General features: G+C 36.4%; 4 protein-coding genes and 1 long non-coding RNA gene across 6 annotated transcripts in view; 1 reads left to right on the top strand and 4 right to left on the bottom strand.

Annotated features, from left to right (window-relative positions):
* Positions 1-7,774: 7,774 nt before the first annotated feature.
* On the bottom strand, positions 7,775-10,549 carry LOC113326016. Its single transcript, XR_003348232.1, has 2 exons — positions 10,187-10,549; positions 7,775-8,060 (listed from the first exon to the last, which is right to left on the bottom strand). It is a non-coding gene; the product is annotated as an uncharacterized LOC113326016 (long non-coding RNA).
* A 17,387-nt stretch (positions 10,550-27,936) lies between these two features.
* LOC113326589 (protein STRUBBELIG-RECEPTOR FAMILY 6-like) lies at positions 27,937-33,467 on the top strand. 2 transcript variants are annotated; one of them, XM_026574287.1, is made up of 17 exons: positions 27,937-28,056; positions 28,228-28,575; positions 29,232-29,370; positions 29,472-29,543; positions 29,629-29,694; positions 29,787-29,858; positions 29,964-30,035; positions 30,180-30,251; positions 30,353-30,418; positions 30,522-30,587; positions 30,665-30,969; positions 31,155-31,441; positions 31,636-31,907; positions 32,096-32,231; positions 32,581-32,717; positions 32,830-32,986; positions 33,080-33,467. In XM_026574287.1, exons 2-17 carry the CDS (start codon positions 28,470-28,472, stop codon positions 33,221-33,223), a joined length of 2,169 nt encoding a protein of 722 aa, XP_026430072.1. In that variant the 5' UTR covers positions 27,937-28,056; positions 28,228-28,469; the 3' UTR covers positions 33,224-33,467. The 2 variants fall into 2 exon arrangements, with proteins under 2 accessions (XP_026430072.1, XP_026430071.1); XM_026574286.1 differs by lacking the exon at positions 27,937-28,056 and having other exon boundaries at positions 28,162-28,575.
* Positions 33,468-33,797: 330 nt separating this feature from the next.
* Positions 33,798-37,239, bottom strand: LOC113326944 (26S proteasome regulatory subunit 7A-like). Its single transcript, XM_026574599.1, has 10 exons — positions 37,045-37,239; positions 36,758-36,839; positions 36,541-36,632; positions 36,332-36,409; positions 36,178-36,239; positions 35,825-35,969; positions 35,438-35,656; positions 35,141-35,322; positions 34,606-34,781; positions 33,798-34,409 (listed from the first exon to the last, which is right to left on the bottom strand). The coding sequence occupies exons 1-10, from the start codon at positions 37,129-37,131 to the stop codon at positions 34,252-34,254; spliced, it is 1,281 nt and encodes a 426-aa protein (XP_026430384.1). The 5' UTR covers positions 37,132-37,239; the 3' UTR covers positions 33,798-34,251.
* A 327-nt stretch (positions 37,240-37,566) lies between these two features.
* LOC113326945 lies at positions 37,567-43,882 on the bottom strand. The gene is made up of 5 exons (XM_026574601.1): positions 43,797-43,882; positions 43,280-43,644; positions 38,985-39,125; positions 38,476-38,790; positions 37,567-38,195 (listed from the first exon to the last, which is right to left on the bottom strand). The coding sequence occupies exons 1-5, from the start codon at positions 43,804-43,806 to the stop codon at positions 37,749-37,751; spliced, it is 1,278 nt and encodes a 425-aa protein (XP_026430386.1). The 5' UTR covers positions 43,807-43,882; the 3' UTR covers positions 37,567-37,748.
* Positions 43,883-72,007: 28,125 nt separating this feature from the next.
* Positions 72,008-72,089, bottom strand: part of LOC113326296 — an 868-nt gene continuing 786 nt past the window's right edge. Inside the window, exon 2 of the mRNA XM_026574048.1 lies at positions 72,008-72,089. This exon is cut by the window's right edge and continues 493 nt beyond it. Coding sequence (XP_026429833.1) covers positions 72,008-72,089 — 82 coding nt within the window.

The raw sequence follows: 72,089 nt of genomic DNA, 5'->3' as shown, positions 1-72,089 counted from the left end.
GGAGGCTCAAGAATACATTCATTGGTTTAGTTCCTAAGAAAGATTCAATTGAAGAGATTAAGGACTTGAGACCAATTAGTCTAATTCATGGTGCTTACAAAATAGTTTCAAAGATTTTGGCATAAAGGTTTAAAACAACTCTTCCAACAATTATCTTCCAGCAACAATCTGCTTTTGTTAAAAAAAAAAGACAGATTCTAGATGGTGTGCTAGTTGCCAATGAATTGATTGATTCCTGATTAAGGAGTGGCAGGCCTGGTTTGCTTTGTAAAATTGATTTTGAGAAAGCATTTGACCATGTGCATTGTGATTTTCTTGATGACATTTTCAGGTTAATTAATGGGCTTTGGAGAAAAATGGAGGAAATGGATTCATTGTTGTGTGGAGTTTTCCAGATTCTCTGTGCTTGTGAATGGCAGTGCAACCGGCTATTTTAAGAATGGAAAAGGCATAAGGCAAGGTGATCCCATCTCACCTTTCTTGTTTCTCTTAGTGGGTGAAGCTCTTACTTACATGATTAAAAAAGCTCAAGAAGAAGGACTTCTATTTGGTTTTCAATCTAAACAAGATGGTATGATGGTGAGTCATTTGCAATTTGCAGATGATACTCTCATGTTTATAGATGCCGATGAAGAGCAAGTGAAGAATCTCAGGCTTATTCTCATTTCTTTTCAAATGCTTACAGGGTTAAAAATTAATTTTGCAAAAAGCCAAATTTTTGGTGTTGTATGAGGGGGATTTATCTGTTTTTTCTTCTCTTTTAGGCTGTTACTGTGGTGTTCTGCTTACTTCTTATTTGGGTTTGCCATTAGGTGACAAGTGTGGAGGAATTGCTAAATGAGACAGTATTATTGAGAAGTTTATTGCTAAGCTGGATGGTTGGAAAAAGATTATTCTTTCAAGAGCAGGTAAACTAACTCTTATAAACAGTGTCCTTGCAAGTCTTCCCATTTACTATATGTCACTCTTTGAAATGCCATACTCTGTTATCAAGAAACTATAAAAGATCATGAGAGATTTTTTGTGGAATGACAACAAAGGTAGGAAAAAAATTCATTTGGTGAAATGGAGAGCTCTTTCAAGAAAGAAGCAATTGGGTGGTCTTGGTATCAAGAATCTCAAGAAAGTAAATCAGGCTTTGTTATCAAAATGGTGTTGGAGGTTTGCTATGGAGGAGAATTCCTTATGGAGAAAGTTAGTTTTTGAGAAATATGGGTGTGACGGAGTTCAGTGGATTTCTAAGACTCCTAAAGGAACTTATGGGAGGTCAGTCTGGAAGGCAATCATGAAACATAAATCTATTTTCTTGAAGTATATGAAGTTTCAAGTTAACAGAGGCAACAAAGTTGGATTCTGGGATGACAATTGGTTGCATGATTCCCCAATCAAAATTTGCTTTCCTAATATCTATGTTTTATCCAGGGCTAAGAAGGCTTCAGTTGCTGATTTATGTATTTGTGTTGATGGTATTAATGTTTGGAATCTAAGTGTTCCAAGGAGACTCAATACTGCTACTAGAATGGAGTTTCAAATTCTTAATTTTGATCTTGTAGATGTCAATTTCAACATGGAGTTGGAGGATGAGATTCAGTGGCCAATTTCTAAAAGTAAGTTCTTCTCAGTTAAATCTACGTATGATTCTTTGTCTGCAGAAAATGAACTTATTCAGAACAACTCAGTATTTACTTTTATGTGGAACTTAAAATTTCCACCAAAAGTTGGTTTCTTTCTTTGGCTTATTGCTCATAATAGTCTTCCCACACAAGAGATGTTTTAAGAAGATGAGGTATGGAAGTCCCTGTAGAATGCTTATTCTGTAGCAGCAATGAATCTAGTAACCATTTACTTCTTCACTGTGCATTTGCAAGAGAAGTCTGGGAAGAAAATGGTTCTTTTGTATGCCTGGTGATATTATGACTTCTTTGCAAGCTTGGCATCTCACTCAGCATGATGTTGCTAGTACTTCAGTCTGAAATTTGATTCATGTGGCAATTATTTGGGCCATTTGGAAGAAGAGAAATGCAAGGATCTTCACAGCTGCAAGAAACAATGCTAAGGGAGTTGCTAACAAAGCTATTTACTGTCTTTTTTGTTGGGCTCTAGCTGTTAAGAATTACAGTGATATTTGTTCTTCTAATGTCATGAAAAATTGGTGTAACATTTATCCCTGTTTAAGTTGGTAGTTTGTTATCAACTTTTGCTCCCTTTTTTTTTTGTTCTTGGTTAGGGTGGTATTGCCTTTATGTCCCTGTATTTTGATCAATAAATCTTTTCTTTACGGATCAAAAAAATAAATAAAACATTCCCTTTCTTTTCATTTACGGTAAAGGGTCATTTTTCACACGTTTAAACCATGGGCCGGGGAAGCCAGTGCAACTTGCAGGTGAACATAGTGTTTTATTATTGCAGCACAACCAAACTTGATCGGCGGTATAAAACAGATTACATCGTGTAGTGTGGCCGCACTAATTAGTTTTCCCTTGAATCTGGTTGTTTTCGCTAGGATTTAGGATTACTATATATCAAAAGAACAGATTTAATTAAGTTCATGAAGGGTAATTTGACATTATGTACAGCACAGAGTTTGAATAGTGACAAATATTCTCCTTCTTGGTTATCGTTTTTTTTGTTTAGTTCAGTGATCGATGCTAGGGATTATGGCTCTAGATCCCATTGCAAATTTAAAACAATCTGTATATGCCATCAAGATTCAAGAGGTATATATAGATAGCTAAATTAAGAATTACCGGTTCATTACCATTGGCACTGGGGTCCTAAATTGAAGGGTTTATCAATTATTTTTCATGCATTGGGAACACACGTATCAATACTATGATACAGGTTGCTACATGCACAATTGCACACAGGAACTTATTTTTATATTTTCTTCATTATTTGAACAGTCTACGGCAAACCAAAATCAAAAGATTTCCCTTTGAAATTGTTATTTCAAGGCAATAAGGCTCCTAGACAATGTGTAATTAGAGAACTGAATCACACGAAAACATCTATCTATGATTTTTACTCTACCCTAAAACTTATTTATTTTCAATTTTCTTATTTATTAAAATTTTTATTTTCCACCTATTATGACTCATTTTTTTCTCTTAATTATTTTTTAACCTATACAAATAATCGATGATAAAAATTTAGAAAAAACCTGAAATTGAGTTCTTGTTTTACACTATTTGCGCCAAAACTGAGGAATATTGTGTTCCTCTGGTGAGATTTGGACATATTTTCTTCCGCTTCAAATAAGCGATGGCTAAGGGATATCCCATACCATTGTGCTTGGCCTCATGATCATATACCAAAATGGGTAGTAAAAGGGATGTTCTTTTCTTCATAGAAGAGGCAGAGATGATGAATGTTGCGTGTCTTTTCAGAGCCTTAATAATAATAATTTTAATTAATTACTAATTCTCTAATTAAAAGAACCACCTTTTCTCAATAGAGAAAAATAAATAAAGGTTTTTCTTCTTCTTTCTACATTACTATATAAAAATTATGTGTTTTCGTATCAATATACTCCCTCTGTACCACCACATCTATAGGTGGAATTTGGAATTTTATTTGTCCCACTAAATAGGGAATTATGTTAGTAATAGGACAAAGAATTAAAAAGAAAATAGGAAAAAATGATGAACTCAAGATAATTTTCTTAATATAAGAGAATTTTTTTTTAATATGAAAGATAGAGTTGATTAATATTAAAATTCTGGTACATGAAGTTTCTCCGTTAAAAAAAAATTTAGCCACTCAGGGGCTTCATTAATCCAGGAAGTAATAAATGCCATACTAGCTGCATCTTTTGCTAATAAGTCTGCCACATAATTTGTTTCTCTGGGTACATAAGTAATCTCCCAGTTATTAAAAGACTTTAACAACTCAGCACAACCCCTAATTATTGCATTATTTTTCCATTTTATAGATTCAGTATTCCCTTTCAGAGCATTGGTAACATTGCTACAGTCTCCTTCTAGTTGTACTTTTGTGATTCCACTTCTTATTGCCACTTTAACTGCCTCCAATAATGCCAATGCTTCTGCTTGCTCTGCATCTTCTGCTACTGCTGGCATACACAAGGCCCTTTTGAAGAAAGCTGCATTATTAATCATAATTAGTCCTGATCCCATACATTTGCTTTCTTTGCTAAAAGAAGCATAAAATTTATTTTATGATAGCCTTCAGGAGGAACTGTCCATCGCACAACATGCTTATTCCTCAATGATTGTCTCTGAATGGCAGACAATTTAGTCACATTTTCATTCCAATCCAAGATAGATTTTTTGATTAGTTGAACTGTAACACTCACCTGCATTTGAGAGTTATCAAAAACAATAGCACACCTCATTTTCCAAATATGCCACAGAACATGAGTAATACAGACTAACTTTGTAGAACACAAAAGTTGTATTAGCACCACTACCAGAACTGAACCTACTACTTATCCAGTCCAACATGTTATGACCTCGACTTATGCCCCTACTTGATATTTTCATAGCATCCCAAATATTCTTGGTCTCATGACACTCCAAAAAGAGATGGTTCATAGTTTCAGTTTCCCTATTACATAAAGGACATATAGGGTCAATATTTTGCACGTGCCTAGATAATATGTCCCTAACAGGTAAACAACCATGGACACACTTCCGTAGAAAATGCAGAATTCTTTGAGGAATATTCATTTTCCAGAACAACTTCCATGGAAAGTTAATAAGACTATCAGTAGGATCTTGGGTATTATCTGCCACATCAACAACTCTGTAAGCACTTTTCACAGTGAAATACCATTATCATTAGGATTCAAAATCAATCTATCCTCCCCAATAAGTGGGATTCTAATTTTACATATTTCAGACACAGTGTTTCTATCAAACAGAGAATTTAAGACTTCTACATTCCATTTATTGCTATTAGGAAACATAAGTTGATCAATAGTAACCATATTACTAGACATGAATCTAGAGGAAAGACGACCAGATATTGTTGGGACCCATATATCATTCCAAATAGAAATATTTTTACCATTTCCAACTTCCCAGCAATAATGTTGTTTGATAATGTCAAGACCTCTACAGATCCCTTTCCAAATCCAACTCCTTGTGTCACTTCTAACATGAAGAGGGTTACTATTAGGGAAATATTTGGAACTTAAAATTTTTAAACATTCAGCATCAGTCTCAGTTAGCATTCTCCAAGCAAGTTTTGCAAGAAGAGCATTATTTAGTTCATCTGTTTTTTTTTTATATTAAGACCTCCTAGGGCTTTAAACTTGGCTACAGACTCCCATTTCTTAACAAACAAGCTTTTGCCACCATGAATTTTGTTCCACCAAAATTTTTCTGAACTCCATCTAGTTTATCTGTGAGTTTTTTTTTTTGCATGGGAAAGACAGGTAAATGATGTGAAGCTAGTGTAACTAGAACAGATTGAACCATCACAGACCTAGTAGGCTGATTCATGTTCTTTCCCTTCCAACCAGCAAGTTTATCCATAAATCTATCAGGTAAGTGCCCAAAAGTTTCCATTTTATTATATTGAATAAGAATGGGAACTCCTAAGTATTTATCCTTAAGTCCAAGAGTTTTAATATTTAGAATGCTGGAAATTTACTCTTAACTTGACTATCCACCTTAGGGGAAAAGGCTATACCTGACTTCTCATAATTTATAGATTGTCCACTATACTTACTGAAGTTCCTTATAATTTCATCAAGTTCTCTAGCACCTTGAATATTAGCTTTTGCAAAGATGATACAATCATCTGCAAAAAACAAATGACTAACAGCTGGGCTAGAATTAAAGACTGTAATACCCTGTATCATGCCATCATTTTCAGATTTTATGAAAAGTTTAGAAAGACGATCCATAACTATGATAAAAAATACATTCCATAATCATAGAACACCAATCATCATGAAAGCCAAGTTTCCTAAGAATATCTATCAAAAATTTCCATTAAATCCTATCAAAAGCTTTAGACATGTCTAATTTAACAGCCATAAGACCCTTTGTAGCTTTACATTTCCTCATAGAATGAATAAGTTAACAATATTGTCAGTAATCTGCCTAGAAGAGAGGAAAGCAACTTGATAAGGACTTATAAATTTGTCCATAACTTTCTTAAATCTACTAGCTAATAACTTACTTATAAGTTTATAAGCTACATTACTTAGACTAATGGGCCTAAAATCATGGTTTTTTTTTAGGAGTATTAGTTTTTGGGATTAGACTTATAAAGCTATGATTAAGTTGTTTTAAGAGGTGTTTGGAATGGAAAAAAGCTTGTACCATCCTAACAGTATCATCCCCTACAATAGTCCACATTTTTTGGTAAAACCCTGGAGGATACCCATCAGGGTCTGGAGAAGTCCATGGTTGCATTTGAAACAAGACATTCTTAATTTCCTCACTAGTTGGTACTTGAATAAGCATATCATTCTCTTCCTGAGTAATACATGGTAAAATATCACACAGAAATTCATCATAATCTGGAGGATTAGTAGTTTTACTAATGATACAAAAATGTTTCCTTAGATCACTAGCTATACTTTTCCTATCTGAAACCCAGATCCCAACATCAGACTAAAGAGACTCAATTTGAGTTCTTATTTTCCTATACTTGACCTTATCATGCAAGTATTTAGTGTTCATATCATCAAAAGCAAAGTTTGAAAAACGGGTCACGGCTCAGGTCACGGGCACTTGGCGTGACCGTTATATAGCATTTTGACGGGTGTGACCACGTTTTGGGAAAAACGCGTTATTTAGAGAAAAAACACGTTTTTGTACGTTTTTCATAAAAACAGGCGTTATAACGGTTAAATAGAAAATTATAAAAAAAATCATGATCTGAAATTTCTATGCAACGGTTATAACGTGGGTGTAAACGTTATAACGTGCCTAAAAAACGTTGTGACCATTCATTTTTAAATTTTGTCCCACTAATAGATGGCCTATATCACTAAACTACCATTTTAATTGATTAATGTTAGTATAAGAAATATGTATAATTCGATTGTCATGTTTATATTCTTTACGTAGGTGTTTTAAAATACTTCTAACTATACAAATTACGAAAGTTTGATAAAATTCGTACGGCATAGCTACTACTAGAATTTTTTCGGCGGCAATTATCCAATTTAAGAGAGTGCATAACCTATCCAATTTATTGAAAATGATTCGTTTCTTGGACTCAGACAAACCCACCATGGGTTATTTGTTCCATGCACTTGCGACATGTGTGGAAATTAAACAAATGGGTTTGGGATCAAATCGAAATGCTTCTATCGTGGGTGTAATAAAGAAGCGATGGAAAAGTCAGTTGAGTTCTCCTCTTCATGCTGCAGCGTATTTTATCAATCCTTATTACGTCTTTAACCCAACAACTAATCTCATCAATAATGAAATTTCTGAGCCCCAAATTTGTCTTACTGAAGTCATATCAAGAATGGTTAGCGACCCGCAAGAACAAGTAAAATGCATGCTAGAGGTACAAAATTACTAATACTATCTCCAAATATGTTTAATTAAGTAATTTGAATTTCTTGTAACAATTGTACTGTTATTTGTAGGCGGGAAGAATGCGAATGATACAAGGTTAATTTGCATCACCATCAGCACGTATTGCAGCTCAACATAGTGATCCTGTAAGTTAGTGGTTATCTTATGGTGTTGAGTATCCATCCCTCCAGAAGATTGCAGTAAAGATATTAAGTCAAACAAATACATCGTATGGATCAGAGAGGAATTGGAGTGTGTTTGAAAGAATCCACACCAAACTACGCAATCGTTTGCTCTCATCGAGAATAAATGATCTGATGTATGTCCATTACAATTTGAAGTTGGAGCAACAAAAAATTAAAGGTAAAACAAGGCGACATAACATTGATGTTCACCACGTTCATACTCTACCGAGGGATGAAAATATGCTTGACTGGATAACGGGGGAAGACGAAACACCGGTTTTACCTCAAGAAGAACAATGGTCAAATATGCTGGAAGAAGAAGCCGTTAATAATCCAGAGCATGTCCCTCAACCATACAACTGGCATGATTCTGAAGTTCAAATCCCATACAAAAGGTTCCCGGTGAGTGACTTTGTTTACGACTTTGGTAATCTTTCATTTAAAAACAATACACAAGGTTATGATAATGTGAATCCAACATATGATTCTCATTATACTTTTGATAGCTCTGACCATGGTGTTCAATATATGAACGAAGGATATAATTGTAATATTGATAACAATAATAAAGTAGATAACAATGATGATGAAAATGAAGAAGGTTACGACGACGATAATTAAGGTTATTATGATGATAATACTTGTGCAAACGAATATAGCTAGTACCCCCACGACGATGACTATGATGTGGAAAGGAACCGCCGAGAAAATGAAGAATAAATTAATAAATCAAAAAAAGGTGGTGGCCATAGTTGGTTTGCGTAGCTTTTTAAATGATGAACACTAGTTTAATAATCCTTTATTTTTTATATTTTAAGTTTTTAATCCTGTAATTACTTTCCCTGTATCATTTAAAAAAATTAAATCGAAGTTTTACACTTTCAATCCAGAGAAAGAAAAAAAATTAAAAAAATGGTAAAAAGTTATTTACACGATTATAATGTGCGTGATAACGGGAAAACAGTACTAAAAAACACACGTTAAAATGTTATTTAGAAGAAAAAAACATTCAAACTAATTTTAGGAAAACGGTTATTACGTGTATGAAAACTAAAAAACGGTCCTTAAAAAACTGACGTTATTTCCAATTTATCGGCCTTATAAAGGCACAGGGTCCGGAAACCCTCACGGCCACGGCATATGGGTGTGGCCGTTTTAACGGTAATTTTTTCGGTAAAAACGGGTGTTTTTCAAACCTTGATCAAAAGTGAGAATATTCTCCTTGGCTCTCTGAGAATAGTAATCATGTTGAACTTGATACCAATAATCAAGTTTAGACTCAAGATTCTGAAGTCTAATATTTGTATCACCATTATTACTTCCTTGATTCAGATTATTAATTTGGGATTGCACATCTCTGATCTGAGTTTGAAAATTCCCAAACTTATTATGATTCCGCTCTCTCAAAATGTACTTGACATAATTTAAGAGACCCGGTAAGATTAAAAGCATAAGAACCATTCTCATGGGACATCCAAATTTCCTTAACTAAGTCAGCACAAGAAGGGTCAGACAACCAGCATTTATTAAACCTATAAGGCTTACTAGTATCATTATAATCTCTATCAAAGACTAACAAGATTGGGCAGTGATCACTCGCATGAGGAATAAGATGATACACAACACAATTGGGAAAAAAATTCAGCCAGTCACCATTACAGATGGCTCTATCCAATCTTTCTAAAATAACAGTAGAATCATTTCTTCTATTGGACCAAGTATAGGGATTACCTATGAAAGGAATATCACTCAAATTCAAGTTCTCTAGATGTCCATTGACAAAGTCAAGGTCAGCTTGTCTAGGTATGTTACCACCTAATTTATCATGCATCCTTATGAGTTATGAAGTTTAGGTCACCTACAATCACCCAAGGACAATGGTAAGTGCTAACCAAACCAACAAAAAGTCTCATTGCTCTGTAATGTTTTCAGTATTTATGGCACCATACATAAGAATAACTAGGGATTTTTCACTCCTTGCATCAATCTGCACATTACAGACTCTGAAGTTATTGGTTGAATCTATGATGTTGAGAAGGATCCCATCTTTCCACAGAAGAAATAGCCCACCAGAAGCCCATATAGGATTTACAAAGTAATAATTCATAAACCCTAACTTTTGTGTGGATCTTACCATTTTCCTATCATTGTTCTTGGTCTCAACTAGAAAAACTAGATCAAGATCATTAGCTTTAACTAAGTCACTTAGATGGTATCTAGTGTACTTATTTCCAAATCCTTGGACATTCCAGGTGATCACCTTTATGATGTTATTATACTCAGTATAAATACTGAAAAATTGAGTAATATAGCCCTGAGATAATAGAATAAATTCGACTAATTTATCTATTCTAACAGGTTTAGAAGTAGTATCAGAAAAAACCCAACCAAAAAAAAATCAGAAACCCTAGAGCAAAATTGAGACATAGACCAAAAATTACCTAATTGAAATTTAATTTCTTTACTAAGAAGAAAAATAAAGTTTAAGATAAAAACCTGGTGAATAATTGCAGGATTCCCATAGCGGCTCTGTGTATTTGTCCCCTAGAGATCAATTGTGGAGCTATCAATTGCTTCCGAGCGATTTCCCCCACCATTTCTGGTTTTGTACTCCATCATATTCTCTATAGGAATTTTACCATAATCAATACTTTCCTCAGCTTGATAAATAGGATTATTATGGGTATTGGTTACATTGCAATTAGAAGAATCGGATAGAATTTCTTCCCTACTTCGTTTGGTTTTCCTCTGATCGATATCTTCAGTCCCTAAATTAGGGACCGATTCAATTTGGGCTTCCAGGGAAGAGATATGCTGAGTAGAATTACTAACATCACCCACTACATGTTCAGTACCATCCTCCGTCATGTCAGCATCCTTACTTGTGATATTTTTAGCCAAAAATGCCTTTACTTTATCAGTCTGGCTCCACACCTCATATTCTTTCTCAGTCATCGCTTCCACTTTTTTTTCTTGGGCTACCCTTTTACATGACTTATCATCATGGTCTACTACCCAGCACTCATTACAGATTTTATAAGGCTGCATCTTATAATGATAGATAACCCATTTGCTTTGGCCATTTGGTGTATCCACCCAGCCTCCTCTTCTTAATGGATCCTTAATCTTAACTTATACATACACTGTACTTGTCACACTGCCTCTTGGGAGTCTTCTCCTTCCTTGTGGAACCACTTTTTTGCCAATATCTTTGCATATTCCTTCAATCAGGGTTTCATTCAGGATTATGTTGCCTAAATTCCTTAGCTTGATACACCAGACATGGTTGCCAAATACATGATCCTTGATTGATAGGTTAAAATCATAAGGAATTAGAGCCAGCAAATGACCCATGATATCCCACGTTTTCGCTTTAACTCCATTTTTTGAATCTTCATTTTGGAAACGAAAAAGGAAAAGATTTGTTCCTTTAGTGATTATATCATATCTCATGTAGCTTCTCCAACGTTCATTGATTTCTTTCTTCACATCTTCATGATCCAATGGTTTGTTGAACATGACTTTTTCTAGCAAACAGAATAAATATTCATCAGCTCCGTCAGTTGAAATTTGGGCAGAAGCAACAATTCTCCGTAGGGGCCTTGGTGTACTGGAACCAATAGTTGCAGATTGCAATCTTGAGTTGAGATTTTCTACTTGTCTGCTACCTTGAGAAGCCATGATACAGCTCTGTGTTTTGCAAAGGTAAGAGTGCCTCCCAAGTTCTCTTTGAGATTTAGGGTTTATGCTGAATGGCGGATACCTAATGGGGTTATAAAACCTTTGTGGGATTCGGAGATCTTTCTGTTTTCATTTTCAAATATTATACTGCTGATCTTCCGGTTTGACTGGGTTGGCAATATTTTTGAATTTGAAAAATCTAGAAACTTTCCCACTTTTGAAGCTATAATCACGGGAACAAATTCTTAACGATTTTTGAATCCTAGTTTTCTGAGTTAACAAGATGAAAACGGATCTAATGGATATCATGATGAAAAAGTGTATCACTAGTGATGTTAACAATCTAGAACTGCGACCAATCGAGCAAAATGGAGTACCAGTGAGATTAAACGACTTTAACTCACATAAATAATGAGGGAAATCAAAAGGACACCACTGTTCTTATACGTGGTACGGAGGGAGTAGAGGTATAAAACATGCCGGCCCGGCACAGCCCAGCCCACGAAGTCACGTGTTGTGATGGGTTGTGTCAGAGATTCAGACGTGCTGTGTTGTGCTGTGCTAAATGGCGTGTCATGCTGTGCTTTGCCAGAAAAATAAACCTGTTGTGTCGTGCTGTGCTGTGCTGTGCTAAATGACGTGTTGTGTTGTGCCAGAAAAATAAACGTGTTGTGTCGTGTTGTGTTAGCATACTTATTTTATGTTTTCCAAAATAAATATTTTTGAGATATTTTAGTTAGTACATGTATTATTACATAAATAAATTAGCATAACAAAAATAAAATGTCAAAAATTGGCTAAAACATTGATTTTTTTGTGAAATATGCATCAAATTTGATGTATTTTGTAGTATTTTATGCATGACGTGGCGTGCTTTCTTCGCATGACGTGCTGTGCCGCGTGTTGTGCCGTGCAGATGTGCCTATTTGTCTAGCACATCACATCACATTAAACAAACTTTTTGTGCCCGTATTGTGCTCGAATTTTAACGTGTTGTGTTGTGCTATAAACGTGCTGGCCCGTCCCAATTTACACCTCTATAAGGGAGTATTAGATTTTCAAATCTAGAATTAACAAGAATGTACGTGTGTATGAGTATGTGTTGTGTTGTGCTATAAACGTGTTGGCCCGTCCCAATTTACACCTCTACGAGGGAGTATTAGATTTTTAAATCAATAATTAACAAGAATGTACGTGTGTACGAGTAAACACGTTGTTGAATAATTCAATCCCTAAACAAGGACAACCAACTTATTGTCATTGTTGAGTCAGCTGCTCTTATATGTGCGAGGATAACGTGTCTAGTTAGCATATGCTGGCTCCGCCCGTCATCATAGCAAGGATATGCACGATCCGCGTGCTGAAATTTAGAGCTTAGAAACGGTAAAAGCGAAGAGAACAAATTCTTCAAAGGTAAAAGAAATGTGACTTGTACAGCACCACCATCATTGTGTGATGCATGAAAAATAAACTAGAGAAACGCTGCAGCCTGTAGAGAAGAGAATGATGGAGAGATCTGACGTTGACCCAACAGTCGGATCCTAAGATTTACGTGAAACGACTAATTCTTTTGGGGAAAAAAATAAGAAGTTTTCTTAAAGAGAGAAATAGGAATTTCTTATGAATCTTAATCTGTTGTTGTGGTTGACATCTGATATGATTATGGTTAATATATTCAACAAAGGATTAATTGAACTCCAACCAAAAAGATTATCTATCTAGCTAGCTAGATGTTCTTCCAAAGCATGTATGTCATCATGAGTCATGGCTCCCGTGAATAACCAACCATACCAAAATGTCTAGTCTGGGTCTACACATTACCACCGATCGGTTGGTGGTAGATGATGATCCTGGTTGATTTTGTACAGTGGCGGAACTGGAAAATGAAGTTCAGGGATGGTTTGAAAACTAATTGGATTTTTGGGTGGCTTAAGCCTATGATTTAGGCATACAGATCAGCCCCTGATTTTGTAGGTGGAGGGGGTGTTAATGTGAGTAAAGATACTATTCAAATATACAATGAACATGATCCCTTCTGGGCCTTGATCCAAGACAAGAGCCACAAGTTTTGCTTGGATCATGTTATCGATTGGGAGATGCAAGTGCAACACAAGAGAGAAATATTCATACAAAAAGGAGAGTCTGGTATTATTGATTCAAATATTCATTTCATAATTCCTTACGAAAACAAAAACAAAACAAAAAATGCATAAAAATAAATTGAGAGGACTTCTATACCATCACGCTATTTACTCTAGTTGTGCATCCATCCTTTTCCTCGCACCCAGCATAAGATATCTGTTTGATTTCTTCTCATACCAGTTTATCCAGATCTGTGATAGCTTTCATGGAAAGAGGTACTTCCGAAATCAAACCCTAAGTTTGGTGCTCTGAAAATCACTAGGTCTTCAGGTTTTGGATGTGATTGCACACCGTGTATTCACACAACATTTCTTCCTCCTTTTCTTCTTCATGGCCGGAGTTCACTGGAAACTCTAACTGAGAGAAAAGCACAGGTATTGAGTCCTCTTATAAATAAAGGATCAAACCCTAGAAGCAAACCCTAAGTCTGAACTTCCGCCCTTTTGGGCCTAGTTTAGCCGTGACTAACACACACAAAATGAGTCATGCAAATGACCGAGTCTCTAGTGACTATCCCATCGAATTCTTAGTTATTGTTTTTGTTGCGTAATCTAATTAATGACATCTGAACAAATCATAATATTTTTTAATCAGATAGATAACATACTACTAATTAAATAGTGACAATACCAATCTCCCAATAATCACAGTTGTTCATGGTGATCATTCTACGATGTGTAACTTATATATATATATATGTGTGTGAGTTGGGGTTTGGTGAATGTTAGATGCAACAAACAAAGGAATTTTGATGTATATATGTATGTTGATGGAGATCCATTTTATGTCGTATATACATGCACTTTGATTTGATTAGCTGTGAGCCTGTGACGGTGTGACCTGTGAGTTGATTGGTATACATGACTAATTGATTGGGAACTAAGATTAATTAGTCACTCATTTTTGTTGCTAACTGAAATGGATTACTATTCTTGACAACTTCTTAATTTGAATAGACTACTGCAACTGTTAGTTTTCTCAACATATATCAAAATATTTCCTTTGTTGTTGTGTGTGTACAATTTGTGGGCAACGCGTGATTAGTTGAAATTGCCTCAATTGATCTCTGATGATATGATATGAAATGAAATGTGTCGGCAACATTCCCTTTCGTTTTCTTTTGTGGTAAAGGGTCATTTTTCATACGTTGACTCGGAAGCTCAAATACCATGAATGAATATTCCACATGACTAGACACCAAGAATAACGTTAATTTTCTATGCTGCTTATTAAAAGTAGCAATGATCATCAGCTAGATAGCCGGAGTGTTTTTGGTTCAACTCAACTCTGCTGGGGGGCACCCAACCCAATCCCACCGACAGTATATGGTCCGATCGATATGTGCATTTTTTTTTTATGTTTGCTCATCTTATCTCAATCCATGTTTTAGAAAAGGTTTTACGGGACCCATATAACCGACTCTATCTATCAAAATCACCGCACCCACCAACCATATATATATACACGTTTGTTCCACAGTTCATAGGGCCAAAATATGCAACACGGTTTGCTGCTGTTGATGTTGTTGTCACTCGTTTTCATTTTCTAGGCTAGGCTAGGCTAGGCTAGTTTCATTTCGCGTCATTGGCATATCGTTCGTGTACTTTGGACTTCTTTTCGACACCTTATCATATGTCACGTTTGTTAATTCTCTCTGCTCTAGTACTTGTTTGATGTGTATATCCTACATTAAGTAATAAACAGCAACTCCAAAAATCTTGGGCCGGGGGAGCCAGGTTTTTCCAGTTCACAATAGGGGTTCAAAGTGAGATGGGAAGTCAATTTGCATCAAAAACAGGTCAAAATTGTCATATTGAACTTGATCGATCGGCGGTATAATAAAACAGAACACACACTGTGGCATTAATTTATCTTCATTATAGCATTTTGGATTTCCATGTCAAAAGAAGAGATTTAACGCCACTCCATGACCATGTTTTGGCATTATATAGCCAAAGTTTGAATAGGGACAATATTCTCCTTCTTGGTTATCGTATTTTCTGTATGAGTTCAGGGATCGAGGCTAGGACTCCAGCTCCCCATTGCTTAAAAACAATCTGCAGGGATACTCAAGGCTAGGACCCCAGCTCCACCACTGATTTGCAACTGGAGTATATATTAATCCCTGAAATTGCTCCATTCATGGCGTTCTGTTCTCTTAATTTCCACTCTCCAATAAAGTAGTCCGATGATATCTTCACAAAGTATATATGATCAGTTCTAGCTAGCTAGATTCTGCCTAGTCAAATTTTATATTACTATGCGGATTTCTTTTTTCATTTGGGTCTGTGGGTTATTATTTAAATTAATTGGGATATATCTAATAAGACAAAAGGTAGCCCATTCTGAAGTAAAAGTAACCGCCCCTTAACATTGTATTTTCTAAATAGCAAAATCGTCCCTGCAACGATTAACACTAATTTAATTGAAATGATTAGATTAGTTAGATTAGTTGATTTATATGAGTGGATTTGGAAATAATTGAGAATAGAGTATGAAGTAGCAGAGGAGGTTTTGGTTGTGGGGGTTAGGGTTTTTGAGAAATTTGTGATATGTGTGAGATGAGTGATTCAAATCCTGATTTTGAAGTGGGGGAGTCTTTTAACTTTCCTCCTACAGATGAGTACTTGTATGATGATATATCAGGTTATTCATCCTGAGACCATGCCGACTCTTACAATATCAATAGTCGGCGTGGTTTTAAATTTTCGATTTCTAACCTAATATTGTATGAACACATAAATCATAATATTTTTGATTTCTAACCTAATTTTCGATTCCGACTAAAAACACATAAATCATATTTTTCGATTTCTAACCTAATATAACAATCATACAACATATCAGAATAATGGGTTTGAGTTCAGAAATCACTTACAGTCTTCTTTTCACCGGTGAATGGTTCTTCTCAACATTATCATGGATTGCATTCTCGGGTTTACTCATTCCAACTTTTTCCTTACCTTTTCCCTCTGATTTGGATCTTTTCATGTTACCTGTTGAATCTCTCTTGCTACTGGATTGAACCATTTTTTGTAGAATATCAAAAATTGAAATTTTTGTTTGATTTTTGGTTGATGGAATAAGACGAAGGAACGAGAAGAGGAGAGGGATTAGAGGAGATTGATTAGAAGAAGATTAACAGTTTTTAGTTTTTAAATTTACGGTTTAGTTTTAGGTTAATTAGTGCAGCGGTACTAAAGTAACCTCATCCTGTTTTGCCCTCCCCTTTGTAAGGGCACCATGTCCATTTAAATTCGGGTGTACCCCAATCTCGCCCGGTATTATTATTCTCTCATCAGCTCAATTTAAAGATAAAAACTCACTCAAAGTAAATCATCATTCTTTTGGGAACACACGTATCAATACGATAATACAAGTTGCTGTGAACAGCAGTTGGCAACGTTGGCACAAGACGTACTTGTTCGGTTCAGAAAGGGGCCACAAGCCCACACCCCATGGTCCCCTTGTGGTCTATATGATGATGTAATTTTAGGGAATCATCATGAATAATTGTTTGGTCATTTCCTTCGTAACTTTATGCTAATAATTTAGAGTGCTGCTAGTGGAAGGTACCATTTTACTTAGGAGTGTACCAATCCCTTATCAAAATATGTTTCGTTTTATATACAATTTGGTACATTCCAAGTAAAATATACCCCATTAGGGCCATGATAATTTAAGTGAAAAATTATAGATGTTCCCTTTCTTTTTTGGTCCTTTTTAAATAGCAAAAAGAATATATTTAATTCTAACACCTTAATAAATTAGTACCTAGTAGAGACAAAAGCATCATGGCTGCCAATATATGGCAGGAATTTGGAACCCGACGTGTGAGCAGACCAACAGAGCTGAGCTCGCAGGAAATGTTTAGTTACTTATTAACTAAGTATTATAATCTGTTAATTAGTGCTTAATTAGACAGCACACTGACCAACAAATTAGACATGCTGGCATCCAAAATTGCTTATGCCCTGGTTATTAGTTACTGTACTCACAGTTTTTTTACCCAGAACATGATATAAAGTTATGGATAGGGGTGCACATACCCTACCCATACCCGCCAACCCTACCCTACCCGCCAGTTTTTTAACCGTATCCTATCCTATCCACTATTCAGCGGGTAGGGTGGCGGGTAAAGATTTTCTTAACCGCCAGTAAACGGGTAGGGTGGCGGGTATAGTCCATATCCTACCCACCCTACCTAGAAGTGCACATGCCCTACTCCTACCCGCCAACCCTACCCTACCCGCCAGTTTTTTAACCGTATCCTACCCTATCCATTATTTGGCGGGTAGGGTGACGGGTAAAGATTTTCTTAACCGCCGGTAAACGGGTAGGGTGGCGGGTATAGGCCATATCCTACCCACCCTACCCGTTGTGCAGCCCTAGTTATGGATGATTTGTCTATCAATAGCGCGTTTGGACACATTTTTAGAAGTACCTTATCGACTTTTGTTATAAAGCAAGAAAATTAGTATGAGCGTAAAATTTTAAAACTACTCTTAAAAACAGAAAAATTACTTTCGGAGAAGCATAAGTAATTCTAATTCTAGTATCCAAACACGTTACGTGTGTTGCAGAATAACATCATCGTATACATGGATGATGATGATAAATAGTAATACTCGGAGGGATAAAGCATAACCGTGTCGGTATACTTTATAAGTTTTGACGTACTTTTGATTAACTAGTATTATTAATCAACTAATTAATAAAAATGGAAAGGTAGCCTCAAGAATAATCTCCTTAGATCTTCTTCTTGTAGGTACTCATCATGATATATATCCGTAAGTGGGGAGTAAAAGGGAGGGATGTTCTTTTCTTCACAGAAGAGCCAGAGATGATGATGAATCTAGCTTAATTGTCTTTTTAGTGCCTTAACAATAATCATCTTATTAAAACAACCTTTCGCTGGTTGAGAAATTAAAATATATAGAAGAATTCTGTATTTTTATATCAAAATATTAGATTTTCGAATCAAAGAAGAATTCACAAGAATGTACGTGTCTATGTGAGAGACAGTTGTTGCTGCGTAGGTAACATATGCTGACTCCACCACGGATCGTTATTATATCTGCTTTGCTTTAGTGGTTGGTTAATATATATAAATATATATAGAGAAAGTATATACGAACATTTACAAGGAAAAGATGCACTATGATACGCGTGCTGAAATGGAGAGCAAACGGTAAAAGCCAAGTAAGAAATTCTTCAAAGGTAACAAGAATGTGACTTGCACAGCAACCATCATCATCGTCATCATCATGTTTTAGGTGATGAAAATCAACACGAAAAAAAGGCTGTCGCCTGTAGAGAGATAAGAAGCAGAGAATGATGAAGAGATGTGACGTTGACCCAACAGGCGGATCCTAAGTTTTCTAAGATTTACGTGAACACGACTAATTCTTTTCAGCTTTGCATCGGGGACATGGAAACTAATTGGGGGCCATGATACATTTTATATCCATACCAAAAAATATATGGGACTTCCAAAATGATGGTGAAATAACTATTTTACTCTTCTCTAATAACTTCTTCTCCTCTGCTCCCTCTCTCTCTCTGTTTTCCATTCCATTAACGATTTTTGAGAAAAAAAATTTCTCACCGATTCGTCGTCGTAAGTGAATTAAAAAAAATTAGGTTTTCAACTGCAAAATTGCAGTTACAGTTCCAGGATCGTTAACCACAATTTTTTTTATTGCTTAACGATTTTTGATATGCATATTGAATTGATAAAAAATCGTTAACCATTAGGGTGTAGTAGATAACGACCCTAAACCTGGTTTTCTGCCCTAGAATAGTGTCTTCTAGGGATTTCTAAATCGCTAACGACTCTATATAATACAAAATTTGTTCCCTGTTCAAAAAATAGGAAGGGTCGTCATGTCAAATGGTTGTAGTCGTTAACTATGTTGAAGGGTCGTCATGTCAAATTTTTAAAGTCGTTAACGATGTTGAAGGGTCGTTTGGTTTTATAAATTTTGCCTGACGACCCTTGATCTATGAAATGGCTCACTAGGGTCGTTAGTATATAGGAATGCTTAATTAACGACCCTAAAAGTAAAATCTTCAGAGAGTAAAAAGTTTTAGAGTCGTTGGGTTCTAAGCATATTAAGTTAACGACTCTATATGACCTAATTAGCTAGAGTCGTCAATTATATCACACTTGGTTGACGATCTTGCATAACCTGCAAAAGTTTCAGGTTTGAGTCGTCAAAGGTTGTGTCAAGTAATTGATGACTCCTTAGAGTCGTTGGTTTATTACCCTCTCGAGTTAACGACCCTCACTCTGAGTAGTTGCATAGTATACATGAATCGACCACTTGGGGCATCATTCATACAATTTGAAGAGTATAGGAAGTTTACCTGATTGTTTTGAGCTTCGGGTTCTTCATTTTGAGGATTGGTTCCTTCATTTTGAGCAATATGATTCCTCTACTGGAATCCCCCGAAAACTCAACTTCTTCCTCTCCACAACACAAAAACACAATTTTTCTTTTATCAAAATTTTATCCCTAAATATGATTTTAATCTAACTAAACTAATTAGCAATTAATTAGCTTAATTACCACTAATGATTTGGGGTAGTTTAGCCATTTAAAAAAATTGGGGCTAAGGAATAACTCCCAATTATTATTTCATGACCTTTTTTGTCCTGTAGCTAGAGTCCCCAATTATTTTTCCAGGGCCCCCAATTCAGCCCTGATTCTTTTGGAGAAAAAAAAAGGGCTTTGCTACGTCCACCGAAGGTGGGCACCGACAAGGGATCTGGCGATCTCAAATGTCCCTTTTCTGCATTGGGATAGGGGTGGGGCATGAATGGGACCCACCATCCTCTCACACGGTGCACACTCGGTGAACTCTTTTCGACGCACTATCATTTTCGGAAAAAAAAAAGAACAGAAGAAGTTTTCTCAAAGAGAGGAATAGGAGGAATAGCCGTGTCGGTCCTAAATCTCAAAATCTTGTTGACATCTAATATGAGGATCATGGTAAATGTAGAATCCTATTATGGGGGCTTGATTTTTTTGTGAAATTTGGGGGCTTGATATGCTATCTAACATACTTAGGCCTATTCCTATGTACATGTCAAAAAAATGCAGTTTGGCATGCCATGTGGCATAGCAAATAAGTTTACCCACTATGGTAGGTACGGTAAATTTGATTAAAAGCATATATTTAATTTTGTTGAGTGGGACTCTAATGAATAAAATATATATTTGTATTTTTTTGGTGGGGTATTTATAAAAAGTTTAGTATTATAATATATTAAGTGGGACCCCATAGATATAAAAATATATTAGAAAAGTGAAAAAGTTGGAGGAAAGGAGAGATTATATATATATATATATATATATAAGTACTTGGAGATAGTCTGACTATCGCTAGAGATGGTATGACCATCGAGAGATGGAGTCTCTATCTCCCGATAAAAACTTTGTCGTGTATGCCTATATGCCAAGACTGGCATATAGACATATGAGTTTGGAAGTTTGGCATACCCACAGTGGGTGCATATATGCCAAATATCAGGTTTTGGCATGTGCATAGGAATAGGCTTTAGGGGGACCTAATTTTTGTGAAAAGTCAAATATACCCCTGACCATTATTATACCTAAAATCAAAACTAAATCAAATTTCAAAACCAAAATTAATTCACCTAACCTTTTTTCTTCTTCTTCTTCTTCTCAAAATCAAACAAAATCTTGATTTTTTTTAAATCAAATCTTCATCGGTTTTCAAAAATGTTTATTAATATTTATTCTCAATATGGCAAGATCAGGACGATTTGGATTATCACAGACTTGTTATGATTCTATTGTTTATGAAGGTGTTGATCCACAGATTGAAGATTAGGAGAATGAATTTGTCCAAACACAATTAAATCCTCTAGAATGCTAAGAATTCAAACACCCACCATTTATTTTGCCTTTAAATTGGTTTAACAGGTAAGATTGAAGACACTACACCATTTTTTAGCGATTAGCAACGGCCTCTGGACGTTGCTGACCGGGGTCGCAACGACAGATCTTGCAAAACACGGTGTTGCATTTTTTCGCAACAGCATGAGCTCTGTTGCGACTCTGGGTCAACAACGGAGATTCGCCGTTGCGGCGTTGTTCATTCGCAACCGAGGTCCGCCGTTGCTAAGCTGTTTCTAATTACAGGAATACCCCTACCCGGAACTAAATGTTATAGGTTCTGGTTCTAATTTATTGGTTCATGTTCTAATTTAGCAACAGATTAGAGACGTTGCTAATATTTTGCAACCTAAAAAAAAAGGTCAAGTCTTCATTGACCTGGTCAAAATCCATTTCACCCCACATTTCCCCCTGCAGCTACCCAGTTCCGCATACTCATCATTTCCACAGATATACAAACCATGTCATTCATTCATTCAACATACAAAACTGTATCACATTATGAAAAATGGATTCTTCAATGATGTTAACAAAAAGTATGAGTATTTGATACAAATGTATTCCAAGTATCACAACAAACTAGTGTAAACATTAGAAACATACTTGGTTCCTAAGTTCAGTTCATGGAAAGTTACGAAATTCCTAAGTTCTTCTAACTTAAATCATTATAAGGAGATACTACATAAACTTACAAATCTTGCAGCTGCCAAGGGACCTAATGGCTGCTGCTGCTTTGTTCTCCAACCTTAATTTTTGATCTCATAGCATACAACATCATTCAATCAACCTGCGAACAAAGCATCACAAAATCTTCCAATCGGATAATCAGCATGCTTATAAAGATTGAGTCAAAAACTAATAAAGAAATAATATGATGTATAAGTACAAGCAGGCAAAATCTGTGGAAATAATGAATAAGGGTAATCGTACAAGTTTCCATTGTCTCTAATCCTCCTTCCAATGACCTAAGTTAAAACAATGATACATCAAAAGCTTGCGCATATAATTGGTGTTCGGTAAACACATTGAATCTGCACCAGAATTTGGGGATCATCTTGTAATCCAGCCGAAGTCAACCAAATCCTAGCTAAATTATGCTGGATTCTGTGATAACTGTTTAGGTATGCACTAGCATCTTTGATATCTGTTTAGGTCTGCACTAGCATCTTTTAATTATAATACACAAAACTATCCCCTAAAACTGTTCTTGTTCTATTTAGTACAAAACATTCACAAAAATCTTGAGTCTTGATACTAAAAACGAAACTAAGAACTGGTATATTCAAGATGACATACCATCAGTCATCTTGGCCTCGATGTTGGAAACATCTTTATCATCATTCACACGATCATAACCATAGCGAAGCTTCCATGAATGAGTCTTCTCAACCGTAGAGAGTTCACAATCCACTGAAAAAGTCCAAGTAATTTGCTATCAAAGTAACTCACACATTCACAATATTGGGCAAAAAGTTAAAATGTAACACAGTCAATGCCCTGGATCTATCTTTACTAATTAACAATCAATGCTCATTACAAATTCAATGCACATTTTTAGTCAAGAGCTTACCTTTAAGATATTTGATACATGGTTCCAGGTCTGACAAAAGTGTGAACTGCACAAATAGAACAAAAAAGACCATATAAGTTAAGACAGCTGTTATGAAGACCCACCAGACCCAATGGATTAATGAATAAAATGCAAATGATAATGTAACGAAGATCACAACAAAGACTTACCGGAGTAAGGTCACCAACAACATAGTCCGTAGCAACAGCACGAACAACATAGTACCTCAAAAGTGATTACATAATAAAGATTAACATCCATAAGTTTGAAATCAATATGATAAGCATAATTAAGCAAAGAAAGTGTACTTACCAGGGATTGATATTCCCCCGGGTGGCTACTACCGCTTCAATTAACCTGCACTGCAGTCACCTGCACAACAAAATACAACAGAACCCAAACCACACACATCCATAAAGAAAAATTGATTATATTGATACTGCCGGTTCACATATATACATTATGATTCAAAGTTTTTTAACCACAACTGTCTGAGAGTCTTCCTTATGCACAACTGCATAAAAATCTGCCTGAGGGTCTTTCTTGTGCACAACTGCATAAGAATTTATATACTAGCATGCTTAGCACATGTACAAAAGTGCTTAGCATCCCTTATCAACCATAGATGACATACCCTAAAGACAGTATCTATGTTAAAATTCAGACAGTATACGTACACTACATCAATACAAAATCAGCAGCATTTTTTGATATGATATTTACTACAGTTCTAACATGTACATATGAATTTGATATGCACACAACATCAGATTAATGAAGAAAATACTATCATTTAAAACTATACGAAATACATTCCACGAAATTGATATATCTACTTCAATTATAACTCGTGTGTACATTTCTAACAACAAATGAATACAACCAAACAATAAAGCTAATTGGCTATCCAAACCATAAAACATATACTTTCTATGCAATTAAAGCTACATGTTAGAATTCAAGTGTATATCATGAATTTGATATATCCCCTTCAATTCTAACATGTAGCTTCAACTGAGTCCCAGCGGTAGGGTTGCCGAAGCCCTTAGGTTAACGACAGAAACATCCTCTCAACAAAGAGAGAATGAGATACAAGTAGCTTTTGAAATTCACCACTAGGACCATTTTTATCATGCTCACTGAGATTCTATCAAAATAAAAATCATACATAAAAAAATTATAAAGTTCAGTCCATACAAACTTATAAAAATCTCCAAGTTCAGAAAATATACAAACTTATAAAAGTTCTTAAGTTCGGACCATACAACTTATACAAATTTCTATATAAATGTCTTTAAGTATACCACTAGAACCATTTTTATCATGATCACTGAGATGCTATTATCATCAAATTTCAGCTAAACAATATAAAAGGAACCAAAATAATCAAAACAATTTCATAGTTGGATATACCTTCTAAGTTTTCCTAAACCAGTTCTTCTTCAAACTCTAATGAACTGAACTTCAGCTCTTCAATCTTGACAAACCCTAACATGGAAAAAAAAGGGCATTAGATTCAGATAAACAACAAACCATAAACCAGAAAGAAAATATAAAAGGAATCAAAATAATCAAAACAGTTTCATAGTTGGATATACCTTCTTAGTTCTTCCTAAACCAACTCTGACCAGTTCTTCTTCAAACTTTAATGAACTGAACTTCAGTTCTTCAATCATGACAAAACCTAACATGGAAAAAAAGAAGAGGGTATTTGATTCAGATAAACAACAAACCATAAAATGGAAAGAAAAAAAGAAATAGAAAAATTGAAATCTAAAGAATCAGATTCACAAGTGAAATCTAAAAACTGAAATCAAAGATCATACCCTAAAACCGAAAAACTTAAATGAAACCCTAGGATTCGATAAACTTAACTCAAAATCTCTAAATCCTAGAAATCAAAGTCTCTGAATCCTAAAAATCACAACTGAAACCCTAGATATCGAAATCCATAAACCCTAAAAAAATATGTCAAAAATTATACCTGATGATAGAGCTCTACACGATGATAGAGTTTAAATATTGAGAATGAAATATAGAGTTCAGCTGAGCAGATCAAGATAGAGATGGAGATGAAGATGGAGAGAGAAGAGAGACTGAGTCTCTGTGGTTTGGCGGGGAAAAATGAATATGGAAATCGATTAAGGGCAGGATATACCCTAGATTGGGATTAAGGGTGGAAAAAAAGAAGAAGACTTGACCGCAGTTTGACTGGGGCGTGTTTATAAGTGCTAGTTTTCCCGACCATGCACATGGTTCACACGCTTGAACCCAGCGCAGTTGCGATTCGCAACCTTGCTTGTGAGGTTGCAATATTCGCAACGTCAGTCCTCCGTTGCGAAAAAGTAGTAGTTGCAAATAGCAACTAAAATTTCGCAACCGCCCTAGTGCCGTTGCAAAACTGGGTTACGAATCCCTTAAAATGGTGTAGTGAGAATTTAGGATTTAGGAAAACTGGTTCTGGGAGAATTACGGCTACGTCGACCTAGCCGTAAACTTGTAGATACGGTTGGGACTCAAAGAACTCCCAACCGTAAAATAGCTTTCACAGTTTGGACTTTTCTAGCTGTTAATTCTTCTGTATCTATAGAAAACAAGAAAATTATTCAAAATCGGCTGGGAATTCCCAACCGTAACCCCGAGGTTCCCAGCCGTTCTTTTAGTTTCCCAGCGAAGTTCTATGTCGGTCGTGTTGGATAGTTTTCCCAGCCGTTATGGTATATGTTGGTTGGGTTGGAACGTTTTTCCAGCTGCTCTGAATTATCACGGTTGGGTTGGAAAGTTTTCCCAGTCGTTATGGCTTATGTCGGTTGGGTTGGAAAGTTTTCCCAGCCGTCAGTTGACAAACGGCTGAGTTTCCCAACCGTAATTGTCTGAATGAATGTTTCTTTGGTCTTATATAATTGTGTCATTTTTGGGAACCAAGGAAGTGAAAAACCATACATTTTTCAGTGAAACGAAAAGGAATACATATTTCATAAAATATGTTTTCATTACATTGCAAACATGGGTCTTAATAATAGTGGAAGAAGTCACCGTGGATACTTTCTTCCAAGACATGATAGCAAGCCTGAAATTCAAACTTCTTTCCGTGGACATCCTCATATTCAGCTTCGGCCATCTCCCACTGAAAAAACAAAACAATTTCTTTTAAATCGGTTTTACATAAAAAAAATTTGATGGGCCAGTTATTGAAAAACTTACTCTTTGTGCACGTGGCATATTGAGATTGTTTTCCTTTACGGCTTCCATTTCGTCTTTGAAGGCTTCTAATTGTTGAAAGATCTGCTCGAATCTTTTCTTAATGAGTTTCATCGATCTTCCATTACGATTTCCGTATAACGCCACAAAAACAATTCGCACATGGTTCCAAAAAGCCTCTGAGGTTTCATTTATGAAAATAAGTGCATCTTCGAAATGCTTTGATACCGTAAGCTACGCTCTGACGATTGCAACATCTTTTTCAGTGGTGTAGCGAGTCACCATGTTTCTTCCTTTTTTTGCTACAATTGTGAGAGAGAGATAAAGAGGGAGTGTGTTTTGTGTGAAAATTTTGATTGGAAAATGGTCATTATATAGCAAAAAATGACCCAACCGATAGTTTTTTTCAAAAACCAACCGTTCATCAAAAAACGCAACGCATTAAATCAATGCAGTTGGAGCGTTATGGTCAGGAAACATATAAGCTTCTAGACGAAATTAGGGATTTACGGCTTGGAATTTCAAATTTTCCCGGCCGTATATGGTGGTTACGGCTTGGTAGTTCTATGTTTCCAGGCCGTAAATCCGAACCTTCCCAGAACTTCCCAGCCGTTTTTAATGCGTCCCAGCCGTAAATGAGTTACGGTCTGGTTTTTTAATGTTTCCTGGCCGAAAATCTGAACAAAAGTATCACAGATGAACTTGCGGCTGGGACGCATTGAAAACAGCTGGGAAGTTCTGAGAGAGTTTAGGCCTACAAACGGCTGAGTATCCCAGCCGTTTATAACATTTACGGTTGGGTGTTCAACCGTAATTGATACACATAAGACTCTGGTTAACTATTCGGCCTGGAGTTCATACTAACCCAGTAGTGAGTATGAATTACGACCAGAAGTTCTTACTAACCTAGCCGTGAATGTATATTACGGCCTGAAATCCTTAAATTTCGAATCGTAAATACCTATTACGGCTGGGACGACAACATTTTCCCAGTCGTAACCTGTAAACAAACTCGGATTTTTTCCGATTCAAACGGATTTGAATGAATCAAAGTTTCAAATGGGGGTTAATTACAAGGTTTTATAAACTAGTTTCAGGATATGTTTCATCAGTTTTTCTTCAAAGTTCTCAAAAAAGTTGATCAAAATCATCCTTCTTCTTCTTCTAGATCAAAACAAAGATAAGATTTTTTTTTTTATTCTCAAGAAATTAATCACTAAATTAATATAATTCATTTGCTAATCGTGATTAGTTTATTAATCATCATAATTATCAGTAATCCAATCAAGAGTATATTGGGTATTATGCAAAATGAAGGATAAGGGGTTATAAGAACTACTATTTCATGACCCATTAAGCCCTCGAACAGCCATCTCCCCTACATCCCCAATAATAGGATTCTAAATATATTCAACAAAGGAAGGACTAATTGAACTCCAACCAAAAAAAAAAAAAAAAAAAAAAGAAAAAGAAAAAGAAAAAAGGATTATGTCATCATGAGTCATGGCTCCCGTGAATAACCAACCGTACCACCATGCCAAAATGTCTGGTCTGGGTCTACACACATTACCACCGATGCTGATACGGTGGTAGATGATTTTGTAGGTGGTGGGGGAGTTAATGTGAGTGGCTTGAAAGAAAGATATGTATGTAAACTTGTTGTTAGAGTTGAATTCAAGTGAGTATTATTCATTGACAGTAACACTACTGAAAGTGATTCCTAATTAATTACTTTACTGGAGATACAGTATTAAAATCAAAATTAAGATTAAAGCAAGTAACAAAATCACAAAAAAGAAGATGTTTAGATTTGGAGACAAAAAACAACCGCAGATTTCATCTTACCAGTAAGTCTCTATGTAATTAGTGAACAGAAATAAAAAAAGGTTGTTTTTTTTTAATTTTGGATTTTTGAGCAACAAACAGCAAAAGTGTCAGTAGTGTGTGGTTTTGGTGAACTTGGATTTTTTCTTCATTTCTTGTTAAGACAGATTATAAAATCTCGCCTTTTGTGCCAGCTTTTGAGGGAGGGGTTACACGGTCCAGCTGCACTCAGACTATGACTTTGGAAGGAGAGATGATGGAAATGGAGTACCAACAGTGAACAACAACAGCTTTTAAAGACTACTACTACTTCTTCTTCTTCTTCTACTTATATGAGTGAAATCATCTTCATCATCATCATCAATTAGTCTGTTCTTTTGTATTACTGAGACAAGAGGAAACCAGAGAGAGAAATAGAAAGACAAGTTAAGAAGAGATGCTCAACCTCAAGATGGAGGTGCTGCTGCTCTTCTGTGTCGCCTTCTCCTGCATTTTTCAATCTAATCTTCTGCTCATCAATGGGGATACAGATCAAAAGGATGGTAATTACAACTTATTCAAATCTATTCTTCTTCAATTGGTTACTTCTTCTCAGACTGATAATGATGAAGTAGTCATATCTTGAAATTTCTTTGAGATTTGGTCAAATGGGTTTGCTATTTGATTCCCTTGTAAACAAAAAAAAACACGGGTTTTTAATTTTCCGGGAGATCTATCTATAATCTGAACAAATTTATGATTTCTATTTTTTCTTTTTTTTGAACTATGACAATCTTCAAAAAGGTGTCATCTTTATTGTTGCAGTTCAGTATTTTTAAGATTTGGGGGTTTTGCTTAGATTTCACTTTTAAGAATCTAAATGAGTCATTTTAAGAAAAAAGAAAAAAAAGGTTTCATTTTCATTACCTTCCTTCTTAAGGTCTTCCATGGATGTATCTTAGATTCACTGCCTGCTGACTTTCTATGACTTCTATAACACATTACCAACTGATGTTTCTTGCTAAATTTCTAATACCCTAGATTTTGAATTCAGTAGATATTAGGTTCATTGGATTCTTCTATGTTGCAAATTTTGAATGAATAGATTTTGGAATGAGATTGGAGTCACCAATGATGATGATTTTCAGGAGTGTCGGTTGCCCAATGACTTTTCAACTAATCAGGATCCATCCCTCTTTGCATGTTTTTGGTCTTGCAGCTGCTGCTCTTGGGGTTATGTACACCAGCTTGAACTCACCACAACAGCTAACAGGATGGATTGCAAATGGTGGAGACCCTTGTGGAATTGGGATCAATTGGAAAGGTGTTACCTGCACCGGCACATCCGTTACAGCACTGTAAGAAGACTAATCCGATCCCAACCTTCTCTATTTCTATTTATGGAATTACTATTGTTGGTGTACTGAATTTATGTTTGTGTTGTTTTATTTCCAATCAGAAAATTATCAGGTCTTCAACTGAATGGAAATGTGGGATACAATTTGCAAGATTTGAGTTCATTGAAGGAACTGTAAGCACTGTCTCTGTGATTTCTATTGTTTCGTGAAGATTTTTATTTGTTTGTGTGTTGATGATGTTTTTGCAAATGCCTGCAGGGATTTGAGCAACAATAATCTTGGAGGCAGTATACCATACAGTCTTCCTCCAAACCTTGAAAGACTGTGAGTTCATACTTTCCGTTTGAATGTCAACGGTGATGTCTATCTTTTTACGAAGCTTAGGGATGCTTAACAATCTGCACTCTTCTATGCAGAAATCTTGCCAAAAATACTTTCAATGGAGCTATTCCCTATTCCATTTCTCTAATGGCATCTCTTAAATACCTGTGAGTTTTTCCCTTTCTTTGGTTTCATTTTGTTCACCAAGTGCTGGTGCTATACTCTACTCTAATGGCCTCTTATCTGAACGATGTGCTTGTTTCTCTGTGTAGAGACCTCAGTCATAATCAACTGCAAAACCAATTGGGCGACTTATTCAACAACCTTCCTGAACTTATCACATTGTAAGATAGATCCCTTGAATTGCTCTCTTTTAGTTCTTACGAATAACCGTAATGTGTATTTGGAGTAACGTCATATTTCCGCCTTCAGAAGATTGCTCTTTTAAGCTTATGCATTCCATTAACTACCTCTTTCATGTAATTCAGGGATGTCTCTTTTAATGCCCTAAATAGCAACCTTTCTCAGAGTCTTAGCGCACTGCCAAGTGTGAAGAACATGTAAGTAAATTAGTAACCTGTAATCATCTACTCCCAGATTAATATGTAATCTGTAATCTCACTCACTCCCTTCTTTCGTTTGATTATTGATTGTCACGCAGATATCTGCAAAATAACCAATTCACGGGTACACTTGATGTCCTTGCAAATCTTCCCCTGGAAAATCTGTGAGTGATTCATACTAATATCATGCGATAAACCTTTTCGCTTCTTTCACTATTTATTAAAGATATCATGTTTGATTAAAATCCTGTTTGCTATGCTTTTTAGGAATGTGGAGAATAACCAATTTATTGGTTGGGTTCCTGCCCAGTTAAAAGGCATAAAGAGCCTCAAGTAAGCGTTCCCGAACACCATATTGCAGTGAGGCGTGATATTGGTTTGGTTCTTATGCTTATGGCTATAATTTGCAGGACCGGTGGTAATCAATGGTTCTCAGGGCCTGCACCGCCAGCACCACCTGGGCCACCTCGACGCGCCAAGCCAAAACCGAAATCTGATGACAATGGCAAGGACAAATCTGATTCTAACGGAGATGGGAAGAAATCAGGCCTTGGAGCTGGAGGTATAGCTGGAATAATTGTAGCACTTTTGGTTGTTGGGTTAGCAGTGGCATTCATTTTGATAAAGAAGAAGAAATCCAAAAAGTCATCTACAGATATTGAAAAGCACGAAGAAGATCATCACTTCACTCCTCTCGCTTCAAATGAAGTTAAAGGTAACTTACATTCCATCTTCAATATATCATGTATGTAAACTTATAGTTTGCTCATAAACCATATACCGTTAGCAACATCGGTCTCCAATGAGTTATGCTAATTTGTAATTAGTGGATAAGAATGCACTCTCAATTTCGCAGGGATTCATTTCTTTGTCACGACAGTAACTCAATACTATTTGCAGAAATGAAGTCTATGCAGGCCCCCTCAGAACCTGCCAAAAAGACATTTGAAACTACTTCTGCAGCAGTGAACCTTCGACCTCCACCTATTGAACGACTCAAATCATTTGATGAAGAAGACTATTCAACAAAACCTGTTGTGGTAAAGAAAGCGAATGCCGCTCCCATTAGTGCCACAGTTTACTCCATAGCGGATCTGCAGATGGCTACAGCTAGCTTCAGTGTAGATAACCTCATCGGAGAGGGTTCTATTGGACGTGTTTATCAAGCTCAATTTGATGACGGGAAGGTATTCCTTTCTCCTTGCTGAGCCATGTTTCAAATTTTTTTTTGTCAGAAGATGGTATCCCGGTCTTCTTGCCGTTTCTAGTTTCTTCTTAGTCACGCCAAAAGAATATGACTTGAGATAGTTTTCCAGCATAATATGTTGGTGCTGTGCAACCAGTGGTCTCACGTTATAGTTTCTTGTGTGGTATTATGTAGGTTCTTGCTGTGAAGAAAATAGATTCATCTGCTCTGCCAAACCAATCATCAGGAGATTTCTTGGAGATTGTATCAAGCATCTCTCGGTTGCATCATCCAAATGTGACCGAGCTTGTGGGATACTGTTCTGAGCATGGACAACACCTTTTAATCTACGATTTTTACAAGAATGGGTCACTTCATGATTTCTTGCACCTCTCAGATGAATATTCTAAACCATTGACATGGAGTTCCCGCGTCACAATTGCTCTAGGAACTGCACGAGCACTAGAGTAAGTAATCGTCATGGTTTGTCGATCGTCTTTCCATTAGCGCATGAAAATAATTCTCTGTGAACCTACCACTTTTTTTTTTTGTTATTGGTCATTTCTTTTGACACTTGCTTACTTTCTCACTCGAAGCTGTAATTATTCATGAATACTCATTGGCATACCAGTACTGATAAGTAGTTCCTCGACAGGTATTTGCATGAGGTTTGCTCACCATCCATTGTTCATAAGAATTTCAAGTCCGGCAACATCCTGCTGGATTCGGAACTCACCCCTCACCTCTCAGATTGCGGAATGGCAAGCTTTGTCCAAAATGCAGATCATCAGGTAAAAAAAGTTCCTTCGCAATTGTATGACTTCATTTCTTACATGGTTTCCCCATCACCTCCCATTCTTACTGCTTGCCAAGTCAACCACCAAGAAGTGTATGGCCCGACTGTTAGATGATAGTCAGTTATAATCTGTAGTACCCTGTCAGATTCCTTGACCTGCAATATAACACAATATCGGGAAAAGGGAACAAAATGCACTCTGTTTGCCATTTGATCAAGGTCTACCTATTTCTTTTTGCCTGGTCAAAACAGAATGAAAAAAGGTTTAAAAATAGAATAAAAAAAGGTCATTAGGAATAATTGTGGCATGCAGCTTATTACCATTTACTCGGGAACTTTTGCAGGGATTAGACATAAACACAGGTTCTGGATATAGTGCACCTGAAGTTGCTATGTCTGGCCAATATACCTTAAAGAGTGACGTTTACAGTTTTGGAGTCGTCATGTTGGAGCTTCTCACTGGTCGTAAACCCTTTGACAGGTAAATTTATCCAACACTAACAGCCCTGCAGTTTTGTTACTACCATTCAAGGTTTCTGTCACTAGCTGATCATGTTCTTACCATTATTTTTATAATGGATGTTCCTGAACAGCTCAAGATCAAGATCCGAACAATCTTTGGTTCGGTGGGCAACACCTCAGCTCCATGACATTGATGCATTAGATAAAATGGTCGACTCGTCACTGAAAGGACACTACCCTCCTAAATCCCTCTCACGATTCGCTGACGTGGTTGCTCTCTGTGTCCAGGTAACAAGCCTATCTACAGTGGTGCCTAATTTGCAGTTCTACTGTAGCTTAATGAATGGATTTCTAATGCTAGTTTCCAATTTAATCGTGCAGTCTGAGCCAGAGTTCCGACCACCAATGTCAGAGGTTGTACAGGCACTAGTACGACTAGTGCAAAGAGCTAACATGAGCAAAAGAAATCTCGGAGAAGATCGACGATCAGAAGACCCAGATGTTGTGCAGGATGACATGTATTAGAGAATTGCCTTTTGCAATCTTCTTTTTTTATAGGCTTTGAATTTTTTGTTGATACTCATTTTCATTTTTTTAATTTATACAAAGGGGAAGGGGGAGTGTTCATCTACTGGAGATATTGAAAATGTTATATATTGTGTTGTATCATTTGTTTTCCTTTCTTCGACAAAGCGGAAAACCAAGGTTCTTCTCTTTTCTAACTCTGGTTCTTGTTTGTAACAGCCATGAAATAAAAGTTACACATCCCTGATGCATTCTCAATACGAAAATGATTGATACACAACGAAAAGTAAAAAGTGTACTGGGATTGTACCGTGTCCCCTATCCCAATGCAGAGAGAGTGACATTTAGGCCGTCAGATCCCTCTCGGTGCACATCACGGGATATTTTCGTTGTGTGTATCATTACTCTTTTCAATATGAGATATCAGAAACAAAACAAGCCTACAAGGATTGTGCTTGTTTGATTAGAATTAGCAAGCAGCAACCTGCAACATCGAGTCATCGACACCTATGGCTCTTTTTACCCAATCTTAAGCTTGATGCAGTTGCTTCTTTGTATAAAGAGAGAACAAATGTTAAAACATGAAGAATGACCACACAATGTAAATTGATGCTGAAACAAGTACATTGCAAGTCTATAAAGTAGCTTCATTTCTTGGTGTTCAGACGAGCCCAGTATTAAAGAAAAAAACTAAAGCTTCAGCTCCTTTGCATCTTGAGACAAGTAAGTTCAGGAGACATGAAGCAAAAGAAGAGAGGAGAGCGTAACATAACGCATCTTTGAAGTTCCGTCTTAACCCTATAGTTGCTCCGAAATGTGAGATACATAAATACTGAAAACTCGAAAAGAAGCAACCACATACGAAACGAAGGTACAGTTTGGAGAATCTAGAGGGGGTTCTGACTGTAACAAAGAAATTCATCTGACTAAATGCCACAGTTGTAACCAGGTATCGTCATTGTCAATAGCCATCTGAGTTATACAGCTGTAAACCATGTATCATCATTGTCGATAGCCATCCTAATTCCTTAGTTGTACACCATGTACTTGGGAGTTGCACTGAACTTTTGGTAACCCTTGATGACCTTGTTGACAGCATCAAGGAAGTCCTTCTCTGTCACGGTTTTCCTACGTGCACGAATTGCGTACATTCCAGCTTCGGTACACACACTTCGGATATCAGCTCCTAAAAATGCAAATGAATACATACATAAGTACTCCACAAATAAACAAATTACAGAATATCGAGTCATAAAACTAGTCAACACAACTATATCCAAAAGAAAAATTAGAGATCTACAAAAACCGTAGCAAGCAATGATATAGTGAAATGTGAACCTGTAGCAAAGCAAATACATAAAGAATATCTCAGGAACCCTTACCAGTGGAATTTGGGCAAAGGCGAGCTAAGAGCTCGAACCTAATGTCACGTTCACAGTTCATCGTCCTAGTATGAATTTTGAATATCTGGGTCCTGCTTTCCAAGTCAGGTAACCCAAATTCAACTTTACGGTCTAACCGTCCAGGACGTAATAGAGCTGGGTCCAAAGTGTCAGGCCTGAAAAACAGAACAATGGCAGTAACAATTAGACCAAGATCCAGTCTCAATATACCATCCACCAAGTAAAATGGACAGTTGGCGAGTGGCATGTTGCAATGAGATCAAAAACAGACGAAAAATTATTTTTCATCCAAGCCAAATACTGTGGAAACTACTCTTAGCAATTCCATATACAGGATTCTATGTTGGAACCAACAATCTGAAGGATCATTCGGTTATAAATAAAAACGTCATCAATGGTGACTGGACAGAACAGATTCATGGAAAAACAAGAAAAGATCAACAGGTAATTTGTTTCTATCATATCAGCTCAAAAGAGAAAATTGCTGAAGTAGCAGTTGCAAAAGTGTACCGACCTGTTGGTCGCCATGAGCACTTTAATGTTTCCACGTGCATCAAATCCATCAAGCTGATTGACAATCTCAAGCATAGTACGTTGCACCTCATTATCCCCACCAACACCGTCATCAAAACGAGCACCACCAATTGCATCAACTTCATCAAAAAACACAATGCAAGCCTTCTTTGAACGGGCCATCTACAAGAAATGGAAGTAGATATACTTGGTCAATAAAGGTAACAAGAGCAATAGCAGAGAAATTTACATATAAATACAGAAGGAAAGAGATAACATAGAGAGTCACGCATAATACCTGGAAAAGCTCTCGAACCATACGAGCTCCCTCACCAACGTATTTCTGGACAAGCTCACTTCCAATAACTCTGATGAAACATGCATCAGTTCTGTTGGCTACAGCTCTAGCTAGTAGTGTTTTGCCAGTACCAGGTGGTCCATAGCAGAGAACACCCTTGGGAGGATCAATTCCAAGCTTGACGAATTTCTCGGGATGAAGCATGGGCAGTTCAACAACCTGAAGAAAAATTTACAAACAAAATGAAACACCTCATTTTCTACAAGCATAAATTTGTCCCCAACATTCACTAAAACTACAAGTCTGCTTCATCAGTACATTGCTTTGCTAGGACCAAGAGATCAGAAGCACTTGAAAGTGGAAAGAAACAGACAGTCATGAAGATACCTCTCGCATCTTCTCAATTTGCTCTTTACATCCACCAACATCAGCATAGGTTACATCGGGCTTTTCTTCAACAGTCATCAGAGTAACACTTGGATCAATCTTTGGGGGTAGGGGGATCTGAATCTGATATTTATTTCTGTCAACACTGCAGCAATAGGTAGAAGCAGATGTCGTATTCAGTAAAGAAAGCGAAAACCGACTTCAAATGTTCATACACAATATCTAAAAGAGAAAACTGACTAGACAACTACTGATTCATAATTACGAACATGCTTATATTTACTGATTCCTAAAGAATATTCATTACTAGCATCCACAAAAATGATCCATAAAAAACTGCAACAGAAACTTACCCAACACGCATTCCTTCTTCAATGTCAGTAGGTGAGACTTTGTCCCCCAAGCCAACAACAAACTACAAACAAGATTTACACCCAGTAAATGATTAACAAGTTCCACGCATTAACCAAAATCAAAAACAACAATAGATAACACATAAAAGCATACCTTTGCAATCTGCTTGACATTAATGACATACTTGGCATCTTCAGTGTTTGCGTTAATAATCTTTGTACATCTAGCAACCTATAACCCAAAACACACAATTAAGCCAAACACAAATTTTTGCTTTTCATACCATCCATATCAACTACTTTTAGTTCACTAATTCAGTTTACTAAAAACTTGAACATACACATGATTTCAATGACACATACCTGAAGAGGCTGCTCTTCCTGCATCATTTGCTTATCAGAAACAAGATCCCACTGACTCGGGGCAGCTAATCCAGTGTCAGACTCCTTAATCCCTGTAATTCATTACATAACTTCATCAATTACACTCCCAAACAGGTTTTACAGCATAACAAACAACAAACTATTCCAACTAATTTATGAATAATTAGGTTAAAACAGTACAGAAGGAAGAACTTACCACATAAATCATTGACCTTCTTGGCCATCTCTTTAATCTCCTTCTCAGTCTTTTTAATACTATTTGAGTATGGACCCAATCCCTACAAATCACATTCAACCAATTAACCCCCGAAATTAAACCCTAAAATCTTAAAATCAACTTCAACTTACTAATCAAACTCAAAGATCAGTACACAATTATCTCAAAACAGTCAAACCCAGAAAAGATTAACAAAAAAATCACTGGAAAATTCCAAAAAATGAACCCTAGATCGAGTTCTTTTTTTCCCTAAAAAATCAACTCACATAGGTCTTTAGAAGGGCAATATCGTCTTCATCCAAAGGAGGTGGGTTCTTCTCGTTCATGATTTCATCCTCTGGTTCTGGAGCCATTGTTGTAGACGAAGACGATGAAGATGGAGCTCGAGAACAAATGTTTACAGTCTCAGAAGAAGAAGAGAGAATATTTTTGGAGTGAAATTAGGTCTCTCTCTTTTTTTATAGAGAGGAGGGGATTCTTATTATTCTTTCTGGACTTGTTTTATAGGTAAGCCCTCACATTCTCTAGGTATTCCCAAACTAGACCTTACTTAGTCAAAGTCAAGAGTGTTTGACTTAGTCATCATCACCCTGGACGGCTTTAAAACAAATATATTGTTAATGATGATAACTTTCTTACTCATTCCATTTTTGAGATCACATGATTCACATCCCTTGTTGTCAGATACAGATAAAATGTCTAGCATGAAATTCATTAAATCGGTCAGACGAATTGTTTGTCGTGAATTGAGTTCTGAACTATGAAATGAAGAAAATGATGCTAAGCAGTAAACAAGAAGAATCAATGGATTAAAAGGACAATAATAATAATCTGAATTCAGCTAGATATATCTATCCAGTTTCGGCGAAAGACAGAACAATATGATGGTCCATTATCTGTAACAAAAAAACATGTTCTGCGCTAACACACAGCAGCAAACAAGAGAAACCGAGGATTTAGTTTTTGTCTCTTAATATTTACGACCCTTTTTCCTTCTGCGTTGCTCCATTGGGGGGAAGTTAAGAGGAACAGGAAGTGTAGCTTGTGCGATCTTTCCTTTCCCATTTCCACCAACCATCTTGACACCCAAGTTCAAGTAATGTGGTCTCAGTTTTAGCGTCGTCATCCTCAAGTCCTGGGCGATATCAGTTGGGTTAGAGTTGAAATCGTCCACCATGAGACTGAGTACTAACACGTGGCTTATCAGGAGATCATTCTTTGGACCAGACATTTCGCGTTTCTTCTTTCCACCATCATCTGCATCTTTGAACTTGCTTTTGAAGCTTTGGAGTAACATCTCTGGAATTCGGTGGTCTTTTGCAGATGCTTGATGGTCTACTGAATGTTTATCCTTAAACTTGATGAGGTGCGTCATATACGACAATATGACACCAAGAGTCTGTCTCTCCGTTTCATCCTACAAATGACAAGAGATTGAAACTTATTGTCATGTCAAAATACATAGCCTTTTCATCCTACAAATGACAAAAGATTGAAACTTATTATCATGTCAAAATAGATAGCCGTTGCTCTCAGAAGTTCTACTGTGAATATTCTATTCCAACTCTCTTTTACTTTCAGAAAAGCCTAGTTATTGTCTTAATTATAATAATTGCAGCGCGATAGTAGATCTTCCCTTGTACCATAATATATTCAGAACACAGCAACCAATACTACATTTGTAAGTGAACTCTTACCTCGATTTCCTTCATTTTCTGTATCCGATTGCGGACAAAAATTGGGAAAGCTTCAAGTGCTACTTTTTCCGTGTAGAACAGATAGTGTAGAGCTTTTTGGAGGATTTCATTTTCCCCTTTAGAAATAATTTTCTCAATAGGATAAGCTCTTTCTGGTGTTTCAGCTGTAGTATCATGGTACGGGATGTTACGAGCAGGTTCTGAATCGTCACCTGCCGTGGCATTAGCCAGGACCTTAAGCTTCTTAATCTTTTCTCCCATCTGTTTTTGGGTCTCTTCGTCTTCCTTTCTGTTCAGGTTAGCCTTCTCTCTGACCTGCAACGGTTAAAAGAATGGTCTTTTTATCATTCAGGAATAGAAAACTCGAGAAACAATTATAATCGACAGACTAAGAAATATATACGGGTTGTCAATAGATTAAAACACCTTGAAGCAGTGACCAAATTTTTGGTTCCATGAACTCACTGACTAATTGTCGATCAGGATATCTAAGGAACATAAGTGCATACCTGCTTTTTAGCCTTCTTTGTTCCGAGGGCCATGGTAAGATCATTCAATCTCTCTGCCCTTTCTTGTGCGGTTAATGCTTCTACCTTTGTCTCCTCAGGTACTTTATCTTTGCCTGCGAACTTTGGTTCCAGTCTAAAAATCTACATTCACACAAAACCCAACACCATTTTATTCTGGAGAAAATTTTCAAGAGCACAGCGAATATAACAATTTGTGCAGTTTCCATACACTTACAAATATATATGTATGCACTCACTGTTAAACTAGTCATATATGTGACTAAACGTTGTTACATAATACAAAAACTAGTTTACCCATCTAAGACGATATTTGGGAAAATAAAATAAGATGATAACACAGGGCCAGAGAAACATGGAAGCCACCTTATATTTCAGAAGTGGAGTCCAAAACTAAACACTTAAAAACAAAATGACCATTTAAAAGAGCACGAAAACATTTTCATGTTTACAATATTAAAAGATAAAAAAATCATCGCTAAGCAAATCTCTAGAATCATAGACAGTACATTTAGAGGACTGCCCCACTGAAGAGGTGTAATAACATACACCAAGTAGCAACAACATAGCATTACCGCAAGGCTACCAGTAAATCCCAAATTACCAGCACAATTATACACAAATGCAACCAAACAGTATGAAACTGCCTCAATACACTAACTGCCTTGGATTGAGGTATTCGATGAATAAGCATGTCAAATGTAAGCCTAATTTGGTTAAATCGTCCAAATTGAAAACCAAGTAATTTTAACAGATCCGGGCCGTTGGATCGTCCAAATGGTATCAGCCCCCAAAAAACTGGTATCCCACTTTATAAATCATACAAAATTTAAGACTTATTTTGGTCAAGTAAATGGCAATTACTTGACCAAAATAAGTCTTAAATTTTGCCTATAAACAGAAATCTTTGAATTTTATTACACAAAATTCTTTATCCAAAATAAAATAAAATAATTTTGTCAGCTCTTGACTATCCGGAACAGTTTACACATACGTGATGACATCAATTTAGTCAATAAAATAAAAATCTATGTCAAAGGAGAGTACTGAAAATAAATTATAAACTCTGGGTTTTCTTCAAAATTATCTCATTTCATAAGGATTTAAATTACAAAAAAAAAAATGAAAGAAAAAAAAAGAATATTGAGATAAGCATAAGCCAGCCAAAGGCCACAAAGGTAATGTGTATGTCCTTGTGTAACAAACTGTTTTGCTGGCGGCACAGCGCGTTTTTAAATGGGATATTTATAGTATAAATAAGAGTTCGATTGTTTTCCAAGTTTTATAATTTCGACAGACAACTCATATCTCGACCAAGAAAGATAAACGAGAGAACTAACACAAAGAGAACATATGTTAACAGTGGCGAATTCATCAAGGAAACCTAGTAGTACTAGCAGTAAGTATGTTGGTTATAACACAAACATGCAACAACAAGCTGGTGGTGGAACAAATGACCAAGCTAGAATAAGAAGAGTAGGATCAAATCAACAAAGACAACAACAGCAGCAGCAGCAGGAACAGAAACAAGAGCAAGATCAACAAGAAAATCAGCAAGATAACGGGACGCAGTCGGCGGGTATGAGGATGTTTTCTGAGAGTTATAGTAATACAAGAGAGATGTCAGCTATGGTATCAGCTTTAACACAAGTAGTTTCAGGAACAACTGTTGGTCATCATCATTGGCTTAATAATTATGGTTCACCAACATCTGATTTAAGTGCTCATCTTATAAGTTCTACATCACATAATAACAATACTAAATACTGTTAGTGTTTCATCACCATCTTCTTTTTCATATTCTTCTAATACTTCTTGGGGTGGTAATACTAATACTACTCCAACTCATCATGGTGGACAAAAAAGAGAAAGAGAAGATGATCACCATCAGATTAATATCAATAGCAGTGGTGGTCATAGATGCGGCAACATTGGCGGTGGTGATGGTGGGTTAATAAGATGAAATTTTAGAGGTGGTTTCATGGGCGACTTCAAATCTTCACCAGAAGAATGATCCGCCGGCACTAAATCAGGTACTTCAAATCATTCATTTTGAATCACATTTATTTGATCGCGTATCTGTTAGAATAGTCCCAAATTGCCTTCATTTTGCAAACCTCCAGCTCAAAAAAAGTGATTAGTGTATTATTTTATCTAAATTATTTGCATATCTCAAAATTTTGTACAACAACAACAAACAGTGATTATTAATTGAATGATTTGTACTATGTATAGGATCACCAGATGGTCCAAGAAATACTACAACAACGAACATTATAACTATTAGTAATCGGACAACAACAACATCATCAAGTACACCAAGAGTAGAAGATCAGCAACAAAACAATCCAGAAGAAGTAACAGTTGAGAGAAGAAGAAGATACAGAGGAGTAAGACAAAGGCCACAGGGGGAAATGGGCAGCTGAAATAAGAGATCCACATAAAGCAGCTAGAGTATGGTTAGGTACATTTGATAAAGCTGAATCAGCTGCTAGAGCATATGATGAAGCTGCTCTTAGATTTTGAGGTAATAGAGCTAAAGTTAATTTCCCTGAAAATGTTTCATTAAGACCAACAATTTCTGTATCTCCAACAACTCATTTCTCTTCAGTTTCTGATTCTCAATCAACCCTTTCTCCAGTTCTTGCAAATCAATCATCTAATTCTTCTACTTTTATACAAAGTCAAGTCGACCAAAAATTTAAGCTTAAGTTTGGCGAAATACTCATTCTGACCACCAAAAACAAATCCAACCAAAATTAAGAGCGATTTGGTGTAGAACCAGATGATTTTTGGGCCAACTTAGGTATTAACCTCACCTCTTTATTCTAAGTATGTGAAAAGCACAAACCAGTGTGTTAGTGATGATAGGAGTAGAGAACGGTCTATTGTAGTTGGCACAACAGCGTATTCAAGGTCGAATGCCTTTGAAGGAAGTATTCAGACAGGAAAACGGAAGCTTTCGAAGAAATGGTTCAGAAAGAGTGTTTTTAACCTTGATGGCTAGAACCACATAAATCCAAAAAGAAAAGATGAAAAGAACAAACAGAATAAAAATTAACAATGAATGATAGGACCAAATTAGTTGGCTGTATACGACCAAACAGAAAGTACTTAGAGTGGAACAAAAGGGTATGGGAGAACACATGTCAGGAGAGCTAACTGAAGCAAATGAATACTTGGGTTGATCTAAGCTTAACTGAAAACAACTTTTTAGTACTCAGATGGACTTTTAGCCGGATTACAAGCTGGAACAAATGCAGCTGCCACTAACTAAAAGTTGCAGATAGGCATTTGCAATCAAAGACATGGAATTGCAGTGCAGACGTAAATAACGCTATGCCTAGTTTCATAAGATTGTAGCAGGACCAAGTGTTTAAGATGAAACACCAGTTTAGGTTACCAGGTCAAATGAGGAATTACACCAAAGTGTCCCGAGAGAATTATTTTCCTACCATTTGGGAACTACAGAGTGCAACAACCGTTAGGTCTATGCGGGGCCAAGTGCTATTTGTTACACATGCAAAATTGTTAAATAAATCCACCTATATGAGTACTAAGACCAGATCTACAGAAAGAAAGAAAATACTACCCACACAACAGAAATTCTCTATGGCAGATAGCTCACCCATGCCCATATATACGAAGCAAATAAGACTGCATGAAAAAATAGTTGAGAACCCCCTGGTTTCTAAGCAAAAAGTAAGTCTTCTGGTTTCAAGTCAGTGATTGATAAATTGCAGGGAAAGTGGGCAACTTTTGAGGCAGGAAAAGTAAATTGATTTCCTAATCAATAAGAGCTACTTAAGTTGCCTCAATATTAAACTCGATGTCACTGTATCAAATGATTGTTTTAATCTACCACAAACGACTACTGTTAAGCTTAAAAAGATTCAATGCGACTATAGGAAAACAAAGACAATAGAGAATGGGACTTCCATGTTTAAGAATATTAAAGTTACCATCCTAGGTTAGCTATCTTGGCGTCTAATCAACAATTCTAAAAAGCTGTGCGGGAAGTTTTAAAAGGCTTGATAGTTTTCATTCACATTCTACAATTTACAATGCAACAGTTTCCTCCTAAGCAACTTGTTTTCTCAGCAGTCTTGTTCTAAAATTTGTTCCAACTATGTTACTTGTGAATCTACAATTACACCATAGACAAAGGCTTCTCATCTCGAAATGACATACCAATTAAAGAAACAAATGATTCAAAGTTTTAAGAGAATTCAACCAAAAATGTGCTTCAATATGAAAGTAGAAGATGATTTGGTTACCTTGTTGGATTCAATTTTGACGATTTTCAGCGTTTGCGTCTCCTTATCAAAAACACCAAGAGCATACTGACAGGAAATAGGAGCTTCAGCTTCACCGGAATAATTAGTACCAACAAAATTAACCTTAGATCCTTTAGGTTTAACAACAAGCTCTAAACGAGAACGTCTAACATGTCTGTAAACCTTAACATCATCTTGAGCCTTCTTATGTGGGTCATAACCAGTTGGAAAATAACCTACTAATGGAGCAATCTTCTCTTGATTTTCTTTCACCATCTCTATTTTCAAATCAATGGGTTGTTTTCTCTTCCTCTTCTTCTTCTTCTCCTTTTTCAGCGAATAATCTTCTACCTCCATTTCTAATTCTAGAAACAAAAACAAAAAAAAAAACCCCTAAAATTAGTAAACACAAAGAGTAACTAGAAATTCTAAGAAATCAGATAAGAAAAGTTGAAATAAAACATAACCCATTGATTAGAAGAGTGTTATCAACAAAAACCCCAAGAAAAGGCAGTACCTTCAGCCATGGCGGTTATTGATTGAGGGCGGTTCTGTGTAAAGAAGAGAAGAGAGAGGACTGGAAAGAAGAAGATGAAGGGAGGGTTTTAGAATGTTTCGTTGTATGGGCTTTGGGCCGTGGAGTGTGGCCTGTTTATACCAAAGTCCATTAATAATTTTCTCATGGGGAAATTAGGGGGAGACCCAAAAAATCAATATTCTCATTCTCAGGCCCACGATTAATTTTGGGTACTGTGACTAGGGCTGTCAATGGGTACCCATTATCCGGATCCGGACCGGATATATTAGGATCCGGTTCCGGATCCTAAAGTTGGACCCATTAGCTACTTAGGACCCGGCGGGTAATTATCCGATTGGACCCGAATTTAAACGGGTCCAAACGGGTAATACCCATTGGGTACCCGCGGGTATCGGGTACCCGTTTATTCATTCTTTTATTCATGTTTTTAGCAAAATTATAAGTATTTTTTTCTAGTTTTTGCTTTGATATTTTACTCATTTAAATTTTTTCTCTTACATTTAATCTTTATTTAGTACATACATAAGAAATAATAATAATTTTTTATAAAAATTACTTAAATCCAAGCTAAAAAGAGAAATATATTAAGTTTTTGAGATTTTTTAAATAGTTTTATTTAGACCCAATGGGTACCCAGAACCGACGGGTACCCGGGTATTTAAACGGGTCTGGTTCTGGGTCCACAAATTTAGGAACCGGACCCGGAACCGTTCGGAACCGGACCCGACCTTTATAAGTAGGGTCCGGGTCTAGTGATACCCGGAAAGACCCGGACCCGTTGACACCCCTAACTGTGACACCCATAATTATTTTCGTGACACCCATAATTATATGAAATTATTAAAAACTTCTGCATGACGGATTATGCATCAGGGGTATAATTGGCAACTCAACTTGGACATAACATATCTAAAAATCCGCACCTTAGAAATTTACAAATTTTATATGGTTGGAAATCTTTTAAAGAGAGCTACGCAACGAGTACAAACAACAATATCAAATTTTTGTTTTTCATGAAAAAATCGGAGGTGATCATCGTTTTAGGCAAAATTTTCGAAAACTTGATACATAACCATTATGCAGCCACCAAAAAGGATGCATAACGCATTATGCAGACGCATAACGAATTATGCAACCATTTTCTCGACTGCATAACAAATTATGCATCTGCATAACAAAGTTATGCATCTATAACAAGTCATGTACCCATTGTTATCGCACCCTTCTTGAGTATAAAAAATTGATGCATAATGCAATATATATCCATATTTACGGATACAAATCATGTTATGCATCTATTTTCTCGATGCATAAAAGATTGTGCGAAGTTTTCTCGATGCATAATGCATTATGCAGTCATATTTTCGGATGCATAACAGGTTATGCATCCATTTTCACGACTGCATAACATGTTATGTAGATATTATTGGTGCATGACAAGTTATGCAACCTTATTTTTTGTTGGTTTCAATACTAACAAAAATGTTGTTGTATAACGTGTTATGCAATCATTTTTCGGACTGCATAACACGTTATGCAACAAATTTTGTAGATGCATAACAGGTTATACAACTGTTTTTAGAGTTGCATAACAGATTATTCAACCATTATGGACAACAACAACACCAATACATCTGTAGCTTTCCAACCAACAACACCTATCCCTTTATTTCATCATCTTTACTTATACTACCATCAATACTTCTTTTTCTTCTGGTAATGTTGTGAATTGTATACGTTAAGTTGAAGATCATCGTAATGGAGGAATATTTACTAAGAGCAACAACTAATTGGTTTGATGGATCAACAGAAGATGATGTCGAGTTAGTAAGAGAGCTTTACTGCCATATACAAACCCATGATATCTGTGCCATAAACCTCCTTATCCTTGTTCATCTCAGGCTTCTAAACCACACCCCGAGTCCTTAAACACAACCACAAATCATCCCAGCAGTACACGGCTTAGAATGCCATCATATCTTCCTCCTATTGTTATATCTCCTTCACTGACTCTCTGTAAATATTCATCAGCATCCCTGGAAAAAAGCTGCAAATAACCATAGCAACAACACATATCTTAAGACTGAACTTCAGTTCAACATACAACCAAAATAAGTCCCAGACTTGGTCATTCCAGCCTCATTCCTTGCTTGCCTGAACTGCCCTATATTCAACAGCTCTACTTCCGACGTAGCAGCAACACCAGCTCCTTCGCCTGAGAAAAACTTGACCAAACCCTTACAAACTTGAGCCACACTGCTGTCAACACTAATCCAATTCGAATCCCTGTAAACAGTTCATCATTCAGTTGTATAGAAGCAACATTTTACTGCTGAAATATCAGCTCAAATCGAACCCAGTTCAGCTCCAAACTCGACTGCAAAACCACCAAAGCACAGGCACATCTCCTTTTTCTTGTTGCAATCGAAGTGCTCTCAAAAACCCATTGCTTCTGCTCATGAACAAATCTCAATTCCACTGACATCTTCACCAAACATCAGCCACCATTTTGATACCCAAATTGACCTGCAAATTGAAATACAACCACCAGAACACAGCTTCTACTCAGGTCCAACTATTGGAGATATTGAGACAGCACTATCGGTTACAAGTCATCACCAGCAGCAACACAATGATGAATCCAGTGACATGAGCATCTCAGTTTATTCTCTTCCTCAACTGCTCAAACACTAAACCAAGTTTCATATTTCTTCATTTAAAACCCCCAATTCACAACAGCAACATATTATCTTCTAACCCTTGAAATTCATCTGAACCACCATTTTTCTATTAATCATCTGTTTCTCAAATCGCCGCTTTGAACTAAAATTCACCACCATTTCCATCTGAATCTCAGAAGCAGATTCAGAATCCGAGCTTCAATTTCTGAGCAACTCTTCTCTTTTTCTCGATCTGTAGCAGCATCAATTTCAAACCCTAGATGCAGCAACAAAGAAGAGATTAATCACAAACATTAACAGCATCACCATCTTCCAGTTCTAACTTGATTTCTTCATCGAAGGCAACGACAACCCCAGTTGTATAATCTGCTGGTAATTTGATCGAAACACTAAAGAACCCATGAAGATAAAGGTCTTGTGAGACAAATCCTGAACCTGCACCAGAGATTTTAACGATTACTTCACAGTTGGAGGAACAGGAAAAAGAACTGAAGAAGAAGTGTAATTCGACCATTGATAGACGCATTTATGTGTCTATTATAGCTCATTTGTATATATTGTTAGTGCTCAATATCGTACTTATTTGGTTATTTTATTTATTTGTAGGTGTTTTTGGAAGAATAGGGCTTTGTGGCGAAATTGGCTAAAAATGCGGCATTTGGACCTCCGTTGATAACTACCAGAAGCACCCAGAAATACCCCGGAGGAACCCTGAAAAAGTGCAGAAAACATCCCATAAGAATTGCTAAAGGCACCCCTAATTTGGATAAGGGGCACCCCATTTCAGGGCATGTACTAAAGGGACACCGAAACTGGATAGGGGGAGGTCATCTTCATAATTCAAATAAAAGTTTTGGCGGGAAAATGCATGCAGCGAAGAACAGATTTGGAGATCGGATTCTGACGTGATTCTAGGGATATTCAATCGTTAACTTTGGTTGGATTGGGTGTGATATGACTAAGCATGCCTGTTACAAGCAATTTAACCCAAACAATTGGGCTGGAATGACCGGGAGAAGCAATCAAAGTCCAAACAGGACACGTATGTTGCTGTTCACGTTCAAATATTTTGTGAGAAATTTTTGGGAGACTTTCACGCTGGATATACATGTATCTAGTTTTGTCAAGTCTGGAGAGAGTTTTGTGGCAATGGGATAGCTAACAGACGCGTACAGAAGAAAGAAGAAGATAGAAACCCGTAACTGGCAGAGAAGAGAAATAGGAGATTTCATCGGGATTTGATGACCCTGTTGAGTTATAAAAAAGTTGGGTCGATTCATAAGAGGGGTTAGAAACCCTTAGGAGAGAATTGGGAGTTGAGGAGAGTCGAGAAGAAGGAGTTACGAGATTTGTTGTTGCTGCTGTGTCCGCCATTGAAGACCTTCAAGAACACGAAGAACGGACTCTCAAAGTCCGTCGTTCTTGAATAGTATTTAACGCAGAAACAATGTGTCGTTTTTCAACATCGCTAGATATGTATCGTTTATAAACGGCATTACTCATCTTTGTAACAGTGACGCTGTAACGTTTATACAGCGTTGCAAACTTCTCTTTATCACCATATTCATCAATAAAAACACCTATTAAGCAATTTTGAGCAAGTTTTTGATATGAGGAGCTAAACCCCTTAGTCAAGGCGACGGAGGAAGCCATTGGTCCTTATTTATGGTATAATTCTAACTTTATTATTTATTTGCAATATTATTACATGATTATTTGCATGGAATTTTTATTGGAAAATTGATTTTTATTGAATAATTGTGATTCATTTTGATGGAGCATGCTTAGTTTAAGACTCTTGATGTTTCATGCTTGGTGTTTACATTTATTACTTCAAAAATCTACAAAAGGCATAATATTAGAATCACTCTAAAAGAAAAATTGCATGAATATTAATTATTAGAATTTATCAAATAATGGGTCAATGGTGGAATCCAAGTCTTGGTGTTTTTCTCTAAAGTTTTCAAACAAATTTATTTGTCTGTTTAAATTCAAATCTAAAAACTGTTTTCTTCACAAGTATGAAAAGACCCTGTTTACCACTATTACTACAATCACTTTTGAAAAACCATCAAATTTTTGGCGCCGCCGACGCAGACCTGCGTTTAGTTAGCATTTTTTAGATTTTTTTGTTCTTCTTTACGTTTCTGGTTTTTTGTCTTTTTCTTTCAGATTCTTGAAGTTGGAGCGAAAGAAATTTTTGCCAAAGTTTTTGGTGGACATTTAAAGACTTGGAGTAAAAGGCAAAGCAAAAGGAGCAAAAGAAGAAGAATTTTATTTAATTTTTTGACAAAAAAAAGAAAAAAAAAAGAAAAAGAAAAAAAAAAGTTGAAATTGAGAGCAGACCATTTGGCCAAAAAGAATAAATTCAATAAAGTCGACCACTGGTACCCTTGTATATGTCAGTTGTGTTGACCTAGAGTTAGGTTATCGACCACTGGTACCCTTGTATATGCCAGTGTGTTTATATTAGTCAGACTAGTATCTCAATCCATTAAGATAGGTTCATTTTGGCGGAGGCCTTCAGACAGATATGGGAAACGCCGTTCACTTAGTAAACATCAAAACTATCTATGTTTTTCTATATCCATCTTCTTGATCTATCCATGTGATTAGTTTTGACTCCGGATATTGATGTCCATAGTGCGACTATCTTAGTAGAGCTCTGTCACTTTATATGAATTTTAGTATGCTTGAGTGCAAACTCGTGTACATCAATTGGAATTTCGCATCAGGGTACTTCTTCCTGTAGTCAATAAGTATGCCAACCAAGGAGATTCTTTAGTGCCTTCCAAGGTTCTGCGTAGATAGCTAAGGTCTAGAGTACAGGTTTTGTGGGTATATCTCTTGTAAGCCCTCCCGAGACTATAACTCGGCCACTAGGGCCACCTAGGGGTTTAAAGGCTTATTGCATACGCTAAATGCAATCGATGATGCATGCGAAAGTGAGTTAGGATTTTATTTTCTATTTGATTTGCTCGAGGACTAGCAAATAATAAGTTTGGGGGTATTTGATAGACGCATTTATGTGTCTATTATAGCTAATTTGTATATATTGTTAGTGCTCGATATCGTACTTATTTGGTTATTTTATTTATTTGTAGGTGTTTTTGGAAGAATAAGGCTTTGTGGCGAAATTGGCTAAAAATGCGGCATTTGGACCTCCGTTGATAACTACCAGAAGCACCCAGAAATACCCCGGAGGAACCCTGAAAAAGTGCAGAAAACATCCCATAAGAATTGCTAAAGGCACCCCTAATTTGGATAAGGGGCACCCCATTTCAGGGCATGTATTAAAGGGACACCGGAACTGGATAGGGGGAGGTCATCTTCATAATTCAAATACAAGTTTTGGCGGAAAAATGCATGCAGCGAAGAACAGATTTGGAGATCGGATTCTGACGTGATTCTAGGGATATTCAATCGTTAACTTTGGTTGGATTGGGTGTGATATGACTAAGCAGGCCTGTTACAAGCAATTTAACCCAACCAATTGGGCTGGAATGACCGGGAGAAGCAATCAAAGTCCAAACAGGACACGTATGTTGCTTTTCACGTGCAAATATTTTGTGAGAAATTTTTGGGAGACTTTCACGCTGGATATACATGTATCTAGTTTTGTTCAAGTCAGGAGAGAGTTTTGTGGCATTGGGATAGCTAACAGACGCGTACAGAAGAGAGAAGAATATAGAAACCCGTAACTGGCAGAGAAGAGAAATAGGAGATTTCATCGGGATTTGATGACCCTGTTGAGTTATAAAAAAGTTGGGTCGAGTCATAAGAGGGGTTAGAAACCCTTAGGAGAGAATTGGGAGTTTAGGAGAGTCGGGAAGAAGGAGTTACGAGATTTGTTGATGCTGCTGTGTCGCCATTGAAGACCTTCAAGAACACGAAGAACGGACTCTCAAAGTCCGTCGTTCTTGAATAGTATTTAACGCAGAAACAATATGTCCTAGTTCAACAACGCTGGATATGTATCGTTTATAAACGACCTTACTCATCTTTGTAACAGTGACGCTGTAACGTTTATACAGCGTTGCAAACTTCTCTTTATCACCATATTCATCAATAAAAACACCTATTAAGCAATTTTGAGCAAGTTTTTGATATGAGGAGCTAAACCCCTTAGCCAAGGCGACGGAGGAAGCCATTGGTCCTTATTTATGGTATAATTCTAACTTTATTATTTATTTGCAATATTATTACATGATTATTTGCATGGAATTTTTATTGGAAAATTGATTTTTATTGAATAATTGTGATTCATTTTGATGGAGCATGCTTAGTTTAAGACTCTTGATGTTTCATGCTTGGTGTTTACATTTATTACTTCAAAAAAATCTACAAAAGGCATAATATTAGAATCACTCTAAAAGAAAAATTGCATGAATATTAATTATTAGAATTTATCAAATAATGGGTCAATGGTGGAATCCAAGTCTTGGTGTTTTTCCCTAAAGTTTTCAAACAAATTTATTTGCCTGTTTAAATTTAAATCTAAAAACTGTTTTCTTCACAAGTCTGAAAAGACCCTATTTACCACTATTACTACAATCACTTTTGAAAAACCATCAACCATTAAAACAGATGAAAACATAATTTTTGAAATTGTGGGTTTGAGAATAATTTTCTTTCAGAAAATGGGTGCGCGCCTGTGTTTTTCTGAGCGTGGGTTTCATAGTAGAAAAGTCTGGGAGAACGGGTCTCCCTGTAGTTTTCACTTTTCTCAAGGCTAATGGTATATATCATGACTGGTGCGAAGCTTTCTCAACGTACACATGACCTTATTCATGCTAATGGTATGTACCTGAATAGGTGCAAATCCGAAGACATCCTTCTGGAGATGGACCGAATTTTGCGTCCTCGAGGGGTAGTAATTATCCGAGATGAAGTTGAAGGTGAGGAGAGATGGAATACTAAACTGGCAGATCATGAAACAGTATCGGGTTGCTAGCAGTAACAGCACATTGACCAAAAAATCATCCGAGATGTAAGATCTTTGGAGATGCGGTGTTTTATGTCTGCTGCTGATGGTGAGGAGTTGTTGCAAAAAAAAATCATAATCAATTCAATCCCCTAACTATCCATGTCCGGGTCTTCTGTCACATTCAACGGATATATTACTGCACAGTGCTAGCTAGCCGTATCTAATTTTTTCCAAAAATAATTCAATTCCTAGAATAAAGAAAATAACTTTTCAACTCCTAATATCTAGGAATTGTTAAGAACACCCAATTGGAGGATATGCAAAATAATCGGGGATACGAATTCTTATTCTCATCCAATAGTTCCTGGTAAGGAATGTATTAGAGGTGCAGAAATACTAAAATACTCTTTAAAACAAACAAAAACTAAATATATTCTTCTCATACTTCCATTCCCTTTCAACTTCTCAGAGTACCTTCATTCCTTTTCGACTTCTCATTCTCTGTTGGCTCTTCTCTTTGATTTTTTTTTCTTTGAATAAAAACTGAAAATTTTCAGTTAATGTCGGTTTTGTGTACTAGCATAGTTTTAGTATGAACACCATGGCGTTTTACTATACTGACACCGTTTTTAGTATGAATACCATACCGAAAAATTAATTCCGGCATGCTCGATAGAAATTTATCAATGCCGATAGCCAAGTGAAAAAAAAACCAAGTTTCTGGGAAATTTGCATCATGTGCCGGCATAGCAAGTTAAGCAATGTACCATGCCGTCACCACTACCGTCATGCTCGATAATGAACATTATGTGTTGGCAGTGTACTTAAGAAGCACTCTTCATGTAAAAAATACCGACTAAAATTCAAATTTGGAGGATATTGTGTGACGGCATGGTGAAAGTATGAATACTATGCCGATTAGGTCCCTGTCGGCATAATATTCATGCTTTCACCATGCCGACACTGGATTTTTCAGGCGGAACAATGGAAAATTTGATGAAAAATCAAATTTCAATACATTCATACCTATACATGAGTATTCAGAGCACTTGTATGTTAAGCTTGTTACTTTTATGGGTTGGTTCTTCCACTAAACCTTAATGATCATAAATATCTTGATTTAATGTTGTTGCGTCAACAAATTCAATGATAATGATTTATACTAATCATTATCAAACTAATCTATTAATTAAACTAAACATGATTAACTACTAAGTATGATTAAGGAAGAGTAAATTAAGAATTGCATAAAATATATGGATATGGAGTGTTAGAATCTTGCAACAATAGAAGAAACGTCAGATGTATCAAATAATTAATATAAAGAACCGTATCAAACAACTCTACCACGAAAAAATTGATGAGGGCAGAATCACAGGTTCAACAAGCTGTCCTTAAAACATTAGTTCGCGGGTATACTCTGAAGTAATGCTAAACCCCAACGTGCGAAGATGTGTCCAGGATAAGACTACCCGATATAACTTGAGTTAGAACAACGCAAGTTACCCATTCTTGAACTCGGCAACAGGGATGGAAGTAAAACGCCGCACAAAAAACAAGAAGAAGAAGAAAAGTAGACCTAGAGATAGTCGTTGCTTGTGTGTTTTGAAAACAGAATTTCGAGTCATATTTATAGGATGATATACTTGCAAATAAAGTTAGGTTTTGGTTTTCTTCAAAAACAAGTAAAACTCGTAAAAGGAATTTCTCACAAATAAAACTCTTAAGAAAATATTTTTGGAATTAATTTCCTAAAGAAAAATTCGCCAAAAATAAATAAGAGTAGAAGAAGAACTTGGTGCATGGTATACGCGCATGAGCATGGGTCGAAACATGTATTTTCGCTCCACACTCTCCGTCCACGTTGTTTTACAACATACCCATGAGCACATGGTTATATAGTGGAGCACCTCTTTAGTTTTCCACAATGTGGGACTAAAGGTTCCATTTCATTCACTCAAAAATGAGTGAGTATCCTTAGACCCTTAGGTCATGAGATCAAACCACACCAAGACCAAAAATCCATTTATTAAATAACTCATTTTCTCCAACAATCCCCCACATGAATGAAATCTCGGTAAATAACAAAAAATCAGAGTACGGAAAATACCATTTAGGCAAAGGTGTCCATGAGGTCTTGAACCTTGCTTAGTGAGAAGTTACCAGAACTACTAGCTAGACGGTGAACGCGATGTCTTGAACTGCTAGCGTTTGGTGTAATTATAATAACATCCACGCATGATATCCTCCAAGTGTTGCTAAGTTCGTGCCGTTTTGTCCATTTTGGCCCTGGACATATCCCATTTCTCATAATGCTCTAGAGAATCAGCTCAATTCTCATAGGAAGCGACCCACTTCCTCATTCAGATATGTGAGTTCCATCAAGAGTGTTTACTGCTACACCCCACTTCAATCTTAAATTGAAACTATAGAACTTATTAAGAATTAATTAAAATTCATCCTCCACATGCAGTCACACTATCACATCAACACCATAGGGAAGGGACAGAGAATGAATTTCTCTGATAGTGTTTACCTTTACCCACCACAAATTAGTTGTCTCATTCGAAACCTTGATCTTGGTATCTCCAGTCAGCAAGGTTGAGTATCCTTCATGGCAAGTTTAATTGTTTGAGCCTAAGCCCCATCCCCTTTGATGCTTTACTAACTATCTCCTTGGACAAACCTTTCGTCAAAGGGTCCGCGATATTCTCCTTGGACCTTGTCCAATCTATGGAAATAACGCCTGTTGAGATTAGTAATTTCAATGAATCATGTCTTCTACGCATATGTATAGACTTTCCATTGTAGAAGTTATTCTTAGCTCTACCTATTGCATATTTGCTGTCACAATATATAGATATAGCTGGCACAGGCCTATGCCAGAGAGGAATATCTTCTAAAAAGTTTCTTAGCCATTCGACCTGTTCTCCTGCTTTATCTAACGCAATAAACTCCGACTCCATAGTTGAGCGAGCTATACATCTCTGTTTGGAACTCTTCCAAGATACAGATGCACCTGCTAGAGTGAATACATATCCACTTGTAGACTTAGACTCCTCTGAGTATGCTATCCAGTTTGCATCGCAAAATCCCTCAAGGACGGCCGGATACCCTCCGTAATTCAAACAAAAGGTCATTGTGTACTTCAAGTACTTTAGCACTCTAATAAATGCATCCCAATGTTTCTGCCCTGGATTACAAGTATACCTGCTTAACCTACTCACATTATAAGCAATGTCTGGTCTCGTACAATTCATCAAATACATCAGACTTCCTATGACTCTCGAGTATTCAAGTTGGTTAACACCTACACCTTTATTCTTCATGAGTTTGCAAGAAGAATCATATGGAGTGCAAACAGGTTTACACTCAAACTGATTATTTTTCTTAAGTATGGATTCAACATAATGAGACTGACTCAGACTATAGCCATTAGAAGTTTTTCTAATCTTCATCCCTAATATGACATCAGCGGGGCCTAAGTCTTTCATGTCAAAGTTCTCATTCAACATTTTCTTAGTGGTATTAATAACATCCATGTTTGTACCTAGTATAAGCATATCATCAACATACAAGCATACAATCACACAGGCATCCTTGACAAGTTTAGTATAAACACACTTATCAGATTCATTAATTCTAAAACCACTAGAAATCATCACATGATCAAATTTCTCATGCCACTGTTTAGGTGCTTGTTTCAATCCATACAAAGATTTCTTCAGTTTACAAACTTCTTCTCACAACCTTTAACTACAAATCCTTCGGGTTGTTCCATATAATTTCTTCATCTAATTCACCATTCAAAAACGCTGTCTTTATCCATTTGATGTATCTGTAGGTTATGGACAGAAGCTATAGCAATTAACATCCTAATGGAGCTAATTCTACTTACTGGTGAATATGTATCAAAGAAGTCTATACCTTCTATCTGTTTATAGCCTTTCGCTACCAACCTAGCCTTGTATTTTTCAATAGTTCCATTTATATTACGTTTTCTCTTGAAAATCCATTTACAACCTATGGCCTTAGACCCTGGAGGTAAATCTACAAGTTCAAAAGTACCGTTTTCTCGAATGGAATCCATTTCACTAATTGAAGCTTCTTTCCACCACGGAGCTTCAGGACAAGTCATGGCTTCTTTGTAAGTCTGAGGATCAGACTCGGCTAGGTATGTAATGCAACCAGGATAGGTTTTCATAGTTTTAACCCTTTTACCTCTTCTAGGTTCTATTTCTGGTTCATCTTCCTCTAAAGGTAATGACTGACTGGATGATGAAATTCTAGGGGATCATCTAAACATCTCTTTCGAGAATCACGTTTCATAGGAAAAACATTCTCAAAGAACTCAGCATCCCTAGACTCCATGATAGTATTCAACCCTATGTCAGAAATTTCAGAACTCACAACCATAAACCTATGAGCACTAGAATGCTCAGGATACCCTATAAAAACACAATCAACGGTTTTGGGTCCTATCTTATTTGTCTTAGGAGGAGGGATGGCCACCTTTGCCAAGCACCCCCACACTTTGAAGTAATCATAAGATGGTTGTTTACTTTCCATAACTCATATGGACTTTTATCTGATCCTTTAAAGGGTACTCTGTTCAGGATGTAATTGGCTGAGAGGATAGCCTCCCCCCACAATTCGAAGGTAATCCTGAACTAATCAACATGGCATTCATCATATCCTTAAGGGTACGGTTTTCGTTCAGCTACACCATTGGATTGAGGTGAATAAGGGGCTGTAGTTTCATGTATTATCCCATGTTCTTCACAGAAATCTCCAATAGGAATTATACTCACCACCACGGTCAGACCTAAAAGTTTTAATGGTAGCATTCAATTGGTTTTCAACTTCACGTTTATATATTAAAGGCTTCTAAGGCATGTCCTTCCCCTAAGCAAAAAAATGACAGTACCTCGTACAATCATCTATAAAAGTGACAAACCATTTCTTACCACCTCTAGTTTGAACTGACTTCATGTCAACTACGTCTGAATGATAATTCTAAGGGTTTAGTGTTTCTCTGGACATTCTTCCTGAATGATTTCTTAGCATGCTTAGATTCTACGCAAATCTCACACTTATGACTTTTATCTAAAGTGAATTTGGGTATGCAGCCTACGCTAGCCAGTTTATGCATTGATTTGTAATTTACATGACCAAGTCTACCATGCCAAACATTCGATGACACACACATGTAAGCAGAAGAATCATTCAATTTCACTTCAGGACAGGTTACATTAAGTTTGTAAAGACCCCAGTCTTATAACCCTTACCCACATAATCATTGCCCTTAGTTACTATAAGTTTTCCAGACTCAATTGAAACTTTAAAACCCTTATCATCTAAAACAGAACAAGAAACAAGATTTTTGCAGATGTCTGGAACATGAAGAACTTCATTCAATGTGAGAGTCTTGCCCAGATGTGATGTCCTTCAGACCCCTCGACTTTTTCCTGGACTTTTCCCCCCTTGTTCACTGTCTGATGCAGATGATGTTACCCATATAGAGTTTCTCGCCTTCCCCTACCCTCTGGTAGGAGGTGAACATGTCTCTGTTCCCACAAACATGCTTGGTAGCTCCAGAGTCTACCCACCAGTCCATCACATTCACCAAATTAAATTCAGACACTACAGTAGAAAACTCGTCCTTGTTCTTTTCAACCAAGTTAGCATTATCCTTCTTGTCCTTACGATGTCTACAGTGAACTTCCATATGGACAGTAACTCCACACGCATAACAAGCACCCTTAATTTTAGTAATACTAGACTCTGGTTTTCGAAACATACTTTTCTTGGGAAGACCACGCTTAGAGTTACGATTGTTACTCTCACCTTTTCCAGCTTTGGAAAATCTGTGTTCAGTCATATGAGCTTTATTACTCATGTCCCTTGCAGAAGACACCTTCTTGTCCTTGGTGCACACCATCTCTTCCACTTGAATTTTCTTTCCTAATTCAACCATGTTGATCTCTCCAGTTTCATGTCTTAGCTTTTTCTTATACTCAGACCAAGAAGATGATAACTTCTCAATTATTGCAGATACTTGAAACGTCTCATCAATGACCATACCTTCAGCAAGAATCTCATTAATAATCTGTTAAAATTCGAGGAATTGATCAACAACAGGCTTATCATTCGTCATCTTGAAGTCCATAAACTTCGCCACCAGAAATTTCTTTCTCCCTGCAGTCTCCGCTTGATACTTTGCTTTTAACGCAGTCCACAAATCATAAGCACTGAAATTTTCTTTAGCATTGTAAAAATCATACATCGCATCTTCCAAACCATTCATGATATGATTTTTCGCCAGAAAATTACACCTCTTGTTATACTCGATCTCCTCCTCAGTTAAACCTTCAACATTCATCAATTCATCATGTGGAACAAGTACATAATCCAGTTCATGATGGCTTAGATAAAATAGCATCTTGGATTGCCATCTCTTGAAATCATTTCCGTTAAACCTTTGTGGTCTTTCAACGTCGTTCTTTCCAATTGTTAGAAGGAATACTAATGTGTTAAGATTGTTGGAATCTTGCAACAATATAATAAACGTCAGATGTATCAAACAATAAATATAAATAATCGTATCAAACAACTCTACCACGAACAAATTGATGAGGGAAGAATCACAGGTTCAACAAGATGTCCTTAACACATTAGTTCGCGGGTATACTCTGAAGTAATGCTAAACCCCAACGTGCGAAGATGTGTCCAGGATAAGACTGCCCGATATAACTTGAGTTAACACAACGCAAGTTACTCACTCTTGAACTCATCAACAGGGATGGAAGTAAAACGCCGCACAAAAAACAAAAAGAAGAAGAAAAGTAGACCTAGAGATAGTCGTTGCTTGTGTGTTTTGAAAACAAAATTTCGAGTCATATTTATAGGATGAGATACTTGAAAATAAAGTTAGGTTTTGGTTTTCTTCAAAAACAAGTAAAACTCGTAAAAGGAATTTCCCACAAATAAAACTCTTAAGAAAATATTTTTGGAATTAATTTCCTAAAGAAAAATTCGCCAAAAATAAATACGAGTAGAAGAAGAACTTGGTGCATGGTATACGCGCATGGGCATGGGTCGAAACATGTATTTTTCTCCCCACACGCTCCGCCCACATTGTTTTACAACATATCCATGAGTACATGGTTATATAGTGGATCACCTCTTTAGTTTTCCACAATGTGGGACTAAAGGTTCCATTTCATTCACTCAAAAATGAGTGAGTATCCTTAGACCCTTAGGTCATGAGATCAAACCACACCAAGACCAAAAATCCATTTATTAAATAACTCATTTTCTCCAACATGGAGTAGATGTGAACTACTATTTAAATCCCTATTTTGTCTTAGTAGCATATCCCCAATTACTTTATATTTCGCCCAATTGCGCGTTCTTTATCATTAAGAATTATTATCATCATATGAATTATTCAAAAAGTTATGTTTGTAGGTGATTAATGACACGTATAAAAAACCCACATTATAGAAGTAGAAAGATTTTATTAGGGTTTGTGACAAAACCAATAAGATCTTATTAGGGTTTATAAATAAGTCGTGATATTCATTTACTAATTTTAATATACAATGGTAACTGAAGAAGGAAGAAGAATCGCAACTGAGAGCTCAACAATATCAATTATCTCTTGGAGGTGCAGTTCATAGATTTGTCAAATCGATCCTCCCAAGCCAAGTTAGCCGTTTTTTTGGGTTGGTAAGGATACATCATCATTTTTTTTATCTGCAATCAAATTCGTCTTTAAGTAGGGTACATTATTTTTTTCTTAATTTCTTCTTATAAATAGGGCCTTCCTCGATGATTTTGCGAGGATCACCAATCGCCACCGAATCATGCTGCAATGATTGGGATTACCTTGGAAGATTTACAAGGGTTACGTTCCGATACTCGTTATATCCCCGCAAGCATGGATTGAGTGGACGGTGGAGACAATTTGTTTTGCAGCACATAACCTCATTCATGGGGACGTTCTTCTATTCAAACTAATTGAACCAACCGTGTTTAGGGTGGGCGATAATATAAACTTCAATTTGCATGTCAACATATATAAGTACTTGTTAATTTCATTTTCTAAAATGGTTAAAGAGTTTTGTGTATGTTGTTGTTGGAAGTTAAACCAAGATATGTGTGATTTGAGTTTTGGATCAACATACGTTGTTGACACACTGCGCGATATTTGGAAGTTGGAGTTAACTTGATAAAATCAAGGTGTTCTAGAGAGTTCTAGAAGAGTTCTATTTAGAGTTTGTTTTATGTTAGGAAAGTGTCTTTGTTTAGAGTTTGATTTTATTAGGAAAATTCTTTGAGTGGTCGTCAAGTTTGTAAGACTATAAGTAGGTTGTTGAATCATAATAATTGTACACCGCATTTGATTATCAATGTAGTCATTTATTATTTCAGCATTGTTCTCTCCTCTCTCTTGCTCGATCCTACATATGGTATTAGAGCAAGGTGATAGGAAGAGAGAGGAGAAGGAGAAAGAGTTAAAAAAAAAAATCTTTGTTTTCGGTAGAGAATTGGTTCTTAGTTTTTCGTGAAGGATAAAAAAAAGGTTTTGTTGTGTCTGCGTTCACTTCCGACTGAATCCAGAGTGGTTCGTGGGGTCAATAGGGACAGTGAATCGAGATAAAAAGTAATAATAACAGTTTGATGAATGAGGTCTGTGCGTCTGTGGAGTTTGAAACCTAGAGGAATTAGAGAAGAATTGATGGCTGCTGTGATTTCCAAGGTGATGCTGCCATTATTAAGATGTGATATGGATGATAATAGAGATGGAGGATGGTGGTATGGATGGTGAATGGAGACTGGTGAAGATTGGTTAGTATATGGAAGGTGCCAGTTTTAGGAAACTGGACAATATATGGAAGTATGGAAGGTGCCATTTTTAGGAAACTGGTTTATATTTGGAAGGTGCCAGTTTCAGGAAACTTTTGTTCAGCTTTTTTTTGGAAGTGGACAATATTTGGAAACTCTTGTTCCAAGTAGCTTGTTTTTCGATGGTTACAATATTTGGAAATCTTTTGTTCCTGGTGATGATTTATGGAAATCAGAGAGAAGCTCAGAATTTATAAAAAAAAAAAAAAGAAAGAGAGAAAGAAGTGAACTGTTATGGTTCTGGTTCATATGAAGATCGGTGTTGCTGTGAAAGGTGGTATTGTAGAGAAAAAGGTTGTTGTGGCATAACATTGGTTGATTTTAGAAGGTAAAGAAGCTTTGGGTGAGATGTCGATTTAAAGTGTTAAGTCATGAATTCGAAATGGATGAGGATGGAAGACCAAAGCTGGTATTGCAGTCAGGAGGACTGGTACAGTTTGATGGAGGATCAAAGGTATAACAGTCAGGAAGGACTGGTACGGTTTGATTAAGTTCACTCGAATTCATAGACTTATAATGACAAGGAATGTTGGTGGATATGTTTGATATTAAGGGTGGATGGTAGCATGTTGGAGTTTAAGCTCAAAACATGTTGTTACTGTCAGAAAGTGGTTGAAGAGTTTTTGGCAGAAACTTGGAAATCCTACAAAATATGGCATACTTTGTAAAGAAGTATGCTTGTAGCAGAAGCGTGACTGGAACAAAAGAAAAGAGAAGAAAAAACAACAGTAAGGTTGTGAAGAAAGAGAAGTAATCACCAGGGGGTGATTAGAGAGTGAAGTTGAACAAGAGGTAGGAGAGTGAAGCCTATGAGTTGTGGTTTAGAGAAATGAAGCAATCTCAGCGTGAAGACAAGTCCCCGGCAGCGGCGCCAAAAATTTGATGTTTTTTCAAAGTTGTTGTAGTAATATGATTCGTTCAAGACTTGTGAAAGCGGATTTTTAGATTTTTTTTAATAAATAAAAATAACGAACTAAATTAAAAAGATGTTGTGAAAATTATGGAGAGAATAGGGCTAGGATTCCACCATTTGTTGATATTTGTGCTTTAATAAAACAATAATTATGCAACTCAACATTCAAATTGATTCTAATAGTATTGCCTAGACATGTAGATTTCCAGAAGAATAGATGTTAATCCAAGCATAGGATATCAAAACCCTAAAGCAAGCATATTCTATCAAGAGAAAATACACCTAACTAATCAAAATCATATAAACAATTTTTAGTTTAATGCAAAAATCATAATAGAGTTATTGTAATTAATTAATAAAAGTATATCACTTTTACCGAAAAACGGCTTCCTCCATAGCCCCAGGGATTGCGTTTAGCTCATCATGATGTTGGAAACACGCTCAAAAGTTGATTTCATTGCTCAAAGTAGGTGTACAAATGATGAAATGGAGAAATGATGAAAATTGGGTGTTTGCGACGTTTATAATTGTTGTAAAACACTGTTACAAAGAACGATAGAAAAGAACTGCTGTTGTTGTAATTCTGCGACCCTCGTGTGGCTGTCGTTGTCACTGTTGATAGACGACTGCCTCTGGTGGTCTTTTGTTCTTCGTGTTCTTGGTGCAGCAGCAGAAACAGAGTTCTGAAAACTCTTGATTCACGCCTCCTGAGCTCTCCTCTCGACCCAAAACTCTCCGTCCCCCTTCTATATGATCCCAAAAATCTATTTATACTCCTCAGCCTCATTTAATCACGCCATAATTCTCAATATTCTTAATTGAACTCGGGCAGTAAAGAAAATATTCTGGGAATATTTTCTTCCCTGATTTATCTTCTCACGCGTTCTACATCTGCAAAATCTCCTTATTTATCTTTGTCAAGGTCCAAAGTGTTGCTCGAGTCATCAAACATGAGCAGAACACGTTTAAATTCTCCAAAACTCATGCAATCCCGTGAACTATTTCTTTCATGCACGCGCTTCCCTGTTTTCTTCTCACGGATTTTTCAACCAAATTTGATCGAAACAAACACCCATACCAGCTCTGTTAGGACATATCACAACTACCCATAAAGTTTCAGCGATTGAATCGCACAAAAACTCCTCCAAAATCCGATCAAAAAATCTGCTAGTGAATGGAAATATTTTCCCGCCAAAATATTCTTTTGAAATATTCAAGACGAAGTGCCCGTATCCTTTTCTGGGATGCGAATAACAGATGGGTGCTGCGGACAAATTTGGGTGCTGAGGATGAATTTGGGATGCGCATAACCTTGGGTGTCCCTTAGCCAAATCTGGGGTCCGTATAGCAAATGTCCTCCAGGGGTCCAAATAGCACTTTTTGAGAAACTTTTTCCGCACAAGTGTATTTCTCCAAAAACACCTACACAAAAATAAAAACACCATAATAAGTACAAAATCAAGCACTAACAACAGAGATACTGAGGACAATTCAGACACAAAAATGTGTCTATCAGGATTTGAATAGAGAAGTGAAGCAATTCCAGTGTGGAATTTGAAGAGTGTAGAAATCCTGCCTGTAAAGTATGTTACAAATTGCGAGTGAAATAGTTTGTATGGAAATCCTGCGAGTGAAGTAGGTAAATAAAAGATGAGTGGAAATCCTGCGAGTGAAGTAAGTAAACAAGAGATGAGGATGAGCTACAATGCTCGGTGATGAGTTACAGAATTTAGTTTCGTGTTTGGTTAGCAAGTTGAATAGATCACAACAATAGTGTTTCTAGCTTGTTAAGGATGGTGTTCCACTGCGATGAAGATGAAGAAGAAAAGAAGTTTTTGATGGTTGCTATGGTATGATAGCAGTACAAAGTAAGTATTTGATGATTGCTGTTAAGCAAAAGGGTTGATTTGTTAGCTAAGTTGCAGTTGGTGCTTTTTTTTTTTCAATTGAGTTTGTTGATTGACGGAATTCCAGTAGGATCATGAAATTGGGATAATCTATAATTGAGTATCAAGGAGTAAGGGTTTGTTGGTGGTATCTTTGAAGATGATAAAATACAAGAACGTGCTACTACCGCTATTAGTAATTTTAATAGTGTTGTATGTTGACGTTTATCTATGAAGAAGAGGAATAGAAAATGAGAAAATACAAGGATGTGCTGATGTCGGTCAATGGAATAAGCTGAGGAGTAGAAGAGGGTTACAGAATTCTCGTTGAATGATATCTTGGTTTAAGGGTGGATGTTGGAAGTTAAACCAAGATATGGGTGATTTGAGTTTTGGATCAACATACGTTGTTGACACACTATGCGATATTTGGAAGTTGGAGTTAACTTGAGAAACAAGGTGTTATAGAGAGTTCTATTTAGAGTTTGTTTTATGCTAGGAAAGTGTCTTTGTTTAGAGCTTGATTTTATTAGGAAAGTGTTTTGAGTGATCGTCAAGTTTGTGAGACTATAAGTAGGCTGTTGAACCATAAGAATTGTACACCGAATTTGATTATCAATGTAGTCGTTTATTGTTTCCGCGTTGTGCTCTCCTCTCTCTTGCTCGATCCTACAGTTGCTTTTATAGGTTCACATGCTCATAGCTAGGGATATTTGAAGTACTGGTTGGTTCTCTTAAATTGGAATGTTATTTATACTATTCAGGTAGCATGACTACACATCTTTCAATCGGGACAATGTACGCTAATGTTTAATGTCGATTTGATGAGGTGTTGATTGACTGACATATCTCTTTTGTTTGGATTACCATGTTAAATGTAGCAATAGTTCTTCAACCTTCACAAGGGAATGATCGAATTCATACGTCGAGGGTATAGTTTTTTTGGTTAGTCAGTTTCTTGTTGTTTTCTGTAAGAAGATGATATTTTTTCTTACGGTGGTGTTGATGTTATTGAATTCAGTTAAGTTATGAAATTGCATTTTCTAATAATCATTGAATAATTGCTTGAGTTTCTTTTTATGTATCTCTGTAAATTAAAATTTTGGATGACTTAAAAACACATCAAATCCACGTCAGCTAGAGTAACACCCTAAGTCATATGGCAGTTCTAATCTAGAATACTAGATGTGCTGAATGGTCAGCGAAAAGTAGACTTAGGTTGCGCTGAATGGTTCAGCGCAACCATCTCATCCGTCAAATAAAAAAATAAAAAAAAGATAAATCAATATGTGCTGAACCATTCCGCAAAAAAATGATTTTCTCTGCGTTGAACCATGTACTTGTTGACATCCGAGACATAACTGGAAACATAAATAGTATTAAAAATAAGCAACACTTTTTGGGTAATTTGCAATGTTTTTTGTCTAATATAGAAGCCAAATCTAGCCCATAAGACTTAGCCTTAATTGAATTACACCTCCTTATGTTTTCCGGAAGATTCTGGATTGACTTTCTAACCATGAAACTCATGGTCAAAGCCTTATAAAAATTGTTTCTTGGGCTAATAATTGATCAAAAATTCTAAGCAGCCTATCTAGACTCCCTAAAAACCTCCCCCTTTACATCTCTCCAAATAATAGGGCCCAAAAATGATCCCCGCTAATCCTAAAAAGCCGGATCCCGCCCTTGTGTGAGAGGATGGCATTAAGGGGCAATTTTCCAGGAGGTCCATGAAGAAATCGCTAATAATTGATTGATGAACAAGTTGATGAAAATAAAAATAGACGAATTCCTCACAATTAACGTAATTCTTCATACTCAAAAAATAAAAAAGTAATTCTTCAACCAATTAAGATTCAAGGGGCCCCCAAATTTTTATTTTTTGTACAATATATATGCTACTGTGTATCCATCAGAGCAAAAAAAAAAAAAAATACTACGGACCTAATGCTTAAGCGACTGACTTCACCTAATCGACTAAATCACATTACTTCACACAAACTAATTTCGTCTCTGCATCTCTGGACAGTCTCTTTGGTAAGTTCATCAATTAGTACGATTCTTCATATTTTTTTCTAATTTATGTTAAAATCTACATGGTGTGGCTATTGATTTTTTAAGATTAGCAGTAGACAGTAGTAATTTTAGTCAATTGCTAGTTAGGGTTTCAATCTATCATAATATTTAAAGGAGGCGAAGGAATTATACAATATATGTGGTGTTTTCTAATAAATTATGGGTACCGAGGGTTCATAAATCGGAAAACTAAATCAATCAAACATAGAAGACAAGAGATTAAAGTGGTTCGGCACTAACGCCTACGTCCACTGTGAAAACCCCGTAGGGTGAATAACATTATTGATCTCCAGAGATGATCATTCTGGGATAACTTACACTTACATAAGGTACACATATTTATAGAGTGAGTGATAGAAGATAAACTCCAACTAACTAACTACACCATAATCAGATCCCCAAATATTGGAGTGTTGACTCTTCTTCTCTTTATCTTAACTAGAGTCTAGCGTAGATAGATTAGGCATACTTGACTTTGTCTATCTTCATGTACACGTACATAGTCTTCTCTTCATGCGAACTGTACGATCACCTTGGTGGTTTGTACACGAGCATTATATTCCAACACCCCCCTCAAGTTGAACACGGAACTTTTTGTGAAGTGTACAACTTGAAAAATCTCAGAAGATAACTGCGTAACCTAAACAGTGCAGGCTGACCTTCGATCTTCAATGGCGGGCTATGACACTTGGACACAGGTACAGAAGCAGCAAAATGATCTTCGTGAAATGGCTTTAATGTGCTTGGTTAAGGCCATATAGAGATTTCTTTAGTTTGAATACCTTAAAATCACCTTTGCGTGCCAGACCGGGTGGGATGCGCATATAGATTTCCACGTCAAGGTCACCTTGAAGAAATGTATTGTTCACGTCCAGCTGATGTAAAAAACCAGCCTTTGATTTCCGCAACAGATAGTAAGACACAGACAGTTAATAGTTTTGCAACTGGTGCGAATGTATCATAGTAATCGAATTCCTTCTTGTTGAGTATACCCTTTCGCAACAAGACGAGCTTTATAACGTTCTATAGAGCCATCAGAATTAAATTTGATCTTAAAAACCCATTTGCAGCCAATGGCTATTTTTCCAAGTGGTAAATCAACCATGATCCAAGTGTTGTTGGCCTCTAAAGCTAAAATTTCTTTATCCAATGCAGCACGCCACTTTGGACATTTTGTTGCCTGAGAGAAAGATTTTGGTTCCTCATTAAGAAGAACGGCAGATAAGAAAGCCTTGTGTGATGGTTTGAAGTTGTCATAAGACAAATAATCCGTCAATGGATATGAGGCAGTAGATTGACATTTCGCAGCTGAGCAATGATAGTCTTGCAAGTAAATAGGAGGATTGCGAGTACGAACTGGTCGTTGATTTGCAGCTGGAATAGAAGTTTCAGTGACTGGTACAGACGAAAAAGGTGGCATACCAGGTGAAGAAGCATTGTTTTGTGCCAATGGAGATAACTGACATGGAGAAGGAAGGACAGGTGAGACGGTGGAGAAGCACTGTTGCTTGTTAATGATGGCAACGGAGCTGGAGAATTGCCTACAGGTAGTACAGCTGAATGATCAGTAGGAAGGTAAGGTGCATGTATTGAAATACCTGGAGTTTCAGAAGAATTGGCAGCGGAATAACTTGGACTGCTGTTAGGGAGAGAACTCTGAAGATTTAATTGGGAATGATTGTCAGATGACACATGTTCATAAGGGAACGATGGTGAGATGACAGTATCACATAAATAAGAATCTATGGAGGGTACAGATGCTGGTACAGGGAGACTGCGTGTCGAATTATCAAAAGGGAAGGAATTTTCATGAAACACCACATCTCTAGATGTGTAAATTGATTTCGTTTCAAGATCATACACCTGGTAGCCTTTCTGACCATGTGGATAGCCAACAAAAATGCCATGTTTGGCACGTTGGTCAAATTTATGAGATATGCGTGTGTTTCTTCCAAAGCATAGACAACCAAATACTCGCAGATTCGAGTAATATGGAATTTTGCAAAGTAACAGTTCATGAGGTGACTTATGTGACAATACAGGCGATGGTAACGTATTTATTGAATAAGTAGCAGCAAGAACACATTCTCCCCAAAAACACAGGGGTAGATTGGATTGAAATCTTAAAGATCTTGCTACATTGATCAAGTGACGGTGCTTACGCTCAACAACCGTTTTGTTGTGGGGTATAAACACAACTTGTTTGATGAAGAATACCCTTTTCATGGAACCAGGACTGAAGTTCTTTTGATTTGAACTGAGTTCCATTGTCAGAACGAAATGTTTGCAATGGTGGAACAAGTAAATTGTTAACACCAGAAGAGATGTTTGTGAGTTTATGACCAAATTGAGTCATAACAAAACTGAAAAAATATTGAAGAAACTTTAAAGTTTCTGATTTGGTTTTGATTAGATAAACCCAAGTGCATCTAGAATAGTCATCGACTATAGGAAGAAAGTATTTTGCACCGGAAAGAGATGAGACTGCAAAACGCCCCCAAATATCAGCATGTATTAATTGAAAAACATGAGAATATGAAGAAATACTTTTATTAAACTTGAGACGAGTTTGTTTCACCCATGGAAAAATATCACAAGAGTGATTACATTGAGAGTGAATATAAGGAAATTTGCTAGCAGGTTTATTTGTTCTAACAGATAAAGCAACTGGGTGAGAACTAAAGTGATAAAGACCGGCAATGCATTTACTCCATCCAATCTCCTTGTTCGTTTGATGGTCCTGAAATATGCAAGATCCATTTGAGAATGATACACAACAGTTAGCAGTGCGAGTCAGTTGACTAACAGAGAGCAAGTTAAACTTAAAACTTGGAATATAGAAAACGTTTAAAAGTTTGATAGGGGGTGATAAATCAACACACCTAATATGAGTCACAGATGTATAAGATCCATCTGGTAGTTGAACATGGATTGGTTTAGAAACCAAGTCATGTGAAGTAAAGAGAGAAAGAGTTGTTGTTTCGTCTGTCATGTTTCATCTTGTTCAGAAATCAACAACTTGAACTGATGGTGGTCGTCTTTTAAGAAAGTTTGTCAATTGAAAACAAACTAATAATGAGATAAACTTGTTAAACTGATAAACAAGACTTTAATCGAGAGATATGAGCACATGGAGATATTTGATCATCCACGATCTTATATGCGAAACATGAATATTACACAACGTCTTCACTGTTGATAGTTTGAAAACAGAGATAATGTGTACGAGCATCTCTGATGAAATCTGATAAAGATGCTAAATAACAACGATAAAATTGATTTAGATGGCAAATGTTGATACTCCCCAGATGTAGAAGATCTCAACGTCCAAGTTATATTTGGAGAATAGAAAAGACACAAATCCTTTCCAAATATCAAAATTTTGATAATATTGGTTGATGTGAAAAGTAACAGCACCAGATGAGCAAGGCAGTGCGCAGATGACGGTGCAAGCAGTTGATTGTATTGTACCCATTACAGTAGTAAAGTGGTACATTGATTTGAAATCAAGAGCAATCTGGAAAACCACTGCAATGGCTATAGATGCGAACCATTGCTGATCTATGGTGGAACACCATGAATAAAGAAAAAACAATTGTTATTGCGAGTTTGCAATACAGAAAAAATAACTATATCAATATATGATAGTTCAACGTATTAGCTTCTAAAGAACACCAAATTAAAATGATACTGACGAGTATTACAATACGAAACCAAAACAAATGGAGAGAATAATGGGGAGAATATTATTGTAACAGAATGATGTCACACAATATGAAGAGAATATATTTTTTTTTATATATTCGGAAATAAAGATGGAAAATATGGATAACATTTCCAGAAAATGTTGATTACCAGAATTTGGCAAGAATGGATATTTAGTTGTCAGTAAAAGGATTAAGATCAACTAAAATATTCGACGAATATACGCTCATAAAATCGGAGCAAGATGTAAATAATAAGATGTTGGATAAAGATAATATTTGAAAAATATTCGGCATTGAATATGATGGATAAAAATCAGGAAAAAACTGAGTTTGCATAATACATCTTTAACAGAGAGTTTACAAAGATGCAGTGAACCAAAAGGTGAAAATCAATTAAGACCCATACTGCCATGAAGACTTTGTAAGGTATCGATAGAAATATAAACCAGAAAACAAAGTTAACTGATGACGTGATATGATATTGCGAGCATACGACACATGATTAGCTCTACGTTGGATACCCATAAACTATGAGAAAATCGATACGATAACGAAAAAAAAATAAGAAAGCGGAAGCAATTTGAGCGGATCTCCCCGCTCTGATACCATAATAAATTATGGGTACCGAGGGTTCATAGATCGGAAAACTAAATCAATCAAACATAGAAGACAAGAGATTAAAGTGGTTCGACACTAACGCCTACGTCCACTGTGAAAACCCCGTAGGGTGAATAACATTATTGATCTCCAGAGATGATCATTCTGGGATAACTTACACTTACATAAGGTACACATATTTATAGAGTGAGTGATAGAAGATAAACTACAACTAACTAACTACACCATAATCAGATCCCCAAATATTGGAGTGTTGACTCTTCTTCTCTTTATCTTAACTAGAGTCTAGCGTAGATAGATTAGGCATACTTGACTTTGTCTATCTTCATGTACACGTACATAGTCTTCTCTTCATGCGAACTGTACGATCACCTTGGTGGTTTGTACACGAGCATTATATTCCAACATTTTCCTGTTAACTGCTTTGATTTTGGTTGTTTGATTTCGAGTTTAACTGTTCTTTAAATTACGTTGTTATGGTGCAAATCATGATGAGAATGTATGTAAATGTAATTGGATTGAACCAGAAAGGCAGAAGCGAAAGTGTGTTTGGAATCCTAGCAAGATCAAGGGTTCAATTTATAGGTTTGTATTTAAGCTGTAACTAGCACAAAGCTGTAAGTGGTTAAACATATTACCAATAACAAGAGTGCATTTGGAACACAGTGCGATCATTTATAAACGACTGTCAGAGATCACCTAAAGAGACAGTATTCTCATATGGAGTTTTAACAAATATCGTTGAATTTTGATGTTGCTTATGTGTTGATATGCTATCCATATGAAATAAGCTTTCTTGTGTGATATGTTGCTTTTTCCTGTGTAGGTTTTGAAGTAAGAAAATACAAAGGAGTGAATAACTACCAAGTGCAATTTTTTTTTATTTTAGGGTCCCTTGTTTTGATTTTTCCTAGGGCCCCTAAATAGTTTGGTACGGCCTGATCATGACAATTTGGTTCAGGAAACCGATAATTGTCACCACATACCATCCAAGTTTTAAGTTCACTAAACATTCACTTTTATATTATTTTACAACAACACAGACGATATATAACTTACAAGGAAATGATGCTTCAATAAAAACATGGAAATGAAAAAGGAAAATCATTATCGTTCATTATTTTTCTTGTAATAAACTTCAATACTTAATTGATAAATAAAAACAGAGTTTACAAGAAGTAGACCGGAAATCTGATAGAAACTCGAATCCCATCAGCACTACATTCAGATCCAAACATGGTAGGATATTGGTTACCATCCGCAAAGATAATGACATTTGGCAAGTCGGTCATTTTAAGACCATTGTCTTCTTGGCAATCCTGAGAAATTTTAATGCCCAAACAAAATGTATTATAGTCATCCGTCACCAAAAAAACATTTATGAAATGTATGATCCCTAGACCCTAAAACAGCTAGGACTAGGAGTATCATTAAAACAGCTAAGATAGTCCCTCCGTTCCATTTTACTTGATCGGTAAAGAATTTTGTGCTAACGAGTTTCGTACTCAGGTCATTGGTATCATCACCCGGGAATTTTCACTGGTCTCTTAACCTAGCTTTATAAATCAGGGAGTTTTAATGAAACCTTCATCGAATCATTAATCAACCAAATCATTTAACGATTCCGACTAGTGCCCGTATTAATTTTTTTTCATGATCGGCAAATGTAAGAATAGATAGGTATAGCGAAAGACACTCGAAAGAGCTTACAAACCCAGCAGACCCATCAGAGGCAAAGCACCTCTGAAAACCCAATTCCCCACGCTCTTAGCAGAGGCAAAAGCCTCTATTAATTAGTTATAGTTTAATCGGAAAATGGGTCATTTGTCCAAATATTTTTAAAACATGGTTCAAATGGACGAGTAAAAATTATTATGGGTGAAATGGACACCAAAAAATAGCAAGGATGAACCTGGATTCATCCTGACTTAAACTTAATAAATAGCAAGGATGAAACTGGATGCATTCTGATGTAAATTAAAAATAAGAAAAAGTATTTAAAAATAGGTAGGATGAAACTGTTTACATCCTGACTATTTTTACATTTTTGTCCATTTAAACAGTATCAAAATCTAAATGTCTTTTTCACCCAGGAATTGTTGATTTTGGTCTTTTTAACCAATTTTGTGTAGTTTAATTGATTATATTAGTGAGTGTGTTACTGTTGCATCCAGAGATATTAACGTAACCCGTTAGTATAAATGGCCATCCATCTTACGTAGTATTAGATAGACCCGTTAGTATAAAGCGCCTCTATTTGACTACAGTTATGATCGACCGAGTTTTAAGAGTGAGAGTAGAAATAAAAATAACCATAGTTGACCGGTATTCACGTAAATAATAGTAATGTTTTTTTTATTATTCAAAAAGGAATTTCATTCATAGGTAAAGAGGGTTTACAAAATTGTCATGATCTACCCATTCCCATTCTTGTATATCTTGAGGAAGACCACTATAAAACTCAAAATTTGACTAAGATAATCTAGCCATTTTAGCCAGCTTATCAGCCAAACCATTAGCTTCTCTCTTAATTGAAATACATTTCCATCTACTG

The sequence above is a fragment of the Papaver somniferum genome, unplaced genomic scaffold, assembly GCF_003573695.1.
Source record: "Papaver somniferum cultivar HN1 unplaced genomic scaffold, ASM357369v1 unplaced-scaffold_10, whole genome shotgun sequence".
Lineage (NCBI taxonomy): Eukaryota > Viridiplantae > Streptophyta > Magnoliopsida > Ranunculales > Papaveraceae > Papaver > Papaver somniferum.
This window is presented reverse-complemented; position numbering and strand designations above follow the sequence as displayed.

Coding starts and splice junctions, on each gene's coding strand:
- LOC113326945 (XM_026574601.1), bottom strand. Junction 39,126..43,279: donor TCAAAATTGAATCCAACAAG/GTAACCAAATCA, acceptor GTGTGAATGTAG/ATTTTTAGACTGGAACCAAA. Junction 38,196..38,475: donor AGAAAATGAAGGAAATCGAG/GTAAGAGTTCAC, acceptor TGTCATTTGTAG/GATGAAACGGAGAGACAGAC.
- LOC113326944 (XM_026574599.1), bottom strand. CDS start 37,131: ATGGCTCCAGAACCAGAGGATGAAATCATGAACGAGAAGAACCCACCT. Junction 36,633..36,757: donor GAAGGTCAATGATTTATGTG/GTAAGTTCTTCC, acceptor AATGAATTACAG/GGATTAAGGAGTCTGACACT. Junction 35,323..35,437: donor TGGTTCGAGAGCTTTTCCAG/GTATTATGCGTG, acceptor CATTTCTTGTAG/ATGGCCCGTTCAAAGAAGGC.
- LOC113326589 (XM_026574287.1), top strand. CDS start 28,470: ATGCTCAACCTCAAGATGGAGGTGCTGCTGCTCTTCTGTGTCGCCTTC. Junction 29,859..29,963: donor ATGGCATCTCTTAAATACCT/GTGAGTTTTTCC, acceptor TTCTCTGTGTAG/AGACCTCAGTCATAATCAAC. Junction 32,987..33,079: donor TGGTTGCTCTCTGTGTCCAG/GTAACAAGCCTA, acceptor TTAATCGTGCAG/TCTGAGCCAGAGTTCCGACC.